General features: G+C 45.8%; 3 protein-coding genes across 9 annotated transcripts in view; all 3 read left to right on the top strand.

Annotated features, from left to right (window-relative positions):
• The window catches only part of heatr5b (HEAT repeat containing 5B), a 21,421-nt gene extending 20,266 nt beyond the window's left edge, over positions 1 to 1,155 (top strand). For all 3 annotated transcript variants that reach the window (XM_077016138.1, XM_077016133.1, XM_077016140.1), the window contains exon 36: positions 1 to 1,155. This exon is cut by the window's left edge and continues 214 nt beyond it. In XM_077016138.1, coding sequence (XP_076872253.1) covers positions 1 to 94 — 94 coding nt within the window. In that variant the 3' untranslated portion in view covers positions 95 to 1,155.
• A 259-nt stretch (positions 1,156 to 1,414) lies between these two features.
• LOC143522383 (striatin-like) lies at positions 1,415 to 25,949 on the top strand. 3 transcript variants are annotated; one of them, XM_077016119.1, is made up of 18 exons: positions 1,415 to 1,786; positions 12,215 to 12,318; positions 13,864 to 13,937; positions 15,103 to 15,181; positions 16,244 to 16,405; positions 16,603 to 16,738; positions 17,184 to 17,355; positions 18,437 to 18,550; positions 20,764 to 20,907; positions 21,282 to 21,421; positions 21,936 to 22,111; positions 22,253 to 22,300; positions 22,424 to 22,545; positions 22,801 to 22,968; positions 23,105 to 23,245; positions 23,470 to 23,571; positions 24,425 to 24,511; positions 24,683 to 25,949. In XM_077016119.1, the coding sequence occupies exons 1-18, from the start codon at positions 1,574 to 1,576 to the stop codon at positions 24,850 to 24,852; spliced, it is 2,352 nt and encodes a 783-aa protein (XP_076872234.1). In that variant the 5' UTR covers positions 1,415 to 1,573; the 3' UTR covers positions 24,853 to 25,949. The 3 variants fall into 3 exon arrangements, with proteins under 3 accessions (XP_076872234.1, XP_076872239.1, XP_076872245.1); XM_077016130.1 differs by lacking the exon at positions 1,415 to 1,786 and adding an exon at positions 7,451 to 7,984; XM_077016124.1 differs by lacking the exon at positions 18,437 to 18,550.
• A 9,905-nt stretch (positions 25,950 to 35,854) lies between these two features.
• LOC143522362 (inactive phospholipase D5) lies at positions 35,855 to 70,064 on the top strand. Of its 3 annotated transcripts, none has more exons than XM_077016099.1 (11): positions 35,855 to 35,990; positions 37,407 to 37,505; positions 51,558 to 51,694; positions 56,798 to 56,975; positions 58,818 to 58,926; positions 59,201 to 59,328; positions 60,376 to 60,573; positions 61,385 to 61,521; positions 64,710 to 64,878; positions 65,124 to 65,214; positions 66,450 to 70,064. In XM_077016099.1, exons 2-11 carry the CDS (start codon positions 37,500 to 37,502, stop codon positions 66,704 to 66,706), a joined length of 1,410 nt encoding a protein of 469 aa, XP_076872214.1. In that variant the 5' UTR covers positions 35,855 to 35,990; positions 37,407 to 37,499; the 3' UTR covers positions 66,707 to 70,064. The 3 variants fall into 3 exon arrangements, 2 of the variants coding, with proteins under 2 accessions (XP_076872214.1, XP_076872225.1); XR_013132974.1 differs by lacking the exon at positions 35,855 to 35,990 and having other exon boundaries at positions 37,359 to 37,505; positions 66,450 to 66,765; positions 69,373 to 70,064; XM_077016110.1 differs by lacking the exon at positions 35,855 to 35,990 and having other exon boundaries at positions 37,359 to 37,505; positions 64,713 to 64,878.
• Positions 70,065 to 71,026: the final 962 nt, after the last annotated feature.

The following is a 71,026-nucleotide window of genomic DNA, read 5'->3' as shown; positions in this document are numbered from 1 at the left end:
TCAAGCAAGCAGTAAAGCCAAGGCCACTGCCAGGCAGGCCCAGCCCACTGTGCCGGCCACGCCCACTATTAAACTCAAGACCAGCTTTTTTTAGGACCATTTATCAACTGATATATTTTTACTTGTAAGGTTACAGTTAAATAAGCGCCATTTTATTTCCGCTAAACCTTGGCCTCTGCGTGAAGGTGTGCTCCTGTAAATATGGATATTAGGGTTTACATTTGCTTGTCTTGTCATGCTGTTGAATGTAAGAGTGAAACACTCATTTTCAGGAAGCTTGAAGTTGCTGGTAAAGAAACATGGTCATCACCATGAGCATCACGTTCATCCTCCATTTGAGATTTCTTTGCCGCGTGTAAAATGCACCTTAACCACAAAATGCTTTCATGGAAGCACCTTTTGCATTGCATTCCTGTTCTTTCCAACAAGTCTTGTACAGCCTTTTTGACTCCTCTGTAATGCCTGTCCTTTTGCTTTTGCTTGATCCTAAAAGACCAAAACTATGTACTGCTCGTGTCTGTCATATCATGCTCTTCCCCCATACCTTTTTCCCAGGTCTCTGTTGATGAACTCATGTGATCCATACACACATGAGAAACAGTTGGAGCGTATACGCCTCAATCTTTCAGTGCAACTGATCATCGCTTTATTGGACATTTGTCAACATTACAAAAGGAAAAACATTTTCTCGTGGAGTCATTTATTGTATAAAGGCATTCCACTGAAAGCTGTGAATTACTGTGAAAAATTTCCCCTTCATAAAATTCCAACACAGACATTTGAAAGCTGCACAGGCAAGCTGTGTTTGGTGTAACTGATCACATGTTCAAATCCACCACCTGTACATGCACTACATGTAAACTTATGTTTACTGTTTGTCCTCTGTGTTCTTAATTTAAACATTTTATTTAAATAGCAGTGACCACGAAAACGGTTAATTTGATAAATATAACGCAAACAGGGCTTTGCTTTAGGGGGTGTTATAATGAAACTGCGCAGATATTCATCATGTTACAATATGAATGGTTGTTTTGCACAGCGCCTGTTTGTTTATGTTCCGTGTTAAGTATGAGCCTGTATGGCGTAATCACACTGATCAAAAAACATGCTGAGGAAGTCAACACGATTGCCACAATAAAGAGGTTTTAAACAATACGTTTTGTGCATGTTTATAAGTTCGTTACGTATTTAAAGTGTTGTCTTATATATTTAAGGCCATAGTGCAGCTATACTAGTGTTTGCTTTGCTTCGTATGAAGACCATTTATAAGGAAAGAACTCATTGCGGTTTTGTAGCAAATTTGAGATAACGTAATGCGTCTTCACCAAAACAAACTACACATCCCATCATGCTCTACGCCTCCCACTTGCACGTCCTCTCGCAAGGTGGGCGTGGCTACAGAAGCACACCGTCACTGAGTGACAGCTGGCTGTCACAAAATGACTTTATTCACCGTTCGGTCGAGTAACCGTCGGCAGGTTGCTCGCGCAGCTTAGGTACATACATCTAACTAAGTGGTTATTTAAAAGGACAGTTACAGTATAGGAGAGCTCTTTCTCCACGGAGCCCGGTCATGGATGAACCTGCAGGGCCCGGCGTGTTTTTCAACAACAACAATAACTCGATATTGCAAACTGGAGGAAAAGGAGCAGCACCCGAAAGCGACGGTGGGGACGCGGCAGGAGCTCAGTACAGCATCCCGGGGATCCTGCATTTCCTACAGCACGAATGGGCCCGTTTCGAGGTGGAGAGGGCACAGTGGGAAGTGCAGCGAGCCGAATTACAGGTTAGAAGGGATGCCCGAACACGCAGACTGCACGTTGGTCGGCTCGCGCACAGCAGGCACGCGCGTTCCGTGGAACGCGTCGGTCATTTCGAACGCCGGTCGCGAGCTCGCCAACCGTCGTTTCTCTCAACCGTCAGTCAGGACAGTTCGCTAGTTAGCTGCTCTACCGGCTGCTCTTTAACGTAGCCAACTCGCTAGATACATCCTTCGCCGTCAAGTACTAAACAAGCCAGTGTGTGAAATGGCAAATAAACTGAATATATATTTAAAATTCATGTTAACATTCCTGTAGTTAAGCATCTTTTGGGGGGTAGCAGCTAGCTCGCAGCTGCATGTCTAAACGTCCCTCACGGCGGGCTGTGTTCACTTTGAGTCGGTTGGCCGGCTAGCGGACCTAGCACGTAAATTAGCTCGTAAACAACTTTTAACGAGTTGCAGTGCTGCAATGTTCACGCCAACTAGACTCGACTGCCGAATATCTTGCCGTAACCTAATCTAGGTTAGCTGGCCATAAGTTAGACACGTCGGTTCGTCTGTTTCATTTATACTGTAGGGTATCAGCGTAGTTGTTGCTTTGCCTGCACGTTTAAATTATGATTGAGCTGAGAAAGAAAATGTCATAGCTGGCTAGCTGAAGCAGCTAACGCTAACTAGCTGTTCTACAGGCAACATCTCTCATGAAATATGGGTCATTGTATTTATTTGTTTAAATATTTTGGTGAATGCACCTTTTTGAGCCAGCTTTGGCTATTTGTTACGTTAGACTAATATAGCTAGCTAATAATTGTTTACAAAATCTAGATCAGGATGCAGTGTCACTCAGGTAGTTGGCTTTCTTGACTTCCGCATGTGTGCAAGGCGTCTGACATCACCAGAATGATGTAGCTAGTTTTCAGTATGATGTGAATTCATAAATATCCATCATTTAGCTTTTAAAGTTTAAACCCCCCCTCGACTTAAGGATAGTAGGACGTTAGACGACCTGAAATGGTCCCAGCTACAAGGCCCTTCAAGAATACAGTTGAATTGAAGCTACTCATCAGACATTCTCCACTCCGCTTCGCCTGATATTTGACCATCATGTCCTTTTGGATAGACACCCTTGATGTATGCATCCTGATGTTTTGGGGAGAATATAGCATTGCTCTTGCTCATTGTTTTCCATTTAGGAGTGAAATGCAGTAGACGTTATTAGACAAAGATGAGATTTAAACTTTTAACCAGGTAAACCAGATTTAACCAGGAGAGTTAACCTTTTAAATCCTGTAAAGCGCTTTGTGACAACATGTGTTGTGAAAAGCGCTATACAAATAAACTTTTAGATTTTAAATCAATCAATCAATGATTTTTCTTGTAAACTTGACTGATCCAGTGAAACAGTATGTGAAATAGAGTTTGATGTGTAGTGATAAGCTCAGAAACCTATGTTGATGATATTTGTTGACTATTTTCACAGTAGTTTTCCACAGCCGATTTACATTAGATTGTAGGTTCTGATTATGGCTCATCTGTCTCTTTCTCAAATGTCCGGTGTTGTCTTTCACTTGGTGACACACCTGAACTTCAAAAAGGTGTTCTTGTTGTTGTTTTGTTTGTTTTTAAAGAAGTGGAGAGAAAGAGGAAAGCTCTCCTGCCAGATTTTTGGCTGGCAGTGTTCTTTAGTCTTCCGGGGGCGAAGATTGTATGAAATGGTTGCTTTCCCTTAAAGCCGGGTAAAAATACCTATGAGTAGGTGGTGCTGGCGTGGGGTAAAAGGGCGAGAGAGAAGCACAATGGGGTGTCATGCAGCAGCAGGAGAGACTGGAGATCCAGCTGAAGCTGCTGAGGTCCACAGAGGCTCGCTGCATTCTGCACGGCGTGAGATGGAGTGACGCGGAGACTCAGCAGCCCTCTGATAAGTGGCCACCGGATTAATGTTGCAGGAGGGTTTTACCTGCATGTTTCCCACTGTCATTTATTCCCTGCATAAAAAGAGCTGTTGGCAATAGGGTAACTTTGCAATGTCCTCTTGATGGGCTGATCTCTTTTTCTCTTTCTGTTTGTCTCTCTCTCTCTCTCTCTCGGTCTGTCTCTGTCACTCACACACTAGGAATTATCTCAATCTTTGTCTTTATCTTGCTGTCTTTACATTTCGGGTCTCTCTCTCTTTCCTTCTCTTTTCACCTCTACCTCCCTCTTCTCCTCTCCTGTTTCTCCCTCATTCTTTCTCTCTCCTTCTTGGTCTGTGTCTCTTTCTATTTCTATTGAATTGTTCAGTGCTGACAATCACTGATTGTCCAGTTCTTGTAATACAATCTAGAACAATGTATCAGAGGGGATTTTTTAAAAACAAGAATATATGTATTAATAATATTTAATAATGAATAATATTTCTTGGGCTGATGCTTTATCTTGAAGTACCTTTCTTGTATAAACGGTGCATGTGCTCTGTTGCTAGTCCTCAGTAAGAGTGTGTTAAGAGGCTTTAGGTGTGTGACTGAGTGGTGCAGGAAGAGGTCCTGCTTCTCTCTGGAGTCCAGCTCTGTGAACGTGGGCTGTTGGGGAAATCACACCTCATGGTGATCACCAGATATCAGAAATAACCAACGTTATGCCACCTGCGTCTGTCTCTCTGTCTAGCCGGTTGTTGTGAAACACCGAGTGATGAGTAGGCTGATGCATGGCCGGTGCTACTGCTTCGGAGCACAAGCCTGTGGGTGGAGGTTGGCGTGGGTGGAGGTAGGCGCGCGTGGAGTGTCGTGCCTGCCTCTGGGCTGTGGAGCTGCGCTCGAGCGTACAACATACGACAGCAGTGATCTTGTGGCTGCTTGTGTCAGCTCAGATGATGAAGGCTTACGTGCTCCGTGTGCAGCGTGATTTAAGTTTAACTTGTGGCAAGATGCATTGAGCACTATTCTGGGACTTATTGAAATATCGCATTGTCTTGTAACATCCTGTATTGCTCCATGTTTCTTCTTCTCTGGTTTGAGCACTTTGTGCTCTTTGCTACAGGAGGTCAAAATTTTGTAATTCTTTTGAGGTATCAGGACTGATTCCTGTATTTAGCAGTATCCTAGCAGCATCTTGTACTCCAACCTATTGTACTAGCTATGATGTAAGAACTCTAGAAAGACGTTCTGGTTAAGAGTGTCTGCTAAATCCTCTGTGTGTGTGTTCGAAGCAAACAAACAAAAAAAAAAACTGAATGTGCACTGCTGATTGGTTGACATTGTAATTGCGCCAAAAAGGAGTACCAATCACTATTTGAATGTTTTCTAGTTCTCTTCCTCTCATAGTAAACCACAAGATTTAAAAACACGCTCCACCCATCTCTGTCTCTCTCTCTGTCTGGCTTTCTCTGTCTGGCTCTGTGCATGCACACACTCTTGCTCTTTATATTTTCACTCACACACTCTTATGGTCAGTAATTGCAAGGTTGTTGTGTGATGGTATATATCTTTGTATTAAAGTCACATTCCTTGTTGTGCTATTGTACTTGGCCTGTTTGCATTGAGAGCCTCTCAATTTAATTTAATGGAGACTGAATCAGAACCAAAAATACCTTCCATCGTGTGTGTGTGTTGCTTCACCACAACTTGAGTTTAAATTAAAATTATGTAATGATGCAAAAGCCAATAAGTGATTATTTCTGTGTGGTTTTTTTTAACCATCATCCTCAGCACGATCTGTATTTAGGTTTGAAATTCTAAAATAAGTCCTGCAGCTTCACTCTGAGAATAAACATTATTCTCACTCCAGTCTCCCCAACATATCACATGTTAGTAGTGAAGAATCAAAAGCCCTTGAGGATCGTGAGCACGCCTGCCCTTGGTATGTGGGGTCATGTAGTGGAGCGGGTCCTGTCTGCCTTTCTCTCCGCACCACATGTGAAGGAGGGGCATGCACGTTGCTCCTGTTGCCTGTGTCTTCTTCCTGTTTCTCTCTCTCTCTCTCTCACCTTGTTCCCTTTCTGTCAGTGTTTCATCTACACTGCGGCTGAACCTGTTCTCAGTTCTCTGGTCTGTGTAATGCGTAAAACCAGACACACTCCCATTTCATCTTTGGCGGTGATGGAGGGAGCTGCAATTGAACTTCAGTATATTTGAATCACCTTCACATCAGAAGAACCAGCAGGTTTATAAGAACCTGGAAATCTCTGGGATCTCTTGGACTATAGTGAAGGCTTCTCTGGCTCATTCTCCTCATCCTCCCAAGCCCTTCCTCTTCCATTTGGACATCTGACGGGCCTGGCTCCAGTGACCCACTTCCTGTTTCCTGCTTCTCTGTCACGAGTGACGTGTGTTTCCTGTAGTCTGCAGTTGGATGGTGTCTGCCCCTCAGACCATTATGCTCCAGCGATGATGTCATCTGGACAGTGGTGGTTTGGGGGGGGGTCTAGGGAAGGAAGCTGTGTCCGAGCGGTCAGCTTTTTGCTGGACTGAATTTCCTGATTGGTCCATTAATATCTTCTGGTCTAAACATTCCTACATTGTGTTTCCTGAAAATACCTTCAGGTGCAGCTAAGCAGCCTGCCGCAGACAGGTCAGGTATTACTGGTTGGTGGTTTTAAAATATTCAGTACTTTTCTAAAAGCTAAAGGATCAATTTACAGGATCTGTGGTATGGCCACAGTGCATTAGGTCAGTCTTGGCCAGGTCTGTTATTCCTAGTTTCTCAAATTTGGAAAAAGTGGAAATCATAAATCAAATAACACATTCAGAAATTACACTGATTATAATTTGTCAATAGTGAAAAACCAAAAAACCCTTCTTGCAAACATCCTCTAGAGAGGATGCAGGTACCTCTCCATCATTATCCACTCAGTCATTCTAAAGTGGCTAGGCCAGACCAGTGAGGGTCCTGACACGGGTCCGGACGGCCCTCTCCCACTGCGGGAGGAACCCGGGACTACCCCTCATCCCAGCCCTGTCAGGGACGGGCGCTGTGACTGCATCAGTATGTATGGCAGCTGGTGTCGAGATGAATGAGTCCTGTTGTGATCAAGTGTGCTGACTGGTTCCCGCAATTTCCTGCACAGGAAGTGACCTCGGTTATAAGGCATGGCACCATCAATCCTTACGAGATGCGACGAGCTGCTAGCAGAAACGGAACAAAAGATCTCTGGGGAATATCGGAGTCGCAGCACGAGTCTGAGATCGTCTCTCTGTCTCTCCACAACAGACCTTCTTTTGCTTAACTGTGGCACAGACATTTGGAGCTAGATGCTGGTTCACAAGTAGCCGAGTCCCTGGACCGTCATCGGAGCGAGGCGGTGCGTGGGCAGGGTGTGATGTTTAACTCGCTCGGACCTCGCCGAAGGTGTTGAAAGTGAGACGCAGTCAGAGCGTCTCAGTTTTCAAAGGCTGGCTAACGCTAATTAGAGGCGCCTTCCTTTCCCAGGGTTTGGTTCGTGCTCTCCTGTTGAACTCCGCCCATCTGCTCCTGTCTGTGTGGACCAGACCCGGCTTTCCTGTCCACCTTACCAGGCCTGTTTCCACGTCCTCTGGTGTGTCGTTCCTTCCACTAAATATGAAGCAGTGAAACTGGTGACCACAAAGGGATGAAGCAGTATGCTCCTGCTTCAGCCTCTCCTGCCTGGTAACCGCTGCCAGCTCTTTGTATGTTTGGTTTTTTGTTTGTTTGTTTGTTTTTGTTATTGGGTCAGGCAGCCATGAGGAAGACGCGATTTAAAGACACGAGCATCACCAGCCACATCACGTGTGAGGTTTGGATCAGGAACTCCAGACAGGCCGCATGTGGACCGCATGTTTCGGGGGCGGCGTATCGCCCTCCGTCCAGCAGTGACGACGTGGCCGGCGTTCTGGTCCGGTCCCGGTGCCGGATGGGCTGTGACGGACCCGGGGTGCTGGAGCTGTGGGAAGAGGGAACATGCCTCTCCATCAGCAGCTTAGGGCTCTGTAGAACAAGACCAGGGGAAGTGCAGCTATGTCACAGGAAGTGAGGCGTGGGATTAGTGATGCAACAAGCAGCTTTTAATCTGTGGTGGCGGGCTAGCAGGAGCTGACCTCCGGCCGTGACCTCCGGGACATTACTGTAACGCCCTTTGACCTTCCACCTCTGTGTCTTCCTTCTTCCTGCCTTTTCTGTCCTTTTACACCACGCCCCCCAGGCAAGGAAGACTGGGAATTGGAGTGTTGATCACGAATACACTTATGAACCAGTCTACTGTCAAGACGAGGGGGCAGATGTCTGTGAGCAGTAAGTGTGTTACCCTGTTTGACTGAAGGTAGCCCTGACAGCAGCATATGACTGTATCGTTACTGCTACTTTTACTGTTCTGAATTCCCCAGCAGGAATTATAGTTTTGTTTTTCTTTTTCTATTTCTTTTTTTTTTTAAACCTTTTTTAATGATTTTGTTCCTTAACAAAATTAACAAAGAAGGTTAGAAGGCCATATTTTCCTACATGATATAGACAAAAAAAAAAAAAAAACCCGCATCCGAGTCTGAACAGGGAACATCAATCAGTAGATATAAGTAGACATTCAATAAAGGTATTTGGAACCATTTTTAAACAGTAATGCTGAGTGTGCATATGATAATGTTGTATTCAATTTATTACTGTGAAAAGGGCAGTTGTGTGTAGATGTTATTCTGGACTGGAAGATACCGATGCAGCGTTTGACTCGTTCTGGAGATCTGAGCTTTAGTGACGAGGGTGCTATGATCTAGTCTCCTGCCTGGAAGAGGTGAGGTCCAGGGGGGATGAATCATCTGTGATTCTCCCAGCATGCATCTGTGATGGGTCAATATTTAACTCCGCTCGGTTCATTGTTCAACCATGACCCAGCGTTAAATAGTCAAATATAATAGTTTTTGTTTGTTTTAAATGTAGTGGGAACAATATCTGCAAATGTCTTCCTACTCACACCCAAACATCTGCAGTTACTCCATGCTTATGGAGTGTTTCACCTCAAGTTGTGTTAGCACAGTTTTGTTTGTTGGACGTGTCCGCTGTCTGCGGTCAGTGAGCACGTTTGTTTGAACAGAGACGTGTCCTTGATGTTGGCAGGATTTTTCCACTACGGCGTAAAATGGCAACAACCATCCAAAGCAGCACGCCTCTTTTTCACAACAGTGAGTCAGAATCCCATGACTCAGGATTCTGAGGTCAAAGAGCAAGAGCCGGCCACTTCCTGATAGTCTGAGCTCAACAGCGTACTGACTTTTGGTAGGGGTCTAGAGATGCAGATTTGGGTTTAGTGGTGGGAGGGGTTAGAGTAGGATTTAACACACAGGCTTTGGCTCCTACAGACCTGATGATCACTAGACGTGTTGAGTCAGGTGCGTTTGTTCTGAATGTGCAGTGGTGCTAGTGTCCAGTGGAGTAAGTGGGAGGAGTCTAGGTGGAACTGGGCTTCACTTCCTCTTGCTGGGTAGGGTTCTGTTCCTTGCCTTAATCAGTCAAGATGTAAAATAAAATGGTTATTTATTTACTTATAGGGAAACGTGTGATTTTTCAGTGAAAATCATTATTAATCTCATTTGTCCTCAGTACTGTTAACGGTCAACTCATAAAGTCTGTTAGTCAGGTAGCCCATCAGTGTAAAAAGCATGAGGCACTTTATTACACAGCTTCAGCCAATATGGAGGTTTATGGCCGTAGGAATATGGGCAATCTTCAGAGAGGGAGGAATAGAAAAGCAAGAAATTCTAGAGGATTTCTGCATGGCACAAATGAAGTCTGAGTAAACCCGGGCGCGTTCTTCCCTGGCGCTTCAGCCCAGGAGTCCAATTGGCCCTGACTGCTCTCGTTCTGAGGGACCGGTCCGGGCCTGTCCGTCTGCGTGGCAGGGGGAATCGCGAGGATTCCCTTCGTGATCGACACCTGTCTCATTTGTGTGCGTGACCCGAACCATCGCGAGCTCCTCGTGTCCACAGTGATGTGCGAGGAGATCGTCCGCCGGTAGCTCCACCCCCCACCACACCCCCACGGCGCATGGAGGAGCAGCCCGCCTACGTCCTGGAACGCCTGGAATCCTCTCACCCCTTTATCGAGCACGGTCAAGCGGGGGCCCATGGCAAACGTGCCAACAGTTCGAGCATTGGCCTTGTGTCTGTGTTGTGCTCAGCCTCTTTCCAATGCAAATGAGGAGGGAGTGTTGTTTACACTGGTTGTGAACGAGTTCTTTTTTGTTTTGTTTTAATTTGTTGGTTCAGCTGAATGCCGTAATGTCTCCAAAACCACTGGGTACGTCTAACAGGATGCTCACTGCGCACGCATGCCAAACATCTTTATTGCAGGGTTTATCTGCATAGTGCAAACTTCTTTGACATGAGTATTGTAAAGGCCAGTATCGTGATAATGATTACCAGATGATATATTGTGCAGCACTGGTGCCAACTTTGTAGTGTCTGATCAGAATTTGGTCGTGGCAGTGCCACTTTAGTATGATGCATGGCTCTACAGCCAAATGCCACTTTTATATTAACCAAGTTCTTTTCATTCCCAAATGGAAGAACTTATTTATTTTTATTTTGGTGTGTGTATGATTTCTGTTGACGGTAGTATGATGGAATGCTAGATGATTCTAGCAGAAGGTTGTGTGTTGTGCAAGAGTTTTTACCCTGCGTGCTACCAGACCCTCCTGCTGCCTCAGACAGCACCTGAACTTTGGTCCCTGCCAGACCGGCCTAATTAGCTGTTAATAGGCCCTCAGAGGAAGAGTGAAGGAGAGAAGGAGAGGGAGACGAGCACAGACAGGAGGAGAGAGAGAGAGAGAGGGAACGAGAGAGAGTGAGACACACACAGAGGGACTGAGAGCCCATTATCCACTCTCTTTTAATAATGCACTCAGTGTGTTCCCAGGATAGAGCGTGTCCTGTCCTTGCTGTGGGTGGTGGCGGCGTTCTTCTCTCTGGTTGATACATGGTCATAGCAGCAGGGGGGCACTGAGAGAGCACTGTTCCTCTCTTCCTCTCCACCACTCTTCCTCTCCACCACTCTTCCACGGTTCCACGGCCGTGGCTCTGTGCACGAGCCACCGGTCTCTCTCTGCGTCTGCGTGGCGGAGGAAAGGGAGTGCGTGTGCGTGTGCACGTGCGGCGGTGCAAGCTTTTGGTGGGTGACTTAATTAAGGGCTTATCTTGCCTGAGGCTTTATTAGGAGCTTAGCCACTACTAATCAAATGGCTCCGCCCAGCTGAGGCTCCGCCTTCATTCTCCTTAACGCCTTCCATTTTGCTTTCACATCTTGCTTCTCCTTCAGACGGCCACGGACGTGAGGACCCGGAGCCGCTGCCTGACTGTGTAGGCTCCTGGGGAGGATCGTGGGACGGTGTGCCGGAGAGCGGGCGGAACAAAGCCCATGTTATTTAAAGCGCCGGGCAGATGAGGTGGTGGTGCTGCTTACAAACCCAGTCCAAGCGCTTCCCTCTCTGCTATGAATGAACTCAAAACTTGACCCTCAGCCTCTCTCTGATTGGCTTGCCCTGGCCCTGTTGCATTCGGAAAGATCAATTCATTTTCACTAGGAGTGACAATTGGCAGAGACTTTCCAGTTTAATATTTCATCCGTTGGTTGTTTGCAGGTTTGTTAGGTGTTATTTTTTTATGCTGTAGGCATCCAAGCATTGCCGCTTTTGGTTTTGTTTGCGTATATGTTTTTATTGTTCTTTCTGTGTCGTGTTTACTGCTGGAATGTACTGGATGTACTGTATCCATCCAGCGTCTGTCTACACTGGTCACAGAAACAGCCGTAATGTTGAGTCACTTCCAGAAGCGTTTGGGGAATTTCTGCTGTATTTTTAGGCATTGATGACCTCATTTCAGTCGGCTTCTGCCGTAGAGGAGGGGACGGGCGGGGGACAGATGAGATAAGAGGTCGCTTTATGTCGTCTGGGTCATGGTAATGCCAAGGAGGAACCTTGTGTGAACTCCACAAGAATTAGGTCCTGTGAGAAATGTCCTGTGACTATTTTGTTCTACTGAGAAGGTTCTGGGAATACACGATTTTGAATGTGTTCATCTGCTTGTCTTTGCTTCTGTGAAGCCTTTCTGAGAGATGCCTTCAAGGGGACTTGAGAGCGCTCTTACCCCATGCCAAAAGAGAACGTCCCCAAACACATATTGGTTCCACTGAATTATGCTCCTTCTCTTTGAGGAAGAGAAGTTCTGTGCCGATGGCATGATTTTAATACAGTGTCCTGTCCAATATGAAGCAATTTGAGAATCCTGAATGGAATTTCACCCATGAAACCTCATCATATAGATCTCAGTTATCCTCTCTGAGCTAGTTTTAGCACCCAACGCAGGGTCTATGGGTAACTCGCGTTCATATGTGTCTTTCCACGCCACCATGTTCTGCTCTTAATTGAATGTGAATATGAGAATGTAGCATGAGGGCGTTGCCCCCCAGAGGTTGGATCCGCCCCTGCAGTCGCCATTGTCCTAAAAGCTCAACATGTGTGCACACTGTCTCCCCCCACAGGCACAGGTGGCGTTCCTGCACGGAGAGAGGAAAGGGCAGGAGAACCTGAAGAAGGACCTAGTGAGGAGGATCAAGATGCTGGAATACGCCCTGAAGCAGGAGAGGTGTGATGGCACCGCCTTCGCTTACCGCCGTGTCCTCATTCCCATTCGCTAAGGGCTTGCCGGCAAACCCAATACCCTTTCTATGACATCATCAATCAGTCACATCGAACACCTTCTATGACATCATTTATGTCATAGAAGGTGTTCTGTGTGTTCTATAAATTATCACATATGTCTTAAGTATTGTAGATATTTTTTTCTAACCCTAACCCAATACTAGTGTTTAATGTGTAGTGAATGCTAAATGTTGAGATCCTATAAGTGGTTTTGGTAGTGCCAAGTTCACATTCATTACCACTATGGCCCTGTCAACACTCGTACAAATCAGAAAGGTGTCTGAAACAGAAACCAATTAAACTTCCAAAGTATTTAAGTCGTGTGTTCTTTTGTTCTTTTTTTTTTTTTTGGTGAAATTTCATTCTTTAGCACCCTTGCTTTAGATATGTGGCTCAGTGCAGTGTAACCATAGCAACAGACCTACACATCACCTTTCTTCTCTTCTGTTTTATCGTCCGGTGTAAGGTGTCGAAGGGATCTGGTAAGATTTCTCACCCAGCTCACCCAGAGGCACTCACCCTGCAGCTGGCTAGGGTCGCACCCACGGTGTAGAGCAGGTGTAAACATGCTGAGATCGTGGGGTCAATTCCCATGGCGCCCACGTACCACTGTGCTGATATAGGATGAGTCACTCTTCCTAAGATCTCTGTGTGTCGGGCAGAACGGCTTAAATTAACCTGGTTTGATGTGATTAGGTGATTTAGGCTGGATCACCAGTGTAAGTGGATTTTTTTATTATTCTTTAACAGCACTTTTGCTCACCCACATAGCTTCTTTTGTCCAAGTCTGCCAGGTGTTTAATTCAATCAGCAGGTAAAAGATTGTTTGTCTCGGCACAGTAATTCAGGATTTAGCACTGCTACTACTGCTAATGTCTGTGTTTGTTCATAATAGTCACGCGCTCTACTTTACATCAGCCCTGTTTGCCTTGTTTTGATTCGCAAGCCTATTTGAGGTGGGTGCTGGTGCCTCCCCTAACCTCCTCAGGCCATAGGAAACTGGTCTTGTGACCGGAGGGTCGTGGGTTCGATTCCCAGACCTGAGGCCTTGACTGAGGTGCCCCTGAGCAAGGCCCTAACCCTCAATTGCTCACTTGTATAAAAATGAGATAAAAATGTAAGTCGCTCTGGATAAGGGCGTCTGCCAAATGCCATAAATGTAAATGTCCCCTGGTAGTCCGTCACCCAGGATAATGACCGATGCGTCTGGTTTCCTAGAAGCTTGATTGTTCTTGTTAAGGAATATTGTGATGGAATGTTGGGATCACTCACGGAATGCAGGAAGATTCCAAATTCCGAAAGGAATCGTGAAGCTGAGTGTCTGAGTGAGGCGTTGTGTGCGCTGGGCCTGACATCCGGACCCACACACAGAATGCATGCAGATTTCTTCATGACTTGTGGGATGTGTTTACAGTTGTGTGAAACTTGATGCGGGTGATTAAGCAAATTACGTGCAGGAGTCTTCATGGTATCTCTGTTTTTCTTTCAGGGCGAAGTACCACAAGTTAAAATATGGGACGGAACTAAATCAGGGTGACGTTAAGCTGCCGAGCTATGACTCTGGTAAGCCTTGAATTGTATTTTTCTGTATGAGACTGTGTCTTCTCCCTTTCTGTCTGCTGCTCCTGTGGGTAGAGCACAGGTAGCACAAAATGTTAACAACGCCAAGGTCATGGGGTTGATTCCCGTGCAGTGCACACACACACACACACACACACACACACACACACACACACACACATACACTGCCTGAGAAGTCTGTGCAAGTGGCTCTAGATTAAAGTGTCCACCATGTACTGAATTTACTGAATATCTCGTTAGATGGGGGGGGGGGGGCTGTTTGTTGTTTAGCTTTAATGGAAGGTTGAAAACTGCAACCAAATTGTTTAGATTATAAACCTTAAACAGCATACGAGTGTGTCGGGTGCTGTTGTGAACTTTGTTGCCTGGCAACCTGCCTGACATCCGTCTTGAGTTTCTGCTCCAAGCATGGTGACTGGTTTTGTAGTTCATCCAGCTGATGGAGAGGTGTCCTGTTACACTGACGCATTAATTATTTAATCATTTTAAACATTTCTGAAATGCTCCACGCTGCTGCATGAAAGCAACAGTCTGTTAAAACTTTTCACCCACAGTGTGTCACCCTTTTCACCCTTGCTGTCAGTGACGTTGATTTATTAGCTGTTCATTTGCATAAGGGTCTCCTTGTTCTCTGATTGGTAGCTCTCTTGAAAAGAGGAGAGAAGGGGGAGGAACAGGGGCGTGGGTAGGGCCAGGAGAGGTCCCGCCCACTACACCTGCCCTCTGTCTGCTCAAATCAGACCTGACCCAGGTTCCATATGGGTGTGTGACTGGATGGAGTCAATTCAGTTCACACACACACACACACACACACACACACACACACACACACACACACACACACACACACACACATCCCTCATCTGCATGTCGTCAGTACAGCTGTGCTCTTCCTGCATAATAAACAGTTGGAGCTCTCAAAGACCTGTCAGTCACAGACAGGGCTCTTCTCCTTAATGCTCATATCAAAGAGACTAAATGCGGGTGTGTGTGTGGTGTGTGTGTGCGCGCATGCGTGCGTGCGTGTGTGTGTCTGCACGCTTGTTTCATCAAAGCCTCATCTGTGTTTAGTCATCTCCGTATCGTCACAAGCTCATCATCACGGGTTCACATATATCACATTCTCTCTCTTTTCTTTGTTTTGCAGACGAAGGTAATGAGAAGGAGTCTCCTGGCTCTCTGAACAATCAGTTCTGCTGGAAACAAGGCCGGCAGCTTCTCAGACAGTGAGTACATTACCACCACCCCCTCCAGCCGTACAGCCTCCTCGGTTTCTGCTAACCAATCGCAGTATCCGCTTACAGTAAAGTGTTTCCCATCGGAGGAGGCTCGGCCGTTAGGCCGGCCCAGATCGCTCTCTTTGAGCTGAGTCATGGGTGCCCGGGGGATTGTTGTTCCTCTGTTTACAGCGAGAGAAAGGTGAAAAAGGAGCATAGATAGACTTCCTACAAACCTGGATGTTTTAGTTTTATTCGTTTGTTTTCATTTTTGAAACTTTTCCAGATGTGCAGTGTTGAGAATGTCCTGCAGAGGATCCTAATTATCAAAGTGCCTCTGTGCTTAGAGGCGCTGCTAGCAGCAGTCAGCCAACCAATCAGGTGTCTTTCTCTGACTGAGAGTGAACAGCTCAGCAGCGCCCCCTTCTGAAGCACCCCCCCCTGTGTGCTGCGCAGTCCTGACACTTCATTCATTACTGCATTTCATAGTGCCAAAAAACACCCCCCCCCTCCCATCAGCCAATCAGAGAAAAGTGCAATCGTGGGAAGCGCTATCAGCAAGAGAACCTGTGTGTGTGTGTGTGTGTGTGTGTGTGTGTGTGTGTGTGTGTGTGTGTGTGTGTGATCTGCCCCCACGTTCTCACTGCCTAGGCACGCATGAACAATGTGTGCTCAGATGTCACACCTCCAGCTTGAGAAGTTCTCCATGTCAGTGCAGATGGACTGCGCAACATCTCTGAGCAACATCTTCTGCCCAGTTTTCGGTCAGGCTCACGTGAACGCTTATGCAAAGGATGATGGCTTATCGTCTCTGCTGTCAGCCTCTCTGCCCACAGTATGAACTTTAAACATGTCCACTCCTAGGAATCCATGTTGATGTAGTGTGGATCATATGAATCGTTAACATGTGCCATGCTCTACATCTGCAGACGTGAGCCTTCTGTGTTATGATGAGAATAAACGAAGGCAGCAAGAGATGATCTTCCTCTGATCATCACCGGAGATATTATGCAAAGAAGCAGGCTTGGTGTGGTTTCTCTGTCTTACAGCGCCCTCTGCCTGTGTGTGCAGGTACCTGCAGGAGGTGGGCTACACGGACACAATTCTAGACGTCAAGTCCCAGCGAGTGAAGGCCCTGCTGGGTTTGGGGGGGGATGGAGCCGGCGATCGGGCCGATCAGGGGCCGCTTCTCAACGGCACGGACACGGCGCCCAAGGGGGCCAGCACTGCTGTGTGAGTCGCCAGAGCTTAGTAGGACTCCGGAAACCGGGGCCTCTGAAATATTTACACAGTGCTTAAGTGTGTCAACTCTCAAAGATGTGATTGTAGAACATCAAAAACTAAAAGACAAGGTTTGAATGAATCCCTTGTAGTAATAGTAGTTAACCACCAACAAGTGTGTTTGTGTGTGTGTGCGTTCGTGTGTGTAGCAAGCTGGAGCTGACTGACCCCAGTTCTGTGCTCGAGGCGTTCAAGTTCATTGAGCGTGCAGCTGCGGAGTTCAGTGATGAAGACGATGACGAAGACAGTGATGGCAAAGAGAAGAGCATGATTGACTCCAGAACGGTGAGCACACGGAGCACGCTGCTATTGTCAGGATCACCACACCACCTCCACCTGCACCCCCGTCACACACCACACCCCTGTGCACGCCCGTTTGTCTTGCACCGAGGCAGGCCTAATCCCACCCAGCACCAGAAAGAGCTCCACCCCAAGGGGGCAGCTTCACTGCTGTTTCACCTCTGTCCTGATGGGCATTCCTGATAGGCTAATGGGCTGTCCTGATAGGTTAAAGGACCTGTCCTGTTAGCTTGATGCACCACGTCCAGTCTGGATAGCACACCTGGTTGGCGTGGCTTGCAAAACTCTTGGTCACCTGGTTAAGGTGTGTTGGGAGGTGGAGTTGAATAAATATCTGAAGTGGTTGTCCTGAAGGGATCAGTATTTGTCGATTTGGGAAATTTCAAAATGGATTGTATCTGTATGGACTGTGTTACCCTTTCATGTGCAGATCGTGAGGAAGAAGCCCTCCTCCTCTTCCTCACCTACACACATCCCCGGTCGTCATGTAAGCACGGATCCCGACGCAGACGATGTCTTGAAGGACTTTGAGTTTCTGTCCAGCACGGAGGACATGGACACCTCCCCCGAGTCCAGGAGCGCAGGAGATGGCACAGACTGGGGTGAGACAGTGCTTAAAACACCATAAAACGTAAACACCGTAGTTTTTTTGGAGTGTATTTATGTAAAAAAATTTTGTAAGTGCCATAGTGCTCCATTAGCTGAGGATGTTCCCACGGTGACCTGCATGTGAGGGATCTGAGCTGTTGTGTTCTCTCAGAGTCAGGACCGGTCATGAACATGTCAAACACCTGACTCTCCTGTGTGAATGAGAAGTAGTGCTTAGGATGGTGAGGAACATCAAAATAAAAGTAAAGATACTTTAAATTTTCAGTCATAAAAGCCATAATACTCAAGCCAAAGGTGCCTGGCTCCGTTAAAGCACATCACTATCTTGGTCATTAAATCATCACAGATCAATTTAGTCCATCTCTCCATCTTGTTTATTGTTATTCTTTCTTGGCCTGTTGATCGATGATACAAGATCTTATTCTCCCTTCATATTTGGAGTTTAACACCCACACACTGCATGACCCAACATGGCCGTGTTCCAACACTAATTAATCGAGCCCTCCCCAGTCCGCTCAGGTGTTGGAGCTCCCATTGTCATCCACCTAAGATCTCCACTCACGCGAGGTCAGAGACGTAGTCATTTAAAATGCGTTAATGTTATTTGTGTGGTTTGTGTCCGTTTGTTGTTGTCTTTGCCTTGTCCCGTGTCTCTGTTAGGCTGGTTCCTCCAACTTCCCTGCCCCTGTGTTAATGTCTGTCAGGGATTGGCTATCTTCTCAATTGTAATCTACTGAAACTTCCTCAAAGACACAAGTCACTGCATTTTTCTGCAGTACTGACATGTCACACACACACACACACACGCCCCCCAAACTCAGAACAGTTTTAATCCGTTCTCACTTCGTGATATAAGGACACCAGAATCCCTATTAAAGAAAAATTAACAAATCAATTAATTAATCGTTAACTAATCTGTTAACGAATACACCCCCCACCCCACCCCACAATATCCCAGTATATCAGAATATCTCTCTGTCGGGGGGTGAAGGCCGGCGCCCTGCCGGGTCGCCCCTGCCTCCGCATCCCGGCCCTCGGCTGAACCGCTCTGCTGTGTCTTGTGCCCCCGTGTAGAGAAGGAGAAGCATCAGGAGCCCCTGTCTGAGGCCTGGAACGTGGACCAGGGCCTCATAGCCAAGCTCAAGGAGAAATACAAACAGGAACGCAGGGTGAAAAGGGGAGTGAAGAGTAAGTGCACCTCCTGGCCTCTGCTCCTCTCTCCCCCTCCTCTCTCCTCTCTCCTCGTCTGGGGCAGTGAAAGAGTCACGTTAGTAATAACCTCCCCACCCGTAATGGTGGTGGTTAAAAGTAGCAGGACTTGATGCGGACAATGTACTCGGGGTGGTGGTTTTTAATTATTGTTTTTATTTATTTATTTATTATTTTTGCTGGTGCTTGGTTTTCCCTTGGTTGGTCCTAGCTACGTTCTTTATGCTCTTTGTGTGTGTGTGTGTGTGTGTGTGTCTGTCTGTCTGTCTGTCTGTCTCTGTGTGTCTTTCTGTGCCTCGCTGATCACAGTTTATCTTTCGTTTCGTCATCCACCTTTTCTTGTCCTGCAGCCCTTCAGAATGCCCCTCTGCTCTTCATCGTTCCCGTCCTCCTCCTCCTCCTCTCCCGTCGGGGTCCCCTGCCTCCCTCCATTTTGCCGTCCCTCGCTTCTGTGTCTCATTTCGCATTCATCTCTTAGGCTCTTTTCAAACTTCATTTCTTAGTTCTGCTGGTGAATGTCCAGTGGTCAGGTGCCATTTTTCCCCTTCTGATTTATGGGGCGGGGCTTTATCTCTACTCACTGTTTGTTGACCAGATTTCCTCCGCAGGCTCTTTCCACTGCAGTTTCTTTCCTTTTCCTCCAAGCACTTGGGGTCGAGTTGAACTGGATCCTCCCAACCCCCCCCCCCCCCCCCCCCCCCCCCCCACCCACACACACTGTTCCTCCTACTCTCACACCTGTCCGCCGATGACCGCAGCGGGTGCAGGTACACGCCCCACGGTGCAGGAGATCAGCTGCCTGCTGATTGGTCCCCTTCCTTAGTGAATGGTGGAGCTGGCTGGGGAAGGCGGGTGGTGCTGCTGGAACGTGTAGCTGCCCTGTTGCCCTGGTGACCTGGTGCCCACACCACCCCACACACCCACACCACCCCCCACACCCACCCCACACCACCCCCACACACCCACACCACCCCACACACCCACACCACCCCACACACCCACACCACCCCACACACCCACACCACCCCACACACCCCTTGCTGACCTGGACTCTGAGAGCCATCATGACTGTCTTCGGGACTGGAGTTGAGAATCGCTGCTGTTGGAGACCGTTGGAGTTCAGCGGATGTAATGTGGATGTACGATCCCCAAGGGGGTTCAATGCTTCCCCACCATCTGGTGGTGGTGCCTGGCCAGAACACAGCCAACGCTGGGCCCATCCTGGCTCCAAACATAGAGTTCTGCTCCCCTTTTTTGGATAAAGCTCGACTATCGTCTCCTGCTAGCCTTCCTCAGACCCCTCATGGCTCCCACAAGGTGCTAATGCATTGTGTTCCTTCCAGAAGGCCTTTCCAGAAGGCCTTCCTTTTTATTTGGGATGGATTATATCACTTTAGCTCTCTGATGACAGAGTAATTTATTAATGTCCCACCGTTATCGCTATCAAGGTGAGGGTATCTCTTACAGCATCAGAAATGCACCCTTTTTGGCAGAGAGGGAAGGATGTTTAAAACATCAGACCATTTCTCCTCAGCTAAACGCTCAAATGAAACGGGAAAACTCGGTGTCTCTAGCGGACATCCAGTGGGCTCTCTCTGTTGCCTGACTCAGTGATGACTCCTGCTAGCCTGTCAGCGCCTCAGATGTAATTGCTACACGACTTCCTGTCCAAATGAACTGGCCTTCCTACTATGAGTCTAATGCCTGGGGGGAACTGTTCTAGGAGCCGGGCCTTCAGTGCTGGGGAGGAGCTTCAGTAGACGGGCAGGATCAAGTGATTTTCTGAAAGAGCTGTCACTCTCCATGACAATAGTGTTTTCATGCGAAACCATTCTACCGCACGGAACACAAGACCTCACACACAAATTTCTTCTGAAGATGTATTAGCTTATTTTCTTAATTGTCTCTCTCTCTCTCCCCTTCCCTTCTCTCTCTCTCCCTCTTTCTCTCTCATTTGCTCTCTTGCACTCTAATGTTTACTTTCTTTGGTCATGTTCTTCTCTGCTACTCCCTACTTTCTTTACACCTTCCCATGTCACTATACTTCTCTTATTCACCTCTCTTCCTCCCTCTCACTCACCCTTCTCCATTCTCTCTCTCTCTCTCTCTCTCTCTCTCTCTCTCTCTCTCTCTCTCTCTCTCTCTCTCTCTCTCTCTCTCTCTCTCTCTCTCTCTCTCTCTCTCTCTCTCAGGACCGAACCGCTCAAAGCTGCAGGACATGCTGTCTAATCTAAGAGACACAGATGAACCAGCCCCTCTGCAGCCCCCCGTCACTCCACCCGCTCGGCCCAACACCACCCGCTTCAGTGAGCATGACGGCAGTCGGGCCGATGAAGGTGTGTCCCCTAACTCCACCCGCAAATCCTCACGCTGTCTACCCTGCAAACCCTCGCACTCTTCACCTGCACACTCTCCACCAGCAAATCCTCATGCTCTCCATCTGCACACTCTCCACCCGCTAACGTGTCAAGGTTCGGTCACGGTGAAGAAGCAGGCAGTGATGGCAGCTGTGTTATTCCGCCTCTTGCTCTATGTTGATTCTTCTCAACAAACTACAACTAAGTTCGAAATGCAGCCAGAGTGTGTATGCATCTAGACCAGTGCTCACAGCTCCCCTGGCAGACTGATAGCACAGATCATCAGCTGATCTTCCAGAAGGGCCGAGCTTGGACATTGAGGCTTGAAGGACGCACGCATGTTTTTGTTGCAGTGGAAGCTATCACTTTCCCTCCTCCATCGGGCAAAACCTTCATCATGGGTCCGGAGGACACCATGGACACGGGCGAGCTGGGGCTCGGAGAGTTGGCGGGGCTCACCGTGGCTAACGAGGCAGACAGTCTCGCCTACGACGTGAGTGTGTGTGAGGTTAACTTGGGGGAACATCTCTGTGACTGAAGTGGTAATCTTAGGCACTTAGTGTTACATTGGTGGATTGACCTGATCAACCCTGTGAAGCTGGAACTGAAATATAACAAGTAGTATCTTTCCAGTCTAAACTCTCATAATGCCCTATTCGTGTCCCAGAGTTAAGAGTCCTGGGTCACGGGGCATAGTTTGTTCATCAGTAGCAGTGTAGTACATCACACAAGGACTTTGTAGCTGTAGGAAGATGTGTAAGGAATCCCTGCCTGCTACAGTACAGGAACAGAAGAAAGCACAGCGTGGACTGGGAGGAGATTCATGTAGCCGAAATCTAGAAACACTGTGTAAAAAAAAAAAAAAAAAAAAAAACACACACACACAAAAGATGTTGTTTCTTTGCTTGTTTTTTGTTTTTTTTTTGCTGCTGTTAGTGTTCTTTATATTTATTTTACTCATAACTGTTGCGAGACTGACGCACACAACACGACTCCGCCCCTCCCAGATTGGCAACAACAAAGACGCTCTGCGTAAGACGTGGAACCCCAGGTTCACCCTGCGCAGTCACTTCGACGCCATCCGCAGCCTGGTGTTCCACCCCACAGAACCTCTGCTCATCACGGCCTCCGAGGACCACACGCTGAAGATGTGGAACCTGCAGAAGACCACACCCGCCAAAAAGTGAGGAGCTCCCTCCAGTGGTCGGAGGCCAGCCTTGTGTTTTTTACATGTAGTGCTGGACCAAATAGATAAATAATTGAATGTGGAGATTTTATTTCCATGTGAGTGATGTGTTTTGTCGGAACTTTTGTGTCTCAATAGGAATGCCTCGCTGGATGTGGAACCTATTTATACCTTTAGGGCACATAGGTAGGAACATTGTGTGTGTGTGTGTGTGCGTGTGTGCGTGCGCTAAAATTTGTTTGAGTAAGCATATATCTGATCTGTGTGCGTGTCCTCATGTATGCATCTTTTGGATGGTGTGTGTTGCAGGGGTGCAGTGCTGTGTGTAGTGATGAGTAACACGGGGGAACAGTGTTACAGCGGCGGTGTGGACGGCACCATCCAGTGCTGGAACACCCCGTCATCCAGCATCGACCCCTACGACTCCTACCGTAACTCCCCACAACCTTTCACTCCAACATATGCTCCTCTCTTCCGTCTCATCTCTCTCTCTCTCTCTCTCTCTCTCTCTCTCTCTCTCTCTCTCTCTCTCTCTGTTCCCACCCACCTTCCATCTGTCCGTCGCGTATCTTGTGCAGACGCTTCCATGTGACCTCACTCAGCCCGTTCTGAACTTGCGTGTAGCCACACACGTTCCAGCTGTAGTCACGCGTCTTCTCCCCCGCCCTCCTCCCTGCTGTCATCAGAGTCGTCTGTCCTGCGGGGGGCGCTGTGCGGCCACGCGGATGCCGTGTGGGGTCTGGTGTACAGCGCCGCTCACCAGCGCCTCCTGTCGTGTTCGGGTGATGGCACGGTGCGGCTCTGGAGCGCGTCCGGCACGCAGACGGCCCTGGCTGTCTTCAACGAGAGCAAAGGTAACGATGGCCCTGTCCTTCCCAGAAACCTTTGCTGTATTTTAAGAGGGTTGCCCTCAACCCTCAAGGATATTATTATTGTAATTGCATGTTGTCTTGAACTCTCTGTGCGTGCGTTGTTGTGGTTTATGTCCAGAGCTTGGTCTGCCGTCTTCAGTTGATCTGGTGTGCAGTGATCCAGCCTACATGGTGACCTCCTTCAACACCGGCCAAATAGGCCTGTTCAACATGGAGACTCAACAACTTGTGCTGAACCTGGAGTCCACAACTGGATCTGGTAACTAACAACAAAACACAACCACCATGTATAACCGAGCCTAGGAATCCCTCTGAGCAGAAGAACTGGATAAATGGTGTCTTTGGTCTTCGTGTTCGGCCATATAGAGTGTGGCCATCCTGTGTTAATTCAAACTCTGACGTCTAAGGAAGCCCTTTGTAACAAGCTGTGCTTTGACATTCATTAAAAAGCTGTAAAAAAAAGCCACTTTCTTTTCTCACCAGGCACATCCTGCCAGATTAACAAAGTTCTGAGTCACCCAACTCTCCCCATCACGATCAGCGCACAAGAGGACCGTCACATCAAGTTCTACGACAACAACACAGGTATCGTCCTCTCCATGCTATAGCGCAGTACAGCAAGCATCCATTACAATCCTGCAGGCCCACGACGGCTGCAGAGACCAGAGATGTGATGTCACAATAAGCAATAAGAAGGAACTGTGATGTCACAATAGGAAGGAGGGTTCAGTTCAGAGTGATGCTGGCCAATCTGCTAGGTCACATGTACAGAACTGAGCACTTTGTAGCCAACTGTACTGAAAGGTGGAATCGCTCATTAACCTTTAGAGCACCCCCACGTGTACATTCATGGCATTTAGTGAACCCTCATGTCCTGAGAAACTTACCTTAGATGCTAGCTGTCTCCGTAGGTGAAATTTATGCTAGTGTACTAGGCCTGAGTGTACAGTTAAACCTAAGGAGATGGGTCTTTAGACGTCACTTGCTCAAGTCTTCACACTCCTCTCAAGGAGGGCCGGTTTGTAATTTGCTGTTTTTGAGATACCATGCACACTGAAACGAGCATTTGCAGGTCCGTTTTGTTGATGTATTATATTCGCTGCCTGAAAACGAGCGGCATAGCTGCGTCCTGGATCAGCTACACGGCCCCAGCAGCATGTGCGGAGAGGCCTGTTGAGAGTGGTGTGAGACGCTGAGACAGGCAAATTGGTGGCGTCTCTGGGAAGACGTGGACGAATCCTGCTGCAGTTATATGAGAATAGCCGTCCACGTGTCCAGGTTGTGTAACACGTATAACCTAGAAAGCAGACGCCAGCAGATTGTTTTTGTTTGTTTGTTTTTGGAACTAGAGAATATGCCCCTCCGAGTGTCACGTTTTGTCGTATTGTAATATTGGGTAAGAGCTGAAAGATTTCGTGTTGTTTTACTGTCCTGGCAGGGAAGTTGATCCACTCCATGGTGGCACATTTGGATGCAGTTACAAGCCTTGCAGTGGATCCAAATGGACTCTATTTGATGTCTGGAAGTAAGTGCTGGTACACTATGTATCAGTGGATTTATGGGACTTATGTGAGGTGTATTCGACTCACTGAGCTGAGGGTATTTTTGGGGAGGGTGTGGTTGTCGAGCGTGGCAGTAACATTACTACCACTCCGCATTTCAGCTCGTCTGATAATATTTCCATTTGACCTCTCAGGCCACGACTGCTCCATCAGGCTGTGGAACCTGGAGAGCAAGACGTGTGTCCAGGAGTTCACGGCCCACCGCAAGAAGTTCGACGAGTCCATCCACGACGTGGCGTTCCACCCGTCCAAGTGCTACATCGCCAGCGCCGGGGCCGACTCCCTCGCCAAGGTGTTCGTATGAGCTGCGAGCGACCTGCCCCCTGCAGCCCCGTCCACCGGCACGGACTGACCAATGGCAGAGAGCTGGTGCTCGAAAGGCGCAGGTGGGGGACCAATGAGTGGGGCTCATCCTCCCAGCCCCCACTTCTCCTCTCCTGTGTTCATTTATTTTTTGTTTTAACGGAACTTAGATTGCAAGCCCTCCGAGGTCGGTGGTCCACAGGGCTATGATACTATGACGGGAGATCCACACAGGAGCGGAGCTCTCCAGGGTGAATGCTTCGCCTTCCTCCTCCATAATCCAGGCAGGCCTGGGTGCCGTGGTAGCATCCGTACACAAACGCTTCCATAACCAGGAACCATAGCCAAACGTAGGTGCAAACAGGACTCGGCGACCAGAGGAGGAGTTCTGTGGCCCCGAGCACCGCACCTTTCTGGGGCCACCATGTTTCTGGCGGCGTGCGACTCTTGTAGTGCCAGAGGAGGGCCCGACTCTCACCTGACCTCCCTCCCTACTGGCGTCTGCATGGCTCCCACTGCCTCTCCTCTGCAACTTCTCACCTCCTGTCCTGCTGGGGAACGCCGGGGATCGTGGGTAGGCCGGGGATTGTGGGTAGGCCAGGAGAGAGGACCTCCTTCAGCTCACTGCTTCCGCTGCGGATGATGTTTCGCCTCCATTTTGTTTAATTTTTGTTGTTGTTGTTTTTGTTTGTTTGTTTCCTCCTTTTTAAATGTTTATTGACAAATGTGCCTTTGCTTCTGAAAGGTCTTGAAATGTATTTTATCTTTTTTTGTGTGGGGTCAGGAAAGGAACAACAGCCCGAGTAGGACAGTGTTGTCCATTTTAACTATATAGTGCATTGGATGTATAATTACAAACATATTAATAAACAAATATATATTATATATATATATATATTCAGTCTTAAACCTTAACGTTTAGTGAGAACTGCTCTTTTTGATACTTTGTTGAATTACGTGTGGTATGCACTGCACTGTAATGCTGGCAGTTTTAGAAACTATTAAGCTAAACTCTCATTGTCTATTACTGTTGGACAGAGGTCAAGCAGAAAGCTTAGGGTATCTCCTATCTCCCAATAAACCAAGGGTTGGCCATTACACTGGTTTCTAGCGCATCATTACACAAAAGTTCAGGTTTTACAAAGAAGTTGTTTTGTTGACCGACAACCACACACACACCCAGGCTTGCTCTGGGGTCTGGTGTAAGATTTTGGGAGAAGCTTCATCATCCAATATTCAGACTTACACATGCACTGTGGACATTACAGATGATGCACACAGCAGGAGAAATATGGCAGCTATACGCCTGCATCCTCGGGGCACATGGTAAAAACCACCACAATTCATTTGATACACACACACAAACATACCAGTTGCATCAGACAATAAATAAATCTATAAATGTGAAACATGCTACTTTAAAAGCAGAGCACGCCCTGAGACTCTGCAGACTGCAGTGAACTAACACCATACCTTGTGGCCCAAATCAGTTTTGCTGGTGTTATATTTGCCCCTTTTTGTTGGCTGCCATGGGTGGTCTGCTCCTATCAGATCAAGTACAGGGACCACAGACCAACACCGTGAAGAAGGAATGACCGGTGGGAAACCGTATATAACTGTAAGGGACTTAAGTGGAAACACTAAACCCAAGCTTGGTAAGGACATGTACATTCATTCTCTGTTGCATCTTCAGACTTTAACAACTACTGTTGCATCTAAGAAACTTTGTACACTTCATCACAGCTTTTGTGATTTGTAATCAGTGCAATGTCTGTTAAGTATTTTAATGTCACAGCTAATGTATTATATACTGAATTTTTGTCATCACAAGTGTGTTAAATCGGTTCGCTAGTGTGAGGTTTGTTAATGTAAGGCTCGTTAGTGTAAAGTTCATTAGTGTGTTGTCCTGGCCTGAGTGACCCCCGTCCTGTCCGTTCCATATGTGAGCTCTAGTTTATTAACAACAGAGGGAATGCATCTGTAGGGCTGATGTGTGTGAGGAACAGAGAAGTGATGCATCGTGGGGAAAGGTGTGTGTGTGTGTGTGTGTGAGAGAGAGAGAGAGAGAAGGTTGGAGGGGTCGTGAGCAACAAAAGCTGGTTAGGAGGAGTTGGACATTCGCCATCTGCTACCAGCCATCATAAGGTCTAAGTCATAAGTAATCTTCCAAGTCATTAAGTACTCTAGCTCAGAGGAAGAGGCCGGAAAATAGTGCTGAATCTCGGACTGGGATCAGAGGTCAATCCGTGTGTGTGACCAACGTGACCTTCACCTTGGACTAATAGTGATAAACCCAATGTTATTCTAACAATATTTAGTCCATTAATTTAATGTTAAACGTGGCACCAAAAAAAAGTGTCAGTTTCTGCAAGTGCGAACATGGATATGGAAATTGGACAAACCCTGATGGGGAGTCCTGAGTAGACCTGCGCCGGTGTGCGGGCGCTAGTCACCGGAGATTTGTGGGCCGGGGACCGGCCGGTCTCGGCCAACACTTCGACTCCAACACTGAAAGCATGGACTAATGTCGTTTCTTCATCCGGTTATTTTCTTCTTGGATGGTGTCCCATGAGCCACTCCTTTAATTAACTATGCGTGGTTTGGGTCTAATTCCCCCCTTCATAATGCGGCTTCAGAGACCGAAGGCCACGCAAGACCGCCTTCCCACGCCGCACGAACGTTAGTCTGCCCAGCCGACTTCTCCCTTTACAATTAACTAACCATGGACCCTAATCACCGAGAAGTCAAAAGTCCGGCCAAACCGGACACACAAACGTTCATTATGACTGCTCATAATTTAATAATAACTCATAGCTCATAACTTTTCACTCGCACAAACTGACGTCAATCAAAATCACAGCTTGTTTTTCCTAGTCCGGTGTGATGGCCGTCAGTCTCTCCATCAGAGCGAGTATGACTCGGGCCCTCCTACACGGCCAGCCCCGCTCCACACACACCGCTGCTGGGGAATAATCCTGCTCCACTCGCTCAGTAGGACCGATGATGGGTCCGTGTTCCCGAGCCGCCTTACGGTTCAAACCAGCGACCGATACACCTGTAAAAAACTTCAGTGCAGTGGAGGCTCGAGAATGTGGAGTGGCGAGGATGGAGGTAAGTGTTGCCCAACTCCCCATGGGACTCGTTTATGCTTTTTTATTAACGGTTATTAAAGTTTTTTATGGGAAAACTGCAAAATGGCTGTGATTGTTTGATATTTGCTATAAACAGTCAGCTAATTTAAAGTTAAAGGGCAACACGTGAATATATGTGTGCCAAACACTTTTGGGGTCGGCATGTTTACATAAGTGTCGATTAGTGATAACACTTGTAAGACCGACAGGTTTGGGTCAAACTCTGCGTGATATTTAGATTCACACACACACACCATTCGGCCTCAGTGAAGTGCCTTGACCGCCTGTGAGAGTTGTTCTAGCTACATCACGAATGGTGCTTAGCGGTAAACGTGATAAAAGCACATTTTAAGCGTATTCTTAAAAAAAAACTAATTCGACTTTAAAACATCAACTAAAATCAATAGCAATAATAAACTCATGGCATTGTTTTAATTGTTAACGCATCCAAATACATTCAACAGCTTTCAAAGTTAACGGATAAACTTGATTGGATACTATTAAACCAATTCCATTGTTTAAAGACAAACTGTATCTGTGATGTCCGGTGCGCCTGTTTCTACTGTAGGGGATGTGATCAGAATCTAATTGAACTGCCTTGATGTAGTTTCTAGAAATCTCGCAGCCACGAAGCATGAATCAGCACCCGAATGTCCTTAAGTGAAGCTTGTAGAGCTTTACTACATCTCCATGGAAAACAAAATCAATGTATGGACATCCTGTAATCAGACTGCCACTTTTGTGAATGTTTCTTTTGGAGGTATTTGCCTTGTTTATTAATTTACTTATTTTTGAGGCATCGCTTGTTGCGGAGTGTCTGAGATCTCTGACAGGTGGAGTCAAGGCACTGATAACGTCTTAGTCTTGATAACTGCCTTAGCGTCTTCGTTACTACGCTGTCGTCTGGGTCTGATTGATATTACTTGTGAATGAAGCTGTTCAAAGCTTCATGTGGCAGTGTGATTTGTCCAGTGTGAACGCAGCCACGTCCTGGGTGCAGGGTGGAAGATAACGAACACACTCTGGCTCCTTAGATGACGGATGGCTGTGTGTAATTGTGGTGTGATTGTGTGTGTGTGTGTGTGTGTGTGTGTGGGGGGGGGGGGGGGGGGGGGGTCTATGGGTGTGGGAGACACTGCAGCGTTCTCTCCACTGCACTACTTTGCATAGTGTATGTGAAGAAGAGCCCCTCCCATGTCAGGGAAACCCCCACTAAATCTGTCTGGAGGGGAGGGAGGAAGACGGAACGTACAAAATGAAGTTGCCTGGAGTGAGGCTGGGGGGTGAGCTTGGGTTAGTGCTGTGTGTGTGTGTGTGTGTGTGTGTGTGTGTGTGTGTGTGTGTGTGTGTGTGTGTGTGTGTGTGTGTGTGTGTGTGATTTAAGTGATAGGTAAGACTTGGCAGAAAAGAGGCAACAGGGTTCCACGTGCCAATTGGCTCTGCCCATAATGCTGAGTGTACAAGTGTGTGTGTGTGTGTGTGTGTGTGTGTCATTGCCACTTGGGCAACCCCAGGGCAGCCTGCATGCGGGTTAATAAGAACCGTGGGTGTGCAGCATGCCAGTACACACACACACACTACTCTCTCTCACATACACAAACTCCCACGAGTCTGGGCGGTGAGCGGCAGAGCTGATCCGGGTGTGCAGCAGGGCTCCACACACAGGTCAGGCATGGAGGCACGGCACACGGGGTTACCCCCGGCAGGCGTGGCGAAGGTGAGCATTCGTCCGGACGGGGCCCCTGCCCCTGGATCACGCGCGTCCGTGGCCGTCTACAGCACCATGCAGCAGGACTACACTGCGAGCGTCTGGCTCAGCAGGAAAGAGAGGCTGGAATACGTAAGTGAAGCCCCTCTAACTCCCTCTCCACCCTTGGGTCAGGGCTGCATGAGTCCGAGGGGGTTCGCCGTTGGCTTGCCTGCATCTGGGTCCCCATGCCTGGGTCCTGATCTGTTTGCTGGGTTGAGCTCCAATCTTAAGGGCGTGCTCTCGAGCTTATGCTTTGAGAAATTAAGCAGCATCACAGAATTTTAATTCATCACAGAGCGTACCGTCCAGACGACTTGTGAACTCGCCTGTTCAGAGATCTCGACCCTTTCACACCATTAGCATTGCATGCTGAATCTGATCCTTATTGAATGTCCTTTCTAGCTTTTTTTTTTCACTTAAAAGAGATTCAGTTATCTTTTGCTGAGTGGACATGGGTCACTGATATTTCTGACTGAGTATTCAATATTTAGCATCCACGCCTGCCTCCCCTCCTGAATCCAGTGAACCTGCGTCTGATCCTGCAGCCCACAAAACCGCCGGTGCCCCACCGTGTGTCCCCCGAGCCCCCTGACTCAGTACCTGACTCGTGTTTTAAGTTGAGATGCAGTGTAGTGAAGCAGTACCCAGCAGTCATCCCCCCATTTAAACACAGACTATTACTTTCTCCTCAGTGCCTGTTGGTTCGTGGTGCGCTAGCCTATTGACCTACGCGGTGTGCTAGTGTCTGATTCCTCGTGCTCCGTGTCTGATACCTCGTGCTCCGTGTCTGATTCCTAGTGCTCCGTGTCCGATTCCTCGTGCTCCGTGTCCGATTCCTCGTGCTCCGTGTCCGATTCCTCGTGCTCCGTGTCCGATACCTCGTGCTCCGTGTCCGATACCTCGTGCTCCGTGTCCGATTCCTCGTGCTCCGTGTCCGATTCCTCGTGCTCCGTGTCCGATACCTCGTGCTCCGTGTCCGATTCCTCGTGCTCCGTGTCTGATTCCTCGTGCTCCGTGTCTGATTCCTCGTGCTCCGTGTCTGATTCCTCATGCTCCGTGTCCGATTCCTCGTGCTCCGTGTCTGATACCTCGTGCTCCGTGTCCGATTTCTCGTGCTCCGTGTCCGATTCCTCGTGCTCCGTGTCTGATTCCTCGTGCTCCGTGTCTGATTCCTCGTGCTCCGTGTCTGATTCCTCGTGCTCCGTGTCTGATTCCTCGTGCTCCGTGTCTGATTCCTCATGCTTTGCCACATGTGCAGCACAAGTAGTAATAAACAGACCTTTACGTCTCTCTCTAAAAGCCTCCAGTTGGACGCAGAAGCCCTATAGGGCTGGGGCACTGACTGATGGCAATTTCTGGTAGTTCCCCTACCATGTACAGTTGTGCAGAAGCAAGCACGCTGTCTGGCGTTATTAACACTTCATTAATGACATTCATACTTTACAGGAGAGCCACATGTTGCATTGGGTATGTGATCTGAAAGAATGAACACGAAAGGATGAACACAAGACAGACAGTTTAACTAGTAGCTATGACTGAGTAGTTTCTTATACACTGTGCTAATACTGTCCAAGGCACCTGATTCTTTTTCAATTAAACACCACTTAAAGTTCTTTAAATCCCACATGTTTATATAAATTTCATCATGTGATATTTATTGCTGTAGTGTAGATGACTTGTTGTAAGTATGACAGCTAGCACCATGCTCAGAAGCCGGTTGACATCTGACGCACATCTCAAACTCTGAGGAGCTCCTGCCATGGTGAGGAGTCGCTTGGTTGTTTGTTGTGAGTCATTTGTGTCGTGACTCACTGAACTGCTTTCTCAGCTGCACTGTAACACAAAGGGCTGCAATTCAAACCTGAGGTGCCCTGTTGTCATGAAAATAAGTCACACCGCCAAAGCCAAATTCGAACTTGGGTGGAGAGGCCAGTGTGGGGTGGGGGTGGGGGATAGAGGGTCTGGGTCTTTGCTTCTGAATGAGACTAAACCAGATTATCATTTGATCTCTGTGTGACAAGTCTGAAGCTCTCCTCCTATGGGGAGTCGAGTCTGCACATGATTCAGCCATTTGGTCAGTGAGCCACAGTCCTGCTAGCCAATAAACACACAGATTCAGACATTTATAAATGGAATTTGTGGGGATAATATAGTTTAAGTATTTTTAAAAACTTTTAATGAATCTACCAGGGTGGTAATTTCAGCAATTTGAGCAGGCAAGGATACTAAACTATTCAGTGATACTGGTATACTATTCACTATACTACTCGGCTGCTTTTGACCAAGTTTTTTTTTTCCAGCCCCGTGTGGAAGAGTTGGACAAAAGCACAAGGGACCATTCTTCCAATTGATTGTCATGAGACAAGTGTGTGGTTTTAGCTCTAAAGGGCTTGGTAAGGAATTGGACAGCAGGGGGTGTTATTGTCTGCTTTTTCACAATGCAGAACCTCCAGGTTGTCCCTCACTTACACACACACACACACACACACACACACAAACCCCTTAGTATTGCTTACATTTCAGCCAAGGGCTACTGCAGTTTGCGGAGGGCAGAGTTGACGGCCACCATGCCCCATAAACCACAGCATGAGTGCCAGCCAGCTGTCCAGAACAAGGTGCACCGTTCTCTTCAGCTCCCACAGCCAGCCCACTGCAGGTCTTAATGAGAGAGAGAGAGAGAGAGAGAGAGAGAGAGCACCCACAGCCAGCCTTCGGATGGCATTTTGTGGTGCATTGATTTTAGTGTGTAATAGCATTGGACATTGACTGCCATCACACAACAGGACACAGTCATTTTTCCCAAGGTTTCGTAAGTGAGATCTGAATGAGAGAAAGAGCCCTCACACCATACAGGAAGGTGCAGGCTCTGCTGTAATGAGAACATGCAGCCACACACGTTCTCCAGTGGTTCAGGCCACCGGTTAAATCAACCAGTGTCATTCTGCTTACACTTGACTGATGGAAACGCTATTGATTCATTGGCACATGCTTATGGGTTACCTTCGATTCTTCACACTTCTCTGAGCTTAGAATTCGTGTGTGTGTGTGTGTGTGTGTGTGCGCGCGCGCGCTGTGTGTGTACAAAGGCATACTGCTTGCTCAGTGCCATGTTGTTAGTCAGTTCCTCCATAATGGATCTTTACAGAAGTGTTTACTCAAGCTCAAAGTTTCACACTTTTCGATCCTGACCTAAGTGATGATACAACACCCTGCTTATATTTGTACAACCTGTATTATGTAAAAAAAGAAAAGAAATACAGACACTATGCAAAATAGCATCATAATTTTATACATTTGTAGATGCAAGGTGTCAGAGTCCAGCTGCAGTGTGTGGTGTCTGTCCTGCGGTATCACTCCTCAGACCTGGCCCCAACTCTGCAGTGTGTGGTGTCTGTCCTGTGGTACCACACCTCAGACCTGGCCCCAACTCTGCAGTGTGTGGTGTCTGTCCTGTGGTACCACACCTCAAGACCTGGCCCCAACTCTGCAGTGTGTGGTGTCTGTCCTGTGGTATCACACCTCAGACCTGGCCCCAACTCTGCAGTGTGTGGTATCTGTCCTGCGGTATCACTCCTCAGACCTGGCCACAACTCTGCAGTGTGTGGTGTCTGTCCTGCGGTACCACTTCCCAAGAAGGGCTTGGTGATTAGTTGTATAACAGTATGCTAAATGAAGGTTAGTACTAGAGTGCTCAAACCTTTCAAGTCTGGAGGCTGGTGTCTTGGATTTAGCTACTAGGATCTTATTAGATTGCAAAAATAATAATAGAGAATTTGATTGGTGGGATTTTTAAAAATATATATTTTATCAAATTGATTTTAAAAATAATTTTTCAATTGCAATTTAAGTCGCATTTATTTTCTGTGTGTATTTTCCAGGTTTTTTCACGGTCCACATAGTATCAAACATTTACCAAGCACAATAACAATTTGTCGTTTCTCCATGAAAATTTATCAAATTAAATTATGCAGTTGTGACTACTTTTCATTTAGAGGAGCAGTGTCAATTTTACCCCTAAAAGGTGCAAAACAATATTTATAAAAGTCATTATTTTTGCACTTTTTCTATAAAGTGCAGCTTACGCGATTATTCTCCGCACACCGGGTTCCCCTCATGAAGGCGGCCATGTTTAAAATATATATAATAGAGTCTCTGTGACACTGAGATCACTAGATGTCAGTATAACGGTTATTTCAAAATTGTAAGCTAAATAATTGGAAAATGAATTATTGTTCATTTAAACTTCACTACTATAAAGGTCTTAAAACTTATGTCGTGACAGAAAGGATATAATGAAGTATTTTCCCCAGGGACCCAGCGTAAGCTCCAACGGAGTGGGCATGATAACGGCGCGGTACATGGCGCGTGAGCCACGGGGAAGGCGGCGGTTTAATGAAACCTCACGCGCTCGTTCCTAACCGAGTTACAACGTTACAACGACCCACCAGAGGACGGAGGTTCATGACCGACGAGCCCTGCAGGCTGTAGCTACTCATAAAGCACTCTTCATGACTGAGTAACGCAGAACGCGTAACGCGGATGTCCGTAGCCTACTGTGTTGACCGTCTGCTGAACTTTTACTAAACGTTGGTTGGATAAGTTGAAAGCTTGAACGTGGAAGAGGCTTTCGTAGGTTTTTGATCTGACCACCACCCTGATTCACTAAACCACGCAAAACACGGCGGATTTGAAACTCGAAACGTGACGCGCCTCTGGCCCACGATGGCTGTTAAGTTTGATAACTTGACCAAAACACTGGTCATTGAGTAGAAAATGACAACAAAAGGCCTCTGTGGGACTCATTCCGGCGCCGCATGCTGCACGCGCTTTGGGTCGGAGCCAGAACCCCAGAAATAAAGCCGGTTCTGTCCTCAGCCTGCGTCAACAATTAAGAATGACTTGCAGAATTTATAACGTTGTAAAAATATTTTAAGAAAATGATGAGAAGAATCAGAAACGCAAGAAAACCTCAAAATGATCTCACACAGGCTGTTTTTTTTCCCAACTCTTCCATTTTAATGTGTCTTCATGCCAGGGGGTCTTACTGTACTCCAGGGAGACAAAATGATTTGTTCATTTCCCTTGGGGTGCATCTGCAAAAACCTGCTAAATAACCAATGAGTTGAATTAACTTTGTCTGGGCAGAGAAATTATTATATTGTGCCAGCATCTCACCTTCCAGAAACAGAGTTGTAACACCTTGTTGTCCACATTATACATACATATCTTCCCTCATACGTTAATATTTCTAACACCCTGATAATGTTTGCCCATAATGAGTTATTGCTTATATACAAACTAAATCACCTTTGCTGCAATGTTCTTGTAAGCAGGGCAGTTTCTGTGATTTGTTTCAGGACAACAACGCTTTCCTTTGTGTGGTAGACAAGCCAGGACCATAATTGAAAGCTTTTACTGCTTCAGGAAGATCAATCCGGTGCGTTTGCCCCTAAATCCCTGCCTAAGACAGGCACCTTTGATTTTGGCTGTTAAGAGGCTCTGCCTTGTTCCTGCTGCACTCTGTTTTACAGGCTACACAGGCTCTCCGTGGGTAGAAGAATGGCTTTTGTGGGGGAGCCATGCATTGCTGAGAGAAGCGCTAATATAGCCGCAATTCGGTATTCCGCTCACGCCCGCACGCGGGGGGGGGGGGGGGGGGGGGGGGGGGGGGGGGGGGCGGTTGCTGGGGGGTGGTTCTCCACTGTGGTTGCTCCGCCTTCCCCCCGTCAGGTGCAGGGTCAGCTATGTGACTCCTCACCCCTCCAGAGAATAGTGCGGTTCACGCCACAAGCCCTTTATGCTCCTGAGAACATCTCGTTCTGCCGAGACACAGGCTCGTCTAGGGAGATCCCAAAAGTGGGTTTTTTAGGTACGACTTCTCCCATACGCGGTGGGAGAGCAGTTCGTCTTTACTAATGGGGTAATTAAAAGATTCCCAAAGAGAAGCTCACAAGCCCAGCACGGTTGATCAGAAGAGGGGGGTGGAGCAGGTTCAGAGGTGTCTGTAAAGAACATAACGCACAACTTCCTGTCGAGGATAAGGGTGTGAGTTTGCAGCCGCCTGCATTAGGGCTAAAGAACAGCGGAGCAGGGGAGGGGGGACGGGGGGACTGTTGGTGTAAATCACACACAGCAGATGAGAACTGGAGAGGTGACTTCAACGTTCAGAGGCATCAGGGCCCCAGCGCTCAGTGGAAACTCTGGATCAGGACCGCATTTCCACCAGCTGCCGGACACTGTGTAGCAATAGGTAGTCAGGTACGTGTGTGTGTGTGTGTGTGTGTGTGTGTGTATCGAAGGGTCCTGTTGGCAGGAGGCTCACACAGTGCAGTGCAGTTGTAAGCTGCTTCAGCAGATGTTGGCGATGACAACATTCATTTCATCCTGGAAACAAAAAAAATGCAGTGTAAAAAATGCAACTATAAAGTTCTGGAGCTCTGGGTTTGAGGAGCGTCTCACCCCAAATGAAAATGAGGCAGGACAGGCGGTCCAAACGCAAGACCATAACACATAATGGGAACACTGCATTTGTCCCAGTGAAGGCCACTGTGTTGTCATACATGCTGTAGTACATTATTAAAGCACTTGCTTCCCCTGTTCTGTCCGTCTCTCGTGTAATACTGCTTTATTTATCCATCCCTCCCTCTATCTCTCTCTTTCTCTCTCTCTTTCTATCTCTCTCTTTCTCTATGTTCCAATCCATACTCATCTTGATTTTTCTTTTATCCTCTCTCTCTGTTCCTTTTTAACCCCCACCCTGCCTCTCTCTCTCTCTCTCTCTCTCCTCACTCTCCTGCTCCTCCTCTCTCTTGCGATCGTGTACTGGGAGGGTTGCCACGGGTACAGTCCACTAGCTGGTGACTGGAAAGCGTTACATTGAAATTCAGTGGCTCTACTGCCAAGCCAGGCAAACAGATGCCGCCTGTCCCTTCTGACTGTGCAAACACACACACGTACTGCAGACTCACAGCTGAGTGTGTGGAGCTTGGAGAAGAAAGAACCTGACAGCTTATTTCAGACACGCCCTCCTGGTTTAATTAATTGGGTACAGATTACACATCTTTAGAGAGGCAGTGTGTTACTGGGCGGTCCGAGTAGCTTTCTGCATGTTTTGCTCGCTCATCATATTCCTGATAGAGTGCATTTCCTCGAAATATGAAATTCAATGTTTTCCGTCTGTTATTAATTGGCTTGTCATGCACACTTTGAAAAAAAATTTATGCCTGAAAATTTGTTGCTATAGCACTATGTGCACCCTCCCCCTCCCCCCCTTTGGGTGTTTGTGTGTGTGTCTGAATGACTGACATTTGTATTGTATACATGACTGGCGCTGTGATGTTCCAATACCTGAACCTCGTGTTTTGTCTCTGTCCTTGTGGGAGGGACTAAATATCAACAAATCTCCAGATTGGACAAAATGGGTTGGTGGGTGTGATTATGAATAAGGAAGTGTGGTGTCTGCCTGTGCCTCTTGCTCTGTCTGTATTGTCTACTGATGTAGAGAGGAGGGAGAGACACAGAGAGAGAGAGTGAGAGAGAGAGAGGGAGGATGGGAGGGAGAGTGAGAGAGAGTGAGAGGGAGGGAGGGAGGGAGAGAGAGTGCGGGTGGGGGGATAATGCCAGTGTGTTGTAGCTCCCTGTTGCAAAACTGTTCGCTTTGCTTCTCATTTGAAGACCTTCCCGTACACAGAAGGCAGTGAGCAGGGGAGAGAGAGAGAGAGACTCAGTTACCACTGGAGCAGGCAGCCCTGAACACAGGACTGGACCATGAAGGTAAGCCTCCGATACAGCAGGAGAGCATGCAGGAGAGTTCCCAGGGCTCCTTCAGCTGCTCACTGTCCAGAGAGTCCCTCTTCCAGGGGCTTGGTACTGCTTGCTCTGTGCCGGATGGTTCTGTACTAGATCTTTAAAGTAAAAAAATAAATTAGTTTATAAAAAAAAATAATAATTTAACTCCAGATTACTGGCTATTAATGTGTGGAGTTTGAAGGCAGCTCTCAATACCACAACAGTCTAATATAGTTTTGCAGTTCTGGAGTCAATAGGCGGTAATTTGACAGTGTGCTTGCATGGTTACAGATTCAGTTGTCTTTTAGTTTTGCTGGCAGCTCTAGAAAGATCTCTGTCTTATTTGTCCAGAGACGTGTATGGAGATGACACTGGGATGCCTGTGTTGAGGAGGACTTTGACTGTATGGCGGTGTACGTTACGATCGTATGTTCAGTGGCTGGTCCTTTAATCACAAGATGACAGCAACTCGTCAACTGTTGCACTCTGTCTCACTCTGACTGGGGGGGGTTGCCAGGTCCAGCACTTTTGGGCCGTCCGTGTGAGAGTGGTGGCTCGGGTGCTCGTTGAGGATGGCACGTGGCATCCGGAGTGATTCATGTGTCCACGGTGATGTGACTGCCTATGCAGGCGAGGGTTGTGCCACGCAGACCTGCCCGCCTCAGCAGGCGAACCCGGGAACAAACCAGGCAACTGTTCGATTCCCCGGCCGCCGCGGCCAGACAGTGGCATCTCCTGTGTGGACGGAACAGTTCAATCTCCTCCGCATGTACGAGATGCTGTAGGAATTCTATCAATATCCAACTATGGAGCATTGTTTCCCTCTGTCTCTCCCTCCCTCCCTCACTTCCCCCCCTCTCTCTCTCTCTCTCTCTCCCTCTCTCCCTCTGTCTTTCCATTCCTCTCACTCTATCCATCTCTGCTTCTCTCTCTGTATCCCCCCCTCCTCTCATTTATTTATGAACATGGGTGTATGGGAGGCATGATGATTCCCTCATGCTACACTACCAGCCCCTAGACACAAATGTGATGGCTCAACAACATGTGTTCAGTGTGTTGTCAATTGTTATACTACTTATTCTTTATACTATATATATATATATATATATATATATATATATATATATATATATATATATATATATAATATTGTGTGTGTGTGTGTGTGTGTGTGTGTGTGTGTGTGTGTTTTGATTGGGTGTGGTTCTACAATCCTCCCTGTGATTTTAGATTGCTCATCAGTTCTGTTATTAGCACTGACTAAAACCACTGTGGAAATCTGAGTTATGGATTTTAACCATTCTAAATATACTGGTGGACCAGTCCCCATCAAGGGGAAAGGTGGTGGTGGTGGAGGTGGTGGTGGAGGTGGTGGTGGTGGTGGTGGAGGTGGTGATGGTGGTGGTGGTGGTGGTGGTGGTGGTGGTGGTGGTGGTGGTGGTGGTGGTGGTTGCACCATCATTCCTCCTGTCAGTCATTAAACTGCATTCACAGTCTAACAGTGGCATGTCTGGTACAGTGCAGTGTACATACACTATATTGCCAAAGGTATTCGCTCGCATTCCTTGACTCACATCTGAGCTTAAATGACATCCCATTCCATAGGGTTTAATATGACGTTGGTCCACCCTTTGCAGCTAGAACAGTTTCAACTCTTCTGGGAAGGCTGTGCACAAGGTTTAGGAGTGTGTTTATGGGGATTTTATCATTCTTCCAGAAGCGCATTTGTGAGGTCACATACTGATGTTGGACGAGAAGGCCTGGCTCTCAGTCTCCACTCTAATTCATCCCAAAGGTGTTCTATCGGATTTAGGTCAGGACTCTGTGCAGGCCAGTCAAGTTCATCCACACCATGTCTTTATAGACCTTGCTTTGTGCACTGGTTCACAGTCATGTTGGAAGAGGAAGGAGCCAGCTCCAAACTGTTCCCACAAAGTTGGGAGCATGGAATTGTCCAAAATGTCTTGGTATGCTGAAGCATTCAGAGTTCCTTTCACTGGAACTAAGGGACCAAGCCCAGGTCCTGAAAACCAACCCCACACCATAATCCCCCCTCCACCAAATTTTACACTTGGCACAATGCAGTCAGACAAGCACCAGACAACATCAGATTGCCAGATGGAGAACATTGAACTTGGTGATGTATGGCTTGGATGCAGCTGCTTGACCATGAAAACCCATTACATGAAGCCCTCTGTGCACTTTTCTTGAACTAAACTGAAGGCCACTTAAAGTTTGGATGTCTGTAGTGATTGACTCTGCAGAAAGTTGGCGACCTCTTCGCACTATGTGCTTCAGCGTCTGTTGAACCCGCTCCTTCAGTTTACATGGCCTACCACTTTGTGGCTGAGTTGCTGTCATTCCCAAACACTTCCATTTTCCAATAATACAGTTGACTGTGGAATACTGGGTTTGTTGCACAGGTGGCATCCTATCACAGTACCACGCTGGAATTCACTGAGCTCCTGAGAGTGACCCATTCTTTCACAAATGTTTGTAAAACCAGTCTGCATGCCTAGGTGCTTAAGTTTATACACCTGTGGCCATAGAAGTGATTGAAACACCTGATTCCGATAATCTGGATGGGTGAGCGAATACTTTTGGCAATGTAGTGTATCACATATATCAAACCCGTTTCTGCTTTGGGATTGGCTGAGGCGTCATGAAGGCGTGTTAGACCTGCCTTTCGTAGCTGCTACTGTCCTTGGATAACTCCTCACTAACTTCAGTACTGGTTGCCTCAGCTTAATCGGTTCAGCTCGGTTTTACTTTTAAAGCACTTTTAACGGCAGTCCCTATCTTAAAGCAGTCTCACAGCCAAATGAGCAAGCCAAAGGTGACAAGAGCAAGGAAAAATGCAGAAGCAAGACACTTTGGTAGCAGCCAGGAACTCCTTCGTTAATTAACCAGTAGTGTTGTCACAATACCAAAATTATGATATGATCCCTGCCTAAATATCGTGATACTGGTACTGAAACATGGTAAAATACTTAAACATCAGGAAAAATTTTTTTCATTCATTAAAAAAACAAAATATTTAGACAGTCATATCTTCTGTTTTGCTAGCAAATATATTTTACTTTAGATTAATGAGTTACTATTTTGGTTTTGAGCTTTAAACTGATTGTAACAGCGAGGGTAGGCAGGATGCCGACACGAGCAAACCTCCAGAAAGTGCTTTTATTGGCTTAGAAAAGCTGCACAGTTAGCTCTTTATAACGGTGAAAACACACACACACACACACACACACACACACACACACACACACACACACACATACACAGGGAGTAGGACTTAACAATACGATACAAGACAAATTCACACAATATATACTTAACCCATTATGTGCACCGCATGTAACACATTAGACTAATGAGATGTGTGAACACACACACAAACAACCACACCCACAGGAAGTACATATATAGCAACACACAGACACAGACCACACAAACACATGCCTGAAGGGAGGGGTCTGGGGCTGTACCTGACACTGATGTTTTAAAGGAAAACAAATCAACACCAGTGCAGGTACATTAATGACCTCCCCTTTATTAAAACCTAAATAGCTATAAAAAATATCTCTCCTTGAGTTCTCTGTTGGTTCTGTCCGAGTTCAGTTTGCATTGTTCAAATGAACACGGTGCAATTGGGTCCACCGGGCTCTTCAACTTCTTCATAAAATCTACATCAGAATTTCATGGCTAATCTAATACAAAATGTAATATATTTGTGCTTATGTGCTTAGCTGAAACTATTGTTGATTGAAAGACTTTAATATGAAGCCTTGTCTTCAAAGTGACACACTGTCAACGTCTGCATCGTCTTTCAGCGCTGAGGGTTTGAAAGTTTTGCCCTGTGAGGATTCTCGGTTCAAGGCATTGGCTCTTCCTGCTGTGGCAGCTGCAGTGCATGCTGGGACTGCATCTGGAACAACGTGGTGCGGGGCGTGCTGAACAGCAGGGCTGAGGTCCTGTAGCTGTGATTCCGCAATCGCCTCATTTATCAGACCCCATCGGATCCGGCCCCCCAAACAAAATAAGAGCGTTAAAGTCTCCGGGAACAAACGCAGTCTCTCATTTTTACAAACATTAATTATACGAGGACGCTTAAGGCTTGGTTTATATAACCCGGCCTACACACGCTTTATTCGTCTTTATGGCACATACACACTTCATTAACCTTCACTGTCATGGTTTCAAATAGAGTTTGAGCTGTTTTTGCTCTCGTTTGCAATTCCTTTGCAGTTGTATAGCTGCTACTGCAGTATTCTGTTTTAACGCATATTGGGCACTGTGGGTAGAATCAGCATTTTTTACATTTGTTCACAGAGGGATAATAAGCTAAGCTCATGGCTGCTTGTAAGCTGCTTATAAGCTGTTTATAAGCTGTTTTATTAGTGTGTTACCTAGGAGAACTGTATCTGTTGCTAGGTACCACTCATGTTGCTACTGCCTTACATTCTTGCAGAGATGAATTACAACCTGGCGGAAGCAGATTTATTTAATCATGTGCATACAGATATTTTCAGTGCAGTGATTGTTCAGTCTGGTGTCCTTGGATGTGGTGATTTAGTTTCATTGTTTCTGGGAGCCTGCGTCAGTAATACATTGCAATAAAATAACTAATAACTTCAGTGTCCCAACAGCAAAATAAACAGTGTCCAATCTTAACTGTTGACTGCTTACAGATGCTATTAAAGGTGAACAATAGCTGATTTTTTCCTGCAAGCACTGGTTTATTGATGTGGCTATGGACTGAGCACAGGGACATCTTGCATTGATTTGAATTGAACAGATAGGCAGCAATCAATTGAACCGTGACCTACCTGCTTCTGCCAAGTTGTGAAGCTCCAGAGAGCTGAACATTTCTCCTGGGAAAGGAGTCATTTTACTCTGTAAAATCTGCTTAAAAAGCTTTAATTAGTCGTTCAATTAGTTGTAATCTAGAGGTTTATCAGGGTAGCCATGCAAGTGACCAGATCCCTCAGAATGAGCCAGTGCTTCTGTTTATAGCTGTCTGATGCGCCAAGAAAGCTGAAATGCTTCGTTTGGTTTCGAGAGCGAAGCGGTCAGGGCAATATGACACTTCCCAGGGCACACAGAGAGGTTACAGGCAGGAAGAGGCGGAGCTTTGCAGAAGGGTTCACATCATCCCTGGCTGCGGTTGGCAGCTGATGCTAATAGGAGTGCGAGGTTATTTATTTTTTTTACAGCGAATGAGTTTGAGGGACCCAGAAAACCAAAACGCCACATCTGCACGTTTCCTTGAAGTCCTCTTCAGGCGCTCTCTTCTGTCCCAGGTGCCTGTGATGTGGAGAGGGGTGTCAGCTGCTGGGGTTGCAGGGACGAACCACACGGAGGAGTTCGTCTGGAGCCCTGTCTCCTGTGTCCTTTAATGGAGCTCGAATTGACTTATTGATCAGAAGGGGCCAGCCCACAATCAATAACGTGCTCCAAGACTTGTGGGTTGGGTGTGGGTGCGCTTGCTGCCTGTGCGTGCACGTCTGTCTGTGTGTGTGTGTGTGTGTGTGTGTGTGTGTGTGTGTGTGTGTGTGCACATGTGTTGGTCCAAGTGCCTGATTGATCGGGAAAAGGGGGGGGGGGGGCGTTTAAGAGTCTGAGCAGAACATTGGGGTTGTGGGGGGGGTGGATTAGTGTTTGTATGCTATATGGAAGGTGTGGGTGTGGTTACAAGCGTGGATGCACCTACTTTAGTAGCGGGTGGCTCGTCTTTATCATAGTGACTCAGATCTAGTAACTCGCACAACTGCAATCTTACTTTATTCTTCCCGTTGGGTCTGTGATGAACCCCATCCTGGTTAAACGAGTCATGCGTCTGAGATAAACCTCCACACACGTATCAGCTTAGAAGCTGCTTTCCCTTCAACAGTGAGTCCTCCTTTCTGCCTCTTTATGGTCTGTGAGTTGATGCGGAGCTGAGGTGACCTTTTATTTTGAGGGGGGGGGGGGGTAATTGCAAAGGTCAAGGAAAAGGTCATCATCAATGTCATATCACAAACCCTTGTGAGCTGATGAGTTGCTTTTGAGCAGGAAGCAGCTGGATATGCCCATAGTGAGATTTTATTCAATACTGCCTCCTTAACATTTTCCACAAAATACGACAGGACCTGCAGGGAACTGTCATTTGTCATTTATTGCTGAAATGTACAGATCTTGGTTCTCAACATGACGATCCTGTAACGAAATAACGGAGTGTGGAGACGATGAAATTGATTCTGCGCTTATGATGCAGTTTTTATTGTACGTACATACCAGCAAAGGCTTGACGATGGCTCAGGTTTCTGCTCAGAATGTTCTGTGGTTTTACAGTGTGCCCGTATGCAGAAGGAAGGGGATGTAGAATTAGGCAGCCGGCGTCTCCCGCTGGTACAGAGAACATTAAAGTTAGCCTTGGCCACTTCATGCCCGGGTACTCTTATGCTATAAATTGGAGTCTGGTCTCAACAGCGGGACAGGCAGTATGTCATTGGCAACATGGTTGTATTGATGTTGTAAAATACATCTCAGATTCAGGGCCACATACCCCCCCTACTCCCGTCTCGCTGTGAGGGATCATGAAAGGATGAAGTGCTCTTGCAGGAAACGCAAAACAGTGGAGACCTCTGGGCCGGAGGAAGGGATCAGGGGCTAAGGAGGGTGCAGACGGAGTGAATGAAATGGAACTGAGTGCAGTTGATGGACCGGGCCTTTCCTGTAAAGTGAAGCACCCTCTAGTAAACCAGAGAGTTCTGCAGGGTCAGCACCAGTCTTCAGTCACCAGAAGACCAACCCAACCCACCTCATCCACCTTGTGACCAACGGTTTCTCAAGCAAGAGAAAAAAAAAACGTTTAACACCTCCTGTGTTTTTTACCAGGGGAATCATCTTAACATCAGAGGCGTTCATTCAACGCTGTGTTTTCTGCCATTGAGAAACCTTCGTTTAGTTTTCATGCCTGACTGAATTTTTCGTAGCGATATGGAAAAGTTGTGGGATGTTGTTTTGTTTTTTTCTCCTTTGTAAATCATCCTTCTGCATCAGAACTTTACTTCACAGATGCTCCACGTGAGATCATTCAGCATGTAAGTGTGAGATCATTGAGAACATGTGGGGAGAGGATTACACTGTGTTGGGGGAGGGGGGGGGGGGAGTGTTCCTCCTCTCCCTTACAGCCGCTTGCCAGCCTCACTGCAGATACGCCAGCAGGGAAATGTCAGCCAAATACGTTCTGATCTCCTCTTTGATCCCCTGTCCTGTCTGGTACTCGGCTCGAGCTGGAGCGCGGCCGCTGATTGATCGGGCCTTGTGATTGACGTCTCGGGCTCGTTAGTGGAGACGCGCCACTCTGACGCGCCAGCTGCTAGTTGCTCCGCATTGCTGGGATGCTCATCATGTCTGAGGCAGAGCTCTCTCTCTGGAGCTGGAAGACGCGTGGATGTTCACCTAATGCCCAGACCAGAGTTCTCTGAAGTTATGTTTCCTCAACCAGAGACGCTACATAGGCCAAGTGTCACCGTTGAAAGTTTAAAGCCCAGGCAGCAAATTCAGAGGACTGCAAAGTGCTGAATTTTATCAAATGCTTGGGGAATCAATAGGAAATTATTGCAGTTATTGATAAGTCAATGCCCAGGGCCATGAGGAGTGATGCATTAGCCTTTAAATGGTTTATGTATATTAGAACAGAGGCGTCAGCGTCAGGACCGTAGCAGAGAGTGGTGATTCCTGTTATTAGTTATTAGTTAACTGCTAATGTGATGTGTGCGAGCAGTCAAACTGCCCATCCAAGATCAGAGGTGGAAATCCCTGTCTTAAGATTCTATTAGCAAGCAGTATAAACAAAACCTTGCTACGTTGGCCCTTGACACGGTGTTGAAGTTTATGACAGACGAGAGACTTGGAGGAGAGCCTACCACAGTTGATGATCACTCCAGAGAAGAACTTCAGAAGAACATGTTTGCGGGAAGATGGCGATATTTTGATGAGTTTTATTTTGGGAAGGTTATTGCTGATATTTATTTATGGGGCTTGTTTGTGTGTGAGAGAGAGTCAGAATAGCAGATATAGTGCGTCAGCCATCAGCTTGGGAAAAGGGAAATTGCTCAGGAAAGAGTGAGTTGGCTGAGCATGCTGAAGTGGAGAAGAGCTGAATGTCCTGCCTCGGTTTGCTGACGGTCTCGGGCCGCCTCAGAGTGCCTCGATGTGCTGACTGTCTCGGACTGCCTCGGCCTGCCTTGCTGTGTTGACAGCCCTGGGCCCCCTCTGTGCACTGGTGGCTCCAGAGAGCTCCTGAGCTTGAACTAAAGCTGCCAGGATGGTCTCCACTATGAACGGGAGACAGAAAGGAGCAGCGGAACACATCTGATTTAAATAGAAATCTCCTGCCTAAAAAAAAAAAACCCACAAGGGCAACACTTGGGAGCACGCTGAGTGACAGGCCGTTCAGGATTTTACTGTAGTCTTTAAGAGGGCAGTGAAACGTGTGTACCTTTAAAGTTCTTTGGAAGATCAGCTCAAACTGAAACACTTTATCTGCACCCCTGCTATTATGAAGCTCTGACCTTGTCCTGAGGCAGTAGCTCTTTCATTATTGGGGTTTATGATACAGTTATTGGTTAAAATCTACATCAAGCTTGGAAGACCAAACAGCCTGTGTGCGAACCCATAGATGTAAAATGTAAATGTGACATTTATCAATTGTGATTTTCACCCCAATTGAAATTTATCCTCCACATTTACCCATCTGTGCAGTTATAACACACACACACACACACACACACACACACACACACACACACACACACACACACACACACACACACACACACACACACTAGTGATCACTAGGGGGCTGTGGTGCACACAAGCACTAGGTTAGGTGCCTTTCTCAAGGGCACTTCAGTCATGGCCTGGGGCCTGGGAATCAAACCCATGACCTTCTGGTCACAAGACTGGTTCCCTAACCACCAGACCATGACTGCCCCCCACCAGACCATGACTGCCCCTCACCAGACCATGACTGCCCCTCACCAGACCATGACTTCCCCTCAAAGGTAGATCTCAAGATGCAGAAAGATATTAGATATTCTGTTATGACACAGATTTTGTTTGCTGTTGTTATATACTTATATTCTTGCAACTAAATTACAGGAAGATTGCAGGCAAAGCAAAACGCTGACACACAAAGCATACAAGGACTTGTCCAAGGCCAGGAGACGTTAGTGTGGTGACCTGTCACATTACTGTAATATTGATTGCGTGAATCCTGGTCACACCTGCCTGTGGAAAACCAATCTGGGCTTTTTTTTACCCAGCTACCACTTGGAGAGTCATTTGTACTTGTCAGAAGGGTAAGTGCACCGCCTCCAGGGGCCTGGAGGGTCATGTGATGCTGATGGCGACGGAACGCAACACCGAGGTGTTTTATTACCGCACCGTCTCTACGCCGAGAAGGATTCAGCTTTCACCGACTTCTGTGGTTCAAACATGGCCTATTATTCCCAAATGCTCTGTGGACACGGGGGACATTCAGAGGTTCCTGTATTGAGATAGAGATGTAGACACCATGATACACAAAAGTGCACATTATGATATCACTAAATTCATATGCATATACCATAAAATGTTGTGTACAGTATCTAAAAATAAAATATATAGCAACCAAGTGTGTGCAGTTATTTTTCTAACCCTTTCAACTTTTTGGCCCTTTCTCTATTCACAACATTTCTGTTGTTGAAATCATTACTAAAATCCTTAAAGGAGGATTATATGTCCTTGACCGAACCTTCTGAGTTTAGCATAGCAAAAATAATCAAATTTCTAAACCTCTAATTTCCCTTTTAATAAATGAGTAAAGTTGTCTTAGCGTAAACAATATAAAAGATTATTTAAACCACACTGTAAATTGAGATCTGAATTGTGGTCCATCTCCGTGTGGTGCTTCCTGTATTGTAAAGGCGCCGGGGAGATTCTTCATCCATGTTCTCTGCGTTCTCCCTTCTGATTACAGCATGTTCCCTTCTCAGGAGTGCTTGTGGATTCACCACTAGACAGCTGAAACCTGCAAGAATCACCCTCATCAGAGTGCTTCTCTCTGCACGAGTGTGTCTGCGGGATTTTTATCGGCTAGCTCGTCCACAATAATTTCATGTAGGTGATGTGGTGGCACATGAGTGTGTGTGTGGTTATGGAGCAGGTGGGGGCAAGTCACAGCATCCTAAGAACCGCAGAGTGCTATGATGTGAATACGATCTGGAGGGGGCTTCACCCATTATCACCCCGCTCCACCTGACACAGCACACTATACCTCCTGTGTTTTGGAGTGGATGAAGTCTGTGCTTGGAGCCAGGCTTTTCAGAGATGGTCCCAGAAGACTCTCCTGCGGTGTCATGCGGAGGTGTTTGCCAGGGTGCAGAGGTCGACGGTGAACTGTGGAGCATTCCTGGAAATGGAGGCTGCACCCTTGAGGGCTGAGAGCCGCCTTGTACAATGAGGTCAGAGGGCGTGACCCCTGTGATTGATTTAGATCAGTTTGGCTGCAGATCACATGGTCTCCACGGCAGCGCCACAGCCTGTGGGGATGATGTTTGGCTCGTCCACACTTCCGAGTAGGAGGTTAATGGGTGAGAGTCACATGATTACCGAAAGTGAAATTCTGGACAGGTTTGCGGGCCATCTGGTGCTCGTGATGTGGGCCGACACAGTGCACAGCATCTGTTCATCTGTGTTCTGCTGAGTTGCCATTTACTGAAATGGGTGAGGATACCCACCCCACCCTCCACCCCCCATCGCCCACCGTTGGTATCCAGCCCTTGTTGTGAGGAAATGTCACTCAGACCCCTTCGAGTAATACCATCTGAATCCTGATTACGTGCTTTGACTGTAGTTGGATATAATACCTCTCCTCGACTCTCTGGAGACCCAGCTGAGAGACCAGCACTAATGGATCTCCCATGGCATTCACGTCACTTACAAAAACAACTAGCTCAACGTTAATGTTTCAGCTGCATTGGAATTTTAAGATAAGGTCTAAAGGGAACAGTAAATGATACTTTGTCGTTCATTAGATCTTTAGTTCATTAGTTCATTAGTGTCTGACATGATGGACGCTGTTATGGCCATTTTGTTGACAAACCCTGTGACCTGACTGCCACTCCACTTGAGTTGTATAATTGATTATTTGTTCTGTTCGATATCTTGTGCCAAAAGTGAATATTATTATGATTCTCCAAATCCATGAATGCCTCTCAGTGTTACTAAAGTTGCTTCACCCCCTCTCTGTTTTCCAGATGTTTGGTTCACTTTTTGTACTGGCTGAAAGTTAATACATAGAAACGTGCTTGGTGTAGAAAATCATTGAGCAGGTAAACCTTAGCAACCAATCAATCAATCATTCCAGACATTTGACACAACAATAGTGACGGCTCCTCCTCTGTTTCTATCATGCGTCTTCATACCTGACTGTAAAAGTTCTTTGACCACTATTGTCACACGTAAGGTCTGGAGCACAAACCAAAGCAGACGTGGCCAAAGCAGCACGGTGCTTCTGGTGTCTTCAGGACTGTACAGGACACGGTGCTCAGATGCACAAATGTCAGTCAAGGCTTTGACGGGATGTTTCCACCTGTTCAAACTGCTCGCTGTCCACTATTCACAAAATGTGCCTGTTTGTCTGCACAGGAAGACTGGTGCTGAAATCTGAAAACCTCATGGGTGGCCCTTGTCCATGGTGCTGAAAAGCCTTCTTGGTCTTACCCCATCAAGCTAATACTTTACATAAAGAACATCAGACTTACAATACTCATGCCATACAAAAAAGTGTCTTTGCAAGTCCAGGTAATATGAGGCTTTCAGTCCAGGTAATGTGGGGTTTCAGGTTGAAAACTCTGACATGGGACTGTCTGATAGGGATGAACACACCACCACACCAGCCCCTTCAGTGGTCATTCTCTGTTCTGCATGTGGGTCCTCCCATCAATGTGCTTACAGAGTGTTTTCCTTTGTGTCTTCCTCTGCCCCACTTCAGGGATGAGTGTCCTGTTCAATAACTGCAGCTTTCAGTAGCTCTGCTGGATTGATCAAGTGCGCCAGACTGACGGGATTAGGCGGTGTCTATAGTTTTTGGAGTATTGATTCTGGTCGGGTGCCCTGCCTGGTGCTGGCACGTCCCCAGTCTGGGGTTGTCCGTCTCTGGGGATCTATTCAATCCTAAACAGTAAATGATTTGCAAAGAAGGAGTTATACCTGCCTACTCTAATGACACAGCCACAATGCTGAAAACAATCTTAAATAATTAAGAGCATCGACTTGTTTATGTGGGAGTTCAGTGTATACGATTTTCTTTCTCATTAGTTATTTTGCATTTTTTCCAAACTGCCTAGTGCACTGGCCTGAAAGAGTCATATTTGCTCATTGACTGTCTGAGTCAGTGAGTTCACGAGCACTTTTCAGTCTAGCTAATTTTTGCTTCGGAATATAATTTTAGCCTGGGACATAAATTTAGCCTTGGACATTTGCTGATATACGTGCCTTTGCATTTGTTTGCAAACTCACCTACACATCATTTTGGGATGATTAGAGAAATGAGAGGCAAGTTGGTTAAAGCGGTGTCATTTCATGTAGGTGTGACATTGCTTGAAGTGTTGCTATTCCCCTCTATGTTCTATGAAGGGTTAAGATGGTGTCATGGCTCAGAGACGCATGTGTGTATACTGAACATGTTTTCTCATAACATCATAACACCACAGAGTGCTGACTGTGTAGTCGCACATCAGACTCGCTAATGTTGCTGTCTGCGCCTTTGCTTTTTAAAAATTAAATAATGAACAAAAAGCATTTTTCCTCTGGAACGTTCCTTTCCACATCCAATCCCTGTTGATGTTTTAATACAGATCGCCTTCCCAGTATTACAGACAGGAAAACAGGTATGCCATAACTTTCATGATGACAAATTAGTCATGTAATTTTTCCCCCCATTTTTACTCTAACAAACTGCACTATATTTGTAAAATTCTCTCATTTAAATGACCAACATTCTCAGGCTCTGAGGAAAATACGTGTTCACATCTATATAAATACCATACATGAAACATAATGACTGGCACATTTTTGCCAAAGCATGTGTTTCTTAACACGCCATTGCACCACCAATCTAACACTGCTCTCAGGGACTTGCAACCTGAAGCGTGGAGCTTACAGACTGGCGCCATGTTGTAGCATTACGTTGATGCTTGTGTGAGAAAGGCCATGCACACACTGGTGGCCCAGCAAAACCAGACTAGCCTAGTCTCATCTGTAATAAACATATTCATCTAGTGATTGGGTAAATGTATAATCCATTTTCCATTCTGCATGGGCACTATACTGTGAGCCGGAATCAGTCATAACCCTCGTGAGATGTCCTAAGCAGAATGTACGTGATTCGGATGTATGGGTCGGTACTGATCATTAGTTTTTCAATTTTACGGAGCCAGGTGGCGCAACAGTGAACGTTAATCTTCATTTCCTCCGTTGCTACGGCTTCGTGCTCCACGCTGCGAGGGTCCGAGGAGGCCCGGGACGGTTCTCTGCCACACTCTCTCTTGTGCCACTTCTTTAGTGACAATTTACAGTGGAGTCCCAATAAATCATCCTCCTTTAGCTTTATTAACGCTAAATTATTGATGTTCCTTAAAAAGCGAGAGGAAAGGCCAGTAGGTGTGTGGGAACGTCATGGTGCAGTGGATCTCTGTGTCACTGGTCCCTGCCAGGCATCAAATATTCTGCAATTTCCCAGTGGATCTGAGGAGAGCAACCCTGGACCAGCAGTAAATCAAGATGGTGATAAATCTCTTGTTGTCATGCCGCACAGTTACTTCACTCACTAGGAGATGACGACTGTTTTGGAGTTTGTATTATGGAATTCGTTTCCGCACATTTTTCCTCACAGTTCACAAGGACCTGTCTGGATTTTCTGAGCTAAAGAGGTACAGTAGGTCACTCAGACAGTGCACAAAAATAACTGGGGATGTGTGTGTGTTTTCTTTCTGTTTCTGATAGTCTCAGCAGAAATGCATTGTGATCTTTGCTCTGGTGTGCTGCTTCGGTGTCCTTGTGGCCCTGATATTCTCCGCGGTGGACGTGTTGGGAGAAGATGAAGATGGCATCACCGAGGAGAACTGCAGCAAGGACTGCCAGTAAGCACTTTAACAATACTACAGCCATGTACCAATACTAAAGCAATGTAACAACAGTGAACACTAACAATACTACAGCCATGTACCAATACTAAAGCCATGTAACAACAGTGAACACTAACAATACTACAGCCATGTACCAATACTACAGCCATGTACCAATACTAAAGCCATGTAACAACAGTAAACACTAACAATACTACAGCCATGTACCAGTACTAAAGCCATGTAACAACAGTGAACACTAACAATACTATAGCCATGTAACCACAGTGAACACTAATAATTCTACAGCCATGTATCAATACTACAGCCATGTAACAACAGTGAACACATGTAGCAGCAGGCACAGAGTGGCATGAACCTCTCCCTGCACCTTGCTGGAAATGAAAGCTTCAGTTCATAGTTCATAGATTTTGCAATGAGAATGAGATATGTTGAATATTTAATGATCATGTGAAGTCATCATCTCTGATGTATAACAGGGGCCTTAAGGCTCAGACTAGCTGGCTTTGGTGGCAGTACCAAAGTCTCAAACCATTTCATACTTTTCCAGTGTATACACACACACACACACACACACACACACACACACACACACACACACACAACAAAAAACAGTTTTGCTCAGCCAAATTTGTGCCATTCTACCCCTGTTAACATGTGTTGTCTGATTTACGACTTCTCCTAGGAAACACACTTGGGTGATGCCCATGCCTGTTGTTAAAGCGAGTGGTAGCTTTGGCTACACTTGGTAGTCCCTTGGCTACACTTCTAAAGTGCTTAGTACTGGGGTAGAAAAGGTGTTAAATGGGAAACACTCACTGAGATTTAAAGTAAAACTCAATTGGTGAGGAACAAAACAAGAGAAAGGAAGAAATAGACAAGATAATAATCTTTTCACAGGAGAGTTTCAGCCATGTTCAGCCTCTCAGACGTCAGGCGTTGTTTGCCACAGAGAGGTTTCATGCATGCTCAGTAGACGTCTGATATTGCATAAACCATGGGGGGGGGTGATTAACTTCTTTACAGTTTAAATCAGATCAGAAGCTTGGTGATGTGCAACCCAGGACAAGGCTGATGTGTTGCTCAAATGTCAAACAGACGTTAATTAGCTCTGCCAGAGTGCCTGTCCAAAACCTCTCCTTCAGTGTTAGAACAGAGTGGCCTTTCTGGAGTTTCTTCTGGCTCAAAACTAATTATGCTGTACCCTGGTTCACCATTATAACAAATTACATTAGTTGTCTTACAGCTCTGTGCAATATATGATTGCTAATAACCTTTAATGATGAAGCTCTGGGTATTAGTATTGCCTCTTATTAGTAGTGGCTTTATGCTTCCTTGATAGAGGAGAATGTGGTCCAGGGTTTGTTGATATTCAAAGTAGCATGGATTATATGGCTCTGTCCATCTGAAGATCAGAGTGACCTCTCCAGTGACCCATAGGTACTCCGCCCTCCACCAGGCCCTTGTTGCTTATTGCCAAGGACGTTTACCAGACTCCGCCATCACCCCCTCCCCCCACCAGAGCAGTCTGACCTCCATCAAAGGTCAAAGCAATGTCAAAGGTCAAAGATGTTATTGAGAAGTCCAGATTTTGTGTTTGCTCCACCCGGGAGGCTCTTCCCACTTCTCCACTGAAAGTGCGACTAGATGCTCAGTCAGTGGTCCGTGCTGATGGAGAGGGAGGTGTGCATTTCTTTCTTAGGAAAATGGCTTGGATGCTCAACCACACCTGTCCAGGTGATTACGTGCCCCACAACTCTGCTTAAAGTCAATATAGCAGAATGGATGCCTGCACGTTCATGAAATTCTAGTCTGCTTTTTTCTTCTCTTATAAAAGCTGTGTCAGGGAATTTGTTTTTACGTAACAGTTCGCTCATACAGATATCAAATGACAAGGGGCAGAGTGCAGTATTCTGTGTTCTGTATTCAGTGTTCTGTGCCCTGAATTCAGTATTCCAGGTTCTGTATTGAGCATTTTGTGTCCTGAATTCAGTATTCCATGTTCTGTACTGCGTATTTTGTGTCCTGAATTCAGTATTCCATGTTCTGTATTGAGCATTTTGTGTCCTGAATTCAGTATTCCATGTTCTGTATTGAGCATTTTGTGTCCTGAATTCAGTATTCCATGTTCTGTATTGAGCATTTTGTGTCCTGAATTCAGTATTCTGTGCCCTGAATTCAGTATTCCGTGTTCTGTATTGAACATTCCGTGTCCTGAATTCAGTATTCTGTATTCTGTATTCAGTATTCGCCATGCCCACATCATGTTTTGTAAGATAAATATCTTTGGCTATAACTGCATTAGCATATGGAAGAGGAATCGGAACAGCAGTTTCTGCTGCACAATTAGTATACATTCTACAAACCTCATTTCACCAGATGCTGCTAAACGCATGTTGGAACGTCCCATGAGCACAACCGAAGCCAGTGTGACCACGGATGCAAGAATAAATCCCATAGTGCTGTCTAGTGTCGAAACGCAAATCTGTTTTTTCAACCAGTGCCTCAAGTCGGCACCCATGTCTGCAGTGTGGGCTGATTTTGTTACTGTGTACAACACAGGTGGATGCACTTTGTGGAGTATATACCTTTTGGTGTCAGGTGTCAGGACTGCTGTCACGGCATTCATAATTTAGTGGATACACAGGAAGCTGACATTTTGGATTAAGTAAATGACACAGGAGTGCATTTAGGGTCATAACGGAGGTTATAAAACCTCTTTGTTGCTCACGGTGATCGATAGATTCTGTAAAATCCAGGGATATTGCTTCTGTCATTTAAAATGCTGTTTTTGTCCAGTTACTAGTTATGGTTACATTTTAGAACTTCTATTCTGATACTGATGAATACCTATTTATCTAAGACATACTGTAGTTCATTGACATGTTCTGAGTAAAGATATTTTGTTTTACATTAAACCTAATTTTGTGGGTTTGGATATTGTTAATGGGTGAAATATTGATTCAGGTCTTTTTAATGGTGAAACATGTAACTGTATACTGAACACTATCCAGGTTATTTGAAACAATATACCCTGTTCCATCCATCAGGGTTCTTCTCTCATACGTAGGTAATCATATTCAGGCCATTTGGAGGCACTAATTGGTTGATTAGGAAAAAAATCCATTTGACAAATTAGGTTTGCACTCCATTTGACATTCTGTCCACTGCAGCGTAACTCTGTGAACCATGTTAGGACTTGTTTTTTACTCTCATACTCTCTCTCACTCAGGGTGTGTGTGTGTGTGTGTGTGTGTGTGTGTGTGTGTGTGTGTGTGTGTGTGTGTGTGTGTGTGTGTGTGTGTGTGTGTTTCGCTGTCTGCACTGATTAGCTGGCCTGTATCTTTATAATAAGTGAGTAAATGCTGAGGCATATGTCTGCAAAAATGTGCTCACTGGCGTATAGTCCGTACCCCCTATCATGCATCTCCACCTGAATATCCTTCCAAGCATAAATAAATTCCGAGCATAGGACCCAGGGGAGTGCCCCTCCCCCACAACCCAGAGGGAATCTCCCCTGCAGCTGTCGTCCAATAAAAACAATGTTCGCTGTCACTGCGCATATGAATTCGATTTATTTTAGATACCTCACAGGTAATCGATAAAAGGACGTAGCGTGATTTGATTTATGTCACCTGGGTTTCCGTGTTTTCATTTGATAAACAGTATGTTCATTTTCATTTGATTTGTTCTGAGATGTAGCTTGTGATTTTGCCCCGCTGAAGCCAGGATAGAGGGCTGGTGTCCTGGTAGTGTCCTGGTAGTGTCCTGCTGGTGTCCTGCTGGTGTCCTGCTGCTCTTGGTGTAGATGGGATTTCCCATGTCATATTTGCATGTACACTGCTCTGCTATGAGGCATGCAGTGTCTCGTCAGATTTGCCGGCTTACATATGACACTTTGAGGTTTTATTTAATAAAAAATGACCCTCAAATCATTTTAAAATGACATTGATTTAATGTAAAAACCTCCTGTGACATTAACAGAGCAGCTAAGAAATAGTGGTTCCTGTTGTCAGTCCCTCTGCAATGAAAGCTCCAACGTTTACACAGATTACATAGTTACTGTATTATTTTATGAGTTATTGGCATAACCAAAGACACAGTTGGCTTACACTTGACCTGTGTATCATTTACAAAAAAAAAGGAGTCCATAGAGAATTCTGATGAAATAAGACATTGACACACAGACAAAAAAGGCTAGAAAATATCTGAATGTTTGGATATCCCAGGGTGCATTGTGGGATCAATTGTGAGGAAACTGACTCTGAATGGAATCCCCCAGCCTCAGTCTAGACCAAACCATCCTCAACACAGAGTAGCAGAGCAGGACAGGACCTGATGAGGGACGATGGAGAGAGAGACCATCACTTTCATGAGCTACACCAGTCAACAACATCAAGAGCTCTTCATACAGCTGGTTTGTATCAGAGGGTAACTGGCAAGAAACCATTAGACAAAAAAAACATATAAAACCCATTGTTCTGGAGAATTGCCAGAAATGGTCAGATGAGACAAAAATTGTGTTTTTTGACTAAACATCAAAATGCTGTGTGTGGCTTAACACTGTCCACTCGGCAACAAACACCATGGCAGCCGTGAGGTTTGGGGGCGGCAGCACAGTGATGTGGGGATGCATGGTGTAAAACACAGGGAGATGCTGCAAGACAACGCGCTTCAGTCTGCTGAAGATTCACCACCTAGCGGGTCGTTGATCTCCAGAACCAGGCTTCAGCAACACAGGCGTGGTGGTAGAGTACAAAGGTTAACGCCCTGGGGTGTAGTCTACATCTCGGTCCCATCGAGAATCTGAGGCTCTGTTTGAACATTTCAACCCACCAGCATCATCCAACAAACTTTAACAACATGGAGGAGATCTAACAAAGTGTAAGACTGTCAGCAATGTACTACAAAGGTTTTAAACAAGTTATTGGAGACAAAGGTAGTTCTGCCTAGTCTTGTGACATGACTTGTCTCAACAAGTGGTTTTGTTTTCTCAAGTTGTCCGTGCAAGTGCAGTGGTCCCTGAAACATGTAGTAGGAATGAATCAGAACATCTGTCCCTATCTGACACTGTTACTATTCCCTTCACAAAAACAGGGTGGTGCTTGTGGAGAATATTCCAGAAGACATCTCCATTTCTTATGAGGGGACGATGCCACTCGCCATGGGGTTGCACAACCTTCTGAACCTGGCCAAGAAATCGGTGGAGATCGTGTCCCCAGAGTGGGATCTGAATACCACAGAGCACGAGTCTCGCTTTCCACGGGCCAAGCAGGTAACCACGCCTCCCAGCTCAGGAGCCAAAAGACCTGTCTTTTTCTACGTAGTTTGGACTCTTTGACAGACTTCTAAATAGAAATATATTGTCAATTCCAACAAATTAAGAGCATTTTTACAAGCTAAACATACAGGCAAATTGGAGGCAAGCATGTGGCTTTGTTTGTTGGTGTTGTTTTTCCTAAATCTAGTTTGGCTTTTGCCTCCGTACTTCTGTTGCCAATAAATCCCAGCGGGCTGTGTTCAGCCCCAAAGCCTATTAATGTCACGTGCCATTAAAGTTGTCACATTCCCCTCCAAACAAAGAGATCAGCTGCAGAATAGCAGATTGTAGTTAATGCATCTGTACATGCACACAGAGAGGGGGGGGGCTCTCTTGCTTTGGGGGGGGTTGTCATTCTTGGGGGAAGGGGTGGGGGGGGGACTCTGCCTCTGCTAGAACATTCCCTTCATTAGAGCCCACAGAGGTGCGCTGGCTCTGACAGCTTCCGCCTCAGCAGTCTGGCAGGATGGAGATTTGCACTCTAGGCTGCCGGTGCTTGCACAGATCTAATCGCATGAGCTGGGTGCATTTGCTTCCTGCGTGTCTCTAGCTGGGAAATCTTGATACCTACCCCGCACACACACACACACACACACACACACACACACACACACACACACACACATTGAATGGAAACTGGGTGAGATTAGATCAACAGCACGCTGCTCAAAATTCTGAAGTGTGTAAGATCAATGTCTCATTAGAGACCACCTGCTGACTAGTGATCGCATTTTTCCGTACAGTCCACAGGAATTGGTAAGAATTTGTTGTGCTAGACTCAACAACACTACAAATGTAGTCGGAAATGATGTGCTCATAAACCCAGCTGAACCAGTGCCCACACGGAGCACTTGATGTACCAACCATACAAAAGAAGTATCCTGAGCTCCATCACAAACCCTGCGCTCAGACAGATGGTACTTTCAAAGCAGAGTTAAAAGCTTAATTGGCAGATAAGTGCTTTTCCAGAGTCAAACTTCGAACACATTTTGATGTCCTTGCCTAAAGAAGATTCTTAAACAAACAAACAAAAAAAAATCTGGCTTGATATAACTGCTCATTTCTAGTTTAATGGAGTGATTCATGCAGAGTAATTATGACTAACTATTTAGGAAGCTCTGTATAGAGGCTTTTATATCTCTTGTGATGTCCAGTTGCCAAATGAAACATATGAAGAAAGTGAATGCTTAGATGCTTAGTTTGTTGTAGACCTGTTAAGTTGGTCCTTAGAAACCAGACTCTCAATATCCCCGGTTGTCTGAAAAAAATCTGTCACTTTCCCCTTATGTTACAGCTTATTGGGATTGGCTTTCTGTTTTATTCAAGTGTATAGTGAATTTCTAAGAATTCAAAAAATATGGTGTAGCACCTGTGTTGTGCAGATATAAGCTGCACACAGGGAAGGGGGGGAAGGGGATATAAAATTTACAGATATAAGCTGTAAATTTCATCAAGGCAGAGATTTCATATTTCTACAAGTATTTGTGATATTCCCCTCGGGATCGTGAGCTGATGTAATTTCCTGCACTTTGCTTAGATCTTTCAGCAACAGTGAATGACATCTTAGGAAAAACTCAGGATATTATAACATATCACAAGCTACCATTCAATTTTCCCAGAGCCTTTTCTCCTTAAAGAGGCAACTTCCCAGAATCCTCAGTTCTACCGTCTCTCTTCAACAGAAAAGAACTAATAACTGCACTTGTAGAAGATGGTCCGGTGCCATCCAGGCACTGAAAGGAGTACTGGGCACTAGGTTCTTTTGGCCTGATGTTTCATGCTGGCTGTTGTCCACAGGGCCAACAATTACTCCAGCACCTGATGGACCTGAAGACGGGGGGTGTTCATCTGAAGGTTGCCAGTGGCCTGACGCGATCTGAAGAGCTCGGTCTTCTCTCTCACTGGGGTCAGTGCAACATCTTTCAGAAGATCAGCTTAGAATAGAAACAGAAGCTTCACGGGGCTCTTTTGCTAGAACAGATACGTTCTAGAAATGTTTCTCATCAAGAAGTGTTTCTCATCAAGTTCTAGAACTAGAAGCTGAGATATCATTTGTAAATTAGTAGTGCTGTCTAGCAATAGATCTTAGGATTTTTATAATGTTTTTAATATGTTAGCTCTAACCCAATCTCACCCATACTTAGCAGGAGTTCATTTTTCTTTGCCCCACTCCCATACAGGTGCAGAAGTGCATTATTTGAACATGACTGCCCTCACCAAAGGCCAGCTCCATTCCTCATTCTGGGTGGTGGACAGGAAACACATGTACATTGGTAGTGCTGCAATGGACTGGAGATCTCTGTCCACGGTAATGCAAAAACACCTCATTTATCTTCTCCTAATAATCATCATAATTGTGAATTTGATGCATATTTTGATACATTCTCTGTCAGTTTTCATATATCACACATAGAAATCTACATCCATTCCTAGCATGTATCGGTCATGCTAATGATGGAGGCAGTCCTTGTGGCATAGCCTAGCAGGAGTGGGTGTGTGGAGGCCGCCCTTGCCTGTCGGGCTGCCCGTGCCTGTTGGGCCACCCTTGCCTGTCTGACTGCCTGTGCCTGACTGGCTGACCTTGCCTGTCGGCTGCCTGTGCCTGTTGGGCTGACCTTGCCTGTCGGGCTGCCCGTGCCTGTCCTGACAGGGACAGAGGAAGAACTCTTTCAGAGGACTTTGTGATCAGAGAAGCGGCGAGTGCCCTGGGCCAGGTGCCAGAGGAGACCGGAGGGAACCTGTGGCGAGAACGCTTCTTCCACCTTTTGATCACTTGAGCACCTGTGAAGTTGTAGTGTAGGTGGAGCCTGTCAGCCCTGCAGGTGGAGCGTCCAGTGTGCTCCAACACAGAGGTCACGGGAGCGGGTGCCGGCTGGCCGAGACGTGCCGTGCCAGCTGTAATGTAATGCAAATGTTCTGTTGGCCAGTCAGTGGACCATTACCAATTCAGTTTCTGTATGTGCAGGCGTACACGAGGGTGTGCAATTGCATATGTGTGTGTGCAGGAGCATGCGCGTGTGTGTTTCTCTGAATATTCTCTGTGTGTTTTTATATGCTCCATTCACTCCAGTGATTAACTATATAAATCTCCACATTCTTATAAAGACCCTGAACCATGTGGTGCATCTCAGCATTACCGGGCTGATTCCTGCTTCTTCTTTACCGATGGACGTTTGCCCATTATCCCCCATCGTAACAAATAACGCCTCCCCCTCACTCATGTCAGGCTTTATTGCCGATGGCTTTTATTCCTCCGCGTGTAGCGTGGATGTGTCGCATTAGCAAACGTTCGCCTCTCCGGGGCCCGTAAAACACGGCTGACATTTGTTTCCTTTACTCACTTGCTCTCCGACAGCTGAAGGAGCTGGGAGTCATCATCTACGAGTGCAGCTGCCTGGTGCTGGACCTTCACAGGATCTTCAATCTCTACTGGCAGCTACAGTACAGGGACTTTGTCCCGTCCATCTGGTCCAAGAGGCTGTATGCGATCTACAGCAAGGAGAAACCCCTGGAACTGCTGCTCAATGGCTCCAGCACCAAGGCCTACGTCTCTGTGAGTGTGAAGGACAGATGCTGCAAATGGGGGAGGAGAATGATGATGATGACGATGATGAATGGATGTTAACGAGTGCACCGTGTGAACTGCCTGTCTATCTGTTTCCATCTCTCTCTGCCTCTCTTTCTCTCTCCTCTCCCTCTCTCTCTCTCTCTCTCTCTCTCTCTCTCTCTCTCTCTCTATATATATATATATATATATATATATATATAGCAATTAAGAGTAATAGTAATGTGAACTGAATGAAAGGACCATGTTAGTTCAAAAGACAAGTTAACGTGGAAACAGTGGCCTTGGTTACAGATGAACCTTGTTTGTCTGCAATCGATGACTCCAGACCTGCACAGAAATCACGGTAACAGCTGCTGGAGAGCTTGCAAGTCCCCCAGGATTCTCTTGAGAGATTGAGAGATGGAATCAATCAGTGTTCTCTAAAACCTCCCCTCAAGAATTATTCATTCATATCTGTGCCTCAGTGCTGTAGGCTTTTCAGGTGTTTTGCTGTATTACAAACAGAACTTGTTTTTAGTAATCAGCACACAACTTCAGGTGAAGGTGAACATTGTACAGATGAGTAGAAGACTAGGAGCACCTGGTTTCATGTTGGAAATATGAATTTAATATTAACCAAATGATCAGTTAGGTTTCATTGTTTTCACAAATCTAATGTAGGTTTTTACACATTAAAAAATCAGCCAGGCCAATTACATTAATTACAATAATTACAAAATTCAGAGAAAATGTACAAAAGTGGGAAGGCCCAAAGGTTGTAGAGCAGTTGTGCTGAAACGATTGTTGTTTGCTTTAGAGTTCGCCGGATCTCTTCTGCCCGAAAGATCGGACCAGAGACATTGACGCCATCTTCCACGTCATTCAGGAGGCGGAGAAGTTCATCTACATCTCCATGATGGACTACCTGCCTCTTCTCAACAACGGCGCACAGACGTGAGTCTGCTCACGCCATCATCCCTGACAACACTCTTCACATGGTCGTTAGGGTCTGGAGTAACACTAAAAAAAAAACACCCCCGTTGAACTGCACTGGAATGCTTTAAAAATGTAATTAGGACATGCACAACATGGAAAATATACATAATATTTTATTTAGTAACAAAGCTAAATGCTGAATGTAAAAAGAAAAAGTACCTTGGGGATGTGTTGGAAAAACATGGAATGTGTTCATTATTCTTGCATGAACAGATCCACACATCCCAAAGGTACTCTATTGAATTGAGATCTGGTGAGTGTGGAGGTCATTTGAGTACAGTGAACTCATTGTCGTGTACAAGAAACCAGTCTGAGATGATTCACACTTTATGACATGGTGCATTGGGTACACTGTGGTCATAAAGGGATGGATATGGTCAGCAACAATAATCCCAAGTATACAAGTATACACAGCTAAGGAGGCTGTAGCGTTGACACGGTGCTCAATTGGTTCTAATGGGCCCAAAGTGTGCCAGGAAAATATCCCCCACACCATTGCACTACCACCACCAGCCTGAATCATGGATACAAGGCAGGATGCTTTCATGTTGTTGATGCCAACTTCTGACCCTACCATCCGAATGTTGCAGCAGAAACCGAGACTCATCAAACCCGAAGGGAATAGTAGACCAGGTTTTTCCAATCTTCTATTGTCCAATTTTGGTGAGCCTGTGTGAATTGTAGCCTCTGTTTCCTGTTCTTAGCTGACAGGAGAGGCACCCGGTGTGGTCTTCTACTGCTGTAGCCGCCTCAGGGTTCAACGTGTTGTACGTTCAGAGATGCTCTTCTGCATGCCTCGGTTGTAATGACTGGTTATTTGAGTTACTGTTTCATTTCTATCAGCTCAAACCAGTCTGGCCATTCTCCTCTGACCTGTGGCATCAACAAGACATTTGCACACACAGAACTGCCGCTGACTGGATATTTTCTCTTTTTTGGACCATTCTCTGTAAACCCTAGAGATGGCTGTGAAAATCCCAGTAGATCAGCAGTTTCTGAAATACTCAGACAAGCCAACAACCATGCCACATTCAAAGTCACTTAAATCACCTTTCTTCCCAATTCTGATGCTCGGTTTGAACTGCAACAGATTCTCTTGGCCATGTCTACAAGCCTAAATGCATTGAGTTGCTGCCATATGATTGGCTAATTCAACATTTGCATTAATGAGCAGTTGGACAGGTGTACCTAATAAAGTGGCCGGTGAGTGTATATATTTATATTACATCAACACACAGGCACTCCAGTCAGCCACAGTGTTGAAGCCACTGACAGGTGAGGTGACTCACACTTTATCTCGTAACAGTGTCATCTGTCAGGTGGGATTTATTAGGCAACAAGAACAGTCACTTCTTGATGATGTGGTGGACGCAGGACAAATGGACATGCGTATGTGTTTGTGTTGATGAGGGCCATAACAGCTAGGTGGTTGATTGATTGTAACTGCTAGATGATTGGTTCAGATCACCTCCACCACGGCAGATGACAGGGGTGTTCCAGATTTGCACCTACCAAAAGCAGACCAGGGAAGGACAAGCAGTGAACTGGAGACAGGGTCACGGCTCACTGACGTGTGGGAAAGAAGACTCTCCCACCCGCTCTGATCCCACAGAAGAGCCACTGTAACTCGTGCTGATGATTGAAACCTAAAACACATGGCAGACTGTAAGACGTCCAGGTACAGAAAATAGCGTTATGATTTTCCTAAATAGATGCATGGCCCACAGAAGGGGGAAAAAGATGGCACACATCAAACATATTCACAGGTTAAATGGTGTAGCAGGACAGATATGGGGTTTAGTCTGTACATTTAAACATTATTCCAGAGTCCTGATGGCACAAGGTATTATAGACAAGGTATGGTTATGTTGCAGGGACCCAATGGTCCTGTAGTCTTCATCAAGGATAATGATCCTGCCCTTTGTTAGAATAATGTCACACTTGGTGTTCCTAGATTGGTCTCGAAGAGCTGTTTCCTCTGGAGTTAAAAGAATGATGGAGAATTTGAGCATTCTTGAATATAGGTCTGTTTGTGCATTCCAAATGTATAGTTTATTGTTAGGAAAGTGCCATGGTAAGCAAGAAAGACCATAAACAGGGCCATCTGGTCTGGTGGGTGCCATAATTCCTCATGCTAAGTCCCTTAATGGATCTGATCGTGAGGGGTCCTCAAGGCTGTGGAAGAAGGTCACTCCCGGGGGGTCGTGGTCCTTGGGTCACCCAGAGGAGGGTGACAGGAGTGATGATGAAGGGGCATTCTCCACTACATCACCACATGTGCTTGGTTTACATTAGGTTCATATGCCTTAAGTAAATAGCTTTCAGTAAAACCATATTTTGCTGAGAAACACCCACTGTTGTTGGAAGTTTCTGCTAAAAATTTGGCCAGGAAAAGTGAAGAGCTTGTTTGAACAGCAAAGAGCCCAGTTCGCTTTACAAGATGGGCTGTTCTCATTAATAACACAAACACAACAACTCCTCTACCAACCCATAACAACCCTCAAAGTTCTCCCTCCTGTTAATGGATCTAAACGCCCAGCACTGACCCCCTCATATACTGTTCTGAAATGAACAGTCGAAGTTACGTGGGAAACTGTGAGAGTCCCGGGTGATGTGCTGAGTGGGGAACGCCGTGTATGTCTGACTGCACAGACAGAGCCGACTGATGCAATCAGGCAGAGACTTGGTTTAAAAACAGAAGGACCTCACAGCTTAGGGCCTGTATTCAGGCTGGAGGTGCAGTTTAGTCCTGCTGAGCTTTGTGTTTGCAGTGAATGTCCATTTCCCCATTTACCTTTCCTCACTCCGTCCTCATTATTCATGGGCCTTTATGTTTTGTTTGTGTTTTTTTTTTTTTACGTCCAAGTTAATTTATTTACTCTTCAAAGTATTGGGAACTTTATCTGATGACTCACTCGGTTTTATTGGGCTTTTATCTATTAGAACGATTTCATATTTGCTGATTTATTGATGTTTTATGTATCCCGCCTAAAGTGCGCTTACCTGCTCTCCATTTATGGAGTAACGCGCATGCGTGCAAAGGAGTGATGGCATGATGGAGGTGATGGAGGTGATGGAGGTGGCTTGTGCTGTGTGCCGAGTGTGGTCTCTCCGTGCTCAGACACCCCGCGGTTTGTGCCCTTCAGCAGATACTGGTCTCAGATCGACGGTATGCTCCGTGAAGCCATGATCCTGAGGCGTGTCAAGGTCCGTCTGCTGATCAGCTGCTGGGAGCAGATGCACCCGCTGGCCTTCAACTTCCTGTGGTCTCTGAAGAGCCTGTGTATGGAGATGACCAACTGCTCAGCAGAGGCGGTGAGAGAACACTCATAAGAGTCACGGGGACGAATCACGAGGCTTTATTTGGTGATCCCTACTTTGACTCCTCTCATTAGTCAACTCTCATTGGTCAGTGTAGGCCCTGCTAGTTCACATCAATTTTGAAGAATAGTGTGCCACCTTTTGGTCAGCATTTGTAACTTCATGTTTTAATATAAACTAATGGCAACACCGTGTTTTGTTTATCATAACATTATCGCTTGTGTTTATTTTTTACATAGAGGGTCTTCAGCCCTCGGCTCCGGGATGATGGAAATCCACAAGGCATTAACCATCACAGATACATGGTGACAGACTCCTCCGTGTACATAGGTGTGCAAAAATTACTTTTTCATTGTACTGGCTTTTGGGAATTATAGAAATGAGCATGCCCTGCCTATTATTACAGTAGTGTGTGTGTGTGTGTGTGTCTGTGTGTGTCTGTGTGTGTGTCTGTGTGTGTGTGTTCTTGGAGGTATTATGTTGGAAAACTAGCTGTTCAAAATGTAACTTCATTCTATATGGTTCTAAAGTTCCATTTTCCATGTTCATTGCTGCCAATGCAGAGTTCATCCATTTTAAAATGTCTTACCGCTGGGTGCCTCCATCACCAGCGTGACAGCCAAGGTGCTAACATTTTATTCTTTCAGTCCCTGGCATTTTTCCTGCTGCTCATATTGCATTCGTTGGATGTTTCTAGCTCTTGGGAAGGCTGCGGCTGTGGTTACCACTGCGGTTTTCTGCATCTTGTCTTTTATCAGTATGTCTGGTTGGTTAGACACTGCTTGTCTGTCTGTCTGGATCCAGAGCTTGTTCTCCAGGGCTCTCTGGGGTTCCTCCCATGTGTACCTGGTGGGGTGTCCATCTCTTTCCTTACATACGCTCGCGCTTACGATCCCTGTCGCGCCCTCTCAGAGCACAAAGTGCTTAATCTTGCGCTGCCATGATTGGTGATTAGTGCCGTCTTTCAGGCCTGCTTTCACAGACATCGGTAAGATTGTTTTATGTTATCTGTCGGTGGCACATTCCATGAAGGGGTTTATCATGCCATGACACCCCCCTGCTTCCATGGCGACCACGGCCCGTCTATCTGAGGTACTCCATCATCATCTCTGGATGCATTCAAGGATGTATTCATGGATCTTTCGTGTCTCACCTTGGACAATGGATCTCACACGTTGAAAGACCCTTCTCCTTCTCATTCCAGTTGGTATATAGCATTTGGATGATGGATGTGAGTATATGTATGTGCATTTGTGGTTGTGTGTGGTTGTGTGTGGTTGTGTGTGTGTGTGTGTGTGTGTGCATGGACATAATTTTGATTTCAAAAGTGGGGGGGGCATGGATTTGTCGCTATTTAAATATTTGGTTTTAACCATAAAAACTGGGGGGGGACCAAACCCGACTTTTGAAAAAGTGGGGGGGACATGTCCCCCCCGTCCCCCCCCCAAATTACGTCCGTGTGTGTGTGTGTGTGTGTGTGTGTGTGTGTGTGTGTGTGTGTGTGTGTGTGTGTAAAAAGTAATAATAATAGTCTATGGCTGTCTTGTGTCTTTTTGGCTGTCCAGGGAACTTTGACTGGGTGGGGAACGAGTTTGTGTACAACGCAGGAGCGGGATTGGTCCTGAGCCAGCGTGAGTCCGGTCCGGCCGCGGTGGAGCGTGTGCGAGCACTCTTCGACAGGGACTGGCACTCCACATACAGCAAGACGCTGCAGCCGAACACAGTGCCCATGTGCGGGGCCAACGCTGCCTCCAATGGTCCCCTGCTGAAGGACTTCCCAGGTAGCACAGAGCATGAGCACAGCCCCAACACCTCGCTGTGAGCCGCCAGCTCGCCAAGCACAGGCACCCGGGCCATCTAACACTGGCCTTTCCATAACAGGTTTGTTGACTGTGTAATAACTCATGGATTGTTAATTTTGATTGCTGAGAGTTATCACTCTCCTCTTTTTCAAGAAGATTTTAATCTAGGAATGTTTATTTTCGCACCCCGTTAGTCTCCAATCCAACTAAATCTTTCACTTTAATTACCTTCTCAGTAACCTGGTGAAGCTGCTCAAACACATTTTTTAAACTTTACATTTGGTCTGTTTTTCATATGTAAATGAAATCAAACACAATGTCATAAACACACATTTTGGCCACTTGCTTCTAGCCTTATTCACAAATGGACACTTTATAGTAGAGCAATGAATTCTGAACGTAAAGCTATAATCACCAATATACCCCACTGTGTTTGGCATGAAATGTTATGATTTCAGAAAAAAATTCAGATTTCTAGCTGATAGACTTGCTTTGCTGGTTTGTTTGTTTGATGGCTTAATATTTAAGGCCACCAGCAGATGTTAAGAGTGTTGACAGCAAGGAGTCATTCCTTTTACAAGCATGTGGCTGTTTTTATATTCCATCTTATTTAAACATTTTGTATTCTTCACTGTACTGTATACCACTCATTCTATGTGTTTTGTAACAGATCAGGGTTTATTATGCAAAGGTTCATAAGGTAAATGATCCTCACTGTTGGAATGTGGCCCTAGGCGGTGGCCTTTTCATTAAAACATGAATTTCGGACACATCTTGTGCAGCAGGACTGTTTCATGGCTCCATAAAGTGAAGCCAGCACTCTTTGTTGATAATATAACACTCAGCTTCACAGGGTTTGCTTTGGGAAGGGAGGTACACGGTACTGAGGTACTAGGTACTGAGAGACTGAGGTACTAGGTACTGAGAGACTGGGGTGCTAGGTACTGATAGACTGAGGTACTAGGTACTGAGAGACAGGTGCTAGGCACTGAGGTAATACGTACTGAGAGACTGAGGTACTGAGAGACTGAGGTACTAGGTACTGAGAGACTGAGGTGTTAGGTACTGAGAGACTGAGGTAATAGGTACTGAGAGCCCGATGTACTAGGTACTGAGAGACTGAGGTGCTAGGCACTGAGGTAATAGGTACTGAGAGACTCAGGTACTAGGTACTGAGGTAATGGGTACTGAAAGACTGAGGTACAGTGAGACCCCGCTTAACGACGGGGTTAGAGACTGAAAAGTCCATCGTAAAGCAGTTTTCGTTGTTAAGCGTGACCCTAGATTTAGATACGCTTTGATCGTAAATACAGTATAGAAAAAACTAACAATGTTCTCGTGCGTGCATACAGCGTGAGAAAGAGTGATCGCGTTGCTGAGATGGGCTGCCTCAGCTTATCGAACACAACACTCCACTACACTCAACTGTGCTGCCACTGCTCCTCCAAAATAAAATAAAAATCAGTCGTAACTCCGGTCCGTCGTTAACCAGACCCGTCATTAAGCGGGGACTCACTGTACTAGGTACTGAGAGACTGAGGTACTAGGTACTGAAAACTGAGAGACTGAGGTACTAGGTACTGAGAGACTGAGGTACTAGGTACTGAGAGACTGAGGTGTTAGGTACTGAGATACCGAGGTGTTAGGTACTGAGAGCCCGAGGTACTAGGTACTGAGAGCCCGAGGTACTAGGTACTGAGAGACTGAGGTACTAGGTACTGAGAGACTGAGGTGTTAGGTACTGAGAGATTGAGGTACTAGGTACTGAGAGACTGAAGTACTAGGTACTGAGAGCCCGAGGTACTAGGTACTGAGAGACTGAGGTGCTAGGCACTGAGGTAATAGATACTGAGAGACTGAGGTACGAAGTACTGTGAGACAGGTATTAGGTACTGAAAATGGAGATACTGAGGTATTAGGTACTAGAAACTGAGAGACTAAGGTATAAAGTACTGAGAGACTGTTTCACTGGGTTCGCATGAGCCTCATCCTGGGCTGTCTTTGATTGGATATCTGGATTCAAATGGTGGTAAAGAAGTATTTTTGAACCAACCACTTCTGGTTCTTTGACTTTAAACAGATGTTGGCTGAGTGATCTGCATCTTTTTGCAGACCGTTTGTGTGTTTCAATTATGTTGAGAACAGAGACTGAATATTTTTGTATTATTCTATTTTTCTTTTATCAGAGAAATTTTATGTAGCCACTTTGCTGGCACTTTTAAGTAAATTCTTTATCATCACTTCTTTTTTGTCAAAGGAATTTTATATTTTTATATTCCACTATATTCCACATTCTTTATGAGCATTGAAAAATTTGTGTGTAGAACATATACCAAAGCCTCAAGGCAGGTATTGTTATTTATTCATAACTCATGCACAAATTCTGTATGCAAATTCTGTATGCAAATTGTTTAAATGTATGAATACAAAACTGCTGCTCTGGTCCAAGCTTCTCAAGAAACATTTATGAACATCTGGCTATATCTCATCTGTGGGTTACAAAACTTAAGAAAATTCATCCTTGAATAGTTCAATCTGTTTAGTCCCAGTTTATTTGTTAATGTATAAAAAAAAACACTTTTGGATTTATTTTCTCCCATTTTTTTCCTCAGCTTAATTGTAGACATTTTTCTGTATTATGATTGGTCTCTCTCCTCCATCACATGATCGCTCCAATTCTGAAAAGGCCAATGGGAGCTCAAAGTTCTTCACAAACTACTGACCACCATGCAGGTGATGTCTCAGCGCTCGACTCCCACACATGCTCAGGAGGCTGGAGTGAGACACAGAACCACCAGCCTCTTCAGCCCAACGTCACAGGGACAAATTACCCTGGAGGACCACACAAGTGTCCCAGCAGTAGTTCTGGGACTGGGCTAGTCCTGGGGGGGGGGGGGGGGGATAGAAATGTTTATTTCATAATGTTATATACTTTGTTGGCACTTAAACAACAAATCAGTTCTTAATTATTACTTCTTTTCCATTTCAGTCCTCATAAATGTTAGTTATATCAGAATGTTACACTTGCGTAATAAAATTTGTAAAAAGATTAGCACAGATAAGATTGTGTCCATGTGAACCACAGTTAAGAGGGGTTGGAGAATGTTACAGGACATTACAGGACTTTACAGGACAAGCACCAGCTCTGTTTACATATTCAGTTACATAAAAATAACACTGGGAAAAAAACATTTTGCATGAAAGTAGGAGATTGTATTATTATAAACTCACTGCTGCCATATGATGTTTTGCTTAAATTGCTTCTGCTGCCAAAGTTCGCTGACAAATAACGAATACATTTACAAGAAATGTACTAAACCCATTGTAATCACTACCTTGTAAACGTAATAACGTATTTAAACTTCAGCTTTAATTCTTATAAATTATGCATATATATATATATATATATATATATATATATATATATATATATATATATATATATATATATAAATTATAGGTGGTAGGCAAAAAATCTTGCAGTCCCTTTAATAATGTCTGATGGGCAGCTGCTTACTTGGTATACTGTTATACAATGAATGATAACATATTTGCTATATTTTTGCATGGTCTGCCTTCTTAAACAATATTGTATCCCTAAAAAGAGGATTCAGGTCTGCCAATTTTTACATCTGAGATTGAGACACTCTGTCTTCAATTATCACACAGATTTTCTAAGTAAAAAAAAAAACACCTCTATTTATAATTCAGTCCTTTTCAAATAGCAGGATGAGAGCAAACTCTCTAATCTCTCGAAGTTGGCAGCCCTGTAACAGTATATTTACAATACCTTGGTTAATGTCCAATTTATTTGATGATCTGCGTTTGTATGCCTAATAAAGAGAAAAACTTCCCTGCTACATACTAAGAGTTGTTTCCTCCTTGTATATACACAAATAACATCTTGTTCCAGGATTGGCTTGAGGTTATTCGTTATTCCCAAATTCAGCCACCATCTTCAGCCTCCAGCAGAGCCGGCCCTGACCAATGTGGTGCCCTAGGAGAGATTTTGGTTGGTGGCCCCTGCATCATCCATCATCGGGTTTCTACGCTCACACAAACACAAAACACTCGTTTTAGAACAAAAACAACAGTAAAACAGTAAAATCAGTATTAAAGAAACAAATAAAAAGCAAATTAATTATAAATATTACAGTATAACAATAAATAAACATAAAGATGTTGCACAATAATATTTTAAAACTATTTTGAATAAAGTAGTACAGAGAACAACTTTTAAATATTAATAATAAATTAAAAAAAGAAAAAAACAACTGATGTTTATGAGGTCTTTTCAAATTTCTTTAATGAGATTAGGAGAGTGGGTAACTGATGCTATC

This window comes from Brachyhypopomus gauderio, chromosome 1 (assembly GCF_052324685.1).
Source record: "Brachyhypopomus gauderio isolate BG-103 chromosome 1, BGAUD_0.2, whole genome shotgun sequence".
Lineage (NCBI taxonomy): Eukaryota > Metazoa > Chordata > Actinopteri > Gymnotiformes > Hypopomidae > Brachyhypopomus > Brachyhypopomus gauderio.
Note: the sequence above shows the minus strand (reverse complement) of the source record. Positions and strands in the feature narration are given on the sequence as shown.

Coding starts and splice junctions, on each gene's coding strand:
- LOC143522383 (XM_077016119.1), top strand. CDS start 1,574: ATGGATGAACCTGCAGGGCCCGGCGTGTTTTTCAACAACAACAATAAC. Junction 12,319..13,863: donor TACGCCCTGAAGCAGGAGAG/GTGTGATGGCAC, acceptor TTTTTCTTTCAG/GGCGAAGTACCACAAGTTAA. Junction 22,969..23,104: donor TGTCTTCAACGAGAGCAAAG/GTAACGATGGCC, acceptor GTTTATGTCCAG/AGCTTGGTCTGCCGTCTTCA.
- LOC143522362 (XM_077016099.1), top strand. Junction 61,522..64,709: donor CTCAACAACGGCGCACAGAC/GTGAGTCTGCTC, acceptor TGTGCCCTTCAG/CAGATACTGGTCTCAGATCG. Junction 64,879..65,123: donor CCAACTGCTCAGCAGAGGCG/GTGAGAGAACAC, acceptor TTTTTTACATAG/AGGGTCTTCAGCCCTCGGCT.